The sequence below is a fragment of the Mobula birostris genome, chromosome 5 (assembly GCF_030028105.1).
Source record: "Mobula birostris isolate sMobBir1 chromosome 5, sMobBir1.hap1, whole genome shotgun sequence".
Lineage (NCBI taxonomy): Eukaryota > Metazoa > Chordata > Chondrichthyes > Myliobatiformes > Myliobatidae > Mobula > Mobula birostris.
The window spans coordinates 51,663,793-51,735,881 of NC_092374.1; positions in this window are offsets into that span (position 1 = coordinate 51,663,793).

The window sequence follows — 72,089 nt, forward strand, 5'->3', positions numbered from 1 at the left end:
CAAGCTCTGCATGCGTGCAGGAAGCAGCGCCAATGCAGTCGTCGATGTAGCGAAGGAAAAGTGGGGGACAGATACCAGAATAGGCACGGAACATAAATTGTTCCACAAAGCCAACAAAAAGGCAGGTATAGCTAGGACCCATACGGGTGCCCATAGCTACACCTTTAGTTTGGAGGAAGTGGGAGGAGCCAAAGGAGAAATTATTAAGAGTAAGGACTAATTCCGCTAGACGGAGCAGAGTGGTGGTAGAGGGGAACTGATTAGGTCTGGAATCCAAAAAGAAGCGTAGAGCTTTGAGACCTTCCTGATGGGGGATAGAAGTATATAGGGACTGGACATCCATGGTGAAAATAAAGCAGTGGGGGCCAGGGAACTTAAAATCATCGAAAAGTTTAAGAGCGTGAGAAGTAAAATAAGAAGTAGAATAAAAGAAAATTGATTTGTTATAAGATCAAAACAGTGAATAAACAGTCCTGGATTCTAATAAAAATGGATATTTTTTTGCAATCATTTTTCATATTTTACTCACAGATCTTTTCAGTATTCATATTTTGATTAACAACTGCTATACATATTTGTATTCATGTATAATAGGCACATAATATCAGCTTTAATTGAAGTGGGTGGTTTGGTTTTTCAGCTTCCTGTGTTGCCCAGAGTTTATACAAAAACCGCTTGATAAACTTGATCTGAAGGCTAAAATAACAATATATAGCAATCAAAAGTACTTTTATACATTTCAGTCAATGACAGATGAAAAGTGACTTAAATTGCATTTTTCTATGTTTGTGCTGTGAAACATAGCCTATGTTGCCCACTGGTGCTGAATACTTTGACCACTTTCTTATCAGGACACTGACTGACTTACTTTCATCTATGGCTGCCTCACAACAGTGGAAAGACCACTGCCCAGAAACTGGATTTCATCTACTTCTATGGCACTGAAACAGAGCTGCACTAATGGTTCTAGCAGTTCCATCTCCCTTCAAAAAATATTCCAAGCTGGCCAAAATCCACTGAGATTTACAGGTAAATATTCATGTGTGCTGACCTTCTGGTGTTCGCCCGCTGGAAGAATAAGGGTGACCAGGACGACTCGCCATCAATCTACAGACATGGACTTGAGCTCTTTTTTGTGACTCAGTTTTTTTCTGAAATTATAATGATATGTGCTTTTTGTGCTATGTGCAGTGTGCTGTTGGTAAAGTGTTTTGCACCTTGGCCTTGAAAGAACACTGGCTATATTCCTCTATGGTTGAATGATAATTAAACTTGAACTTGAACTGAAGTAGTTTCCACTCTAAAATAGGTCAGGTATAATTCATATATAACCATATAACAATTACAGCACGGAAACAGGCCCCCCTCAGCCCTTCTAGTCCGTGCCGAACTCTTACTGTCACATCGTCCCACCAACCTGCACTGAGCCCATAACCTTCCATTCCTTTTCTGTCCATATAACTGTCCAATTTAACTTTAAACGACAACATCGAACCTGCCTCAACCACTTCTGCTGGAAGCTCACTCCACACAGCTACAACTCTCCGAGTAAAGAAGTTTCCCCTCACATTACCCCTAAACTTTTGCCCTTTAACTCTCAACTCATGTCCTCTTGTTTGAATCTCCCCCACTCTCAATGAAAAAAGCCTATCCATGTTAACTCTATCTATCCCCCTTGTAATTTTAAATACCTCTATCAAGTCCCCCCTCAACCTTCTACATTTCAAAGAATAAAGGCCCAACTTGTTCAACCTTTCTCTGTAAATTAGGTGATGAAACCCAGGTAACATTCTAGTAAATCTTCTCTGTACTCTCTCTATTTTGTTGACATCTTTCCTATAATTCGGTGACCAAAACTGTACACAATACTCCAAATTTGGCCTTACCAATGCCTTATACAATTTCAACATTACATCCCAACTCCTATACTCAATGCTCTGATTTATAAAGGCCAGCATACCAAAAGCTTTCTTCACCACCGTATCCATATGAGGTTCCACCTTCAGGGAACTATGCACCATTATTTCTGGATCCCTCTGTTCTACTGCATTCAATGCCCTACCATTTACCATGCATGTCCTATTTTGATTAGTCCTACCAAAATGTAGCACCTCACACTTATTAGCATTAAACTCCATCTGCCATCTTTCAGCCCACTCTTCTAACTGGCCTAAATCTCTCTGCAAGCTTTGAAAACCTGCTTCATTATCCACAACGACACCTATCTTAGTATCATCTGCATACTTACTCATTCAATTTACTACCCTATCATCCAGATCATTAATGTATATGACAAATAACATTGGACCCAGTACAGATCCCTGAGGCACACCACTAGTCACCGGCCTCCAATCTGTCAAACAGTTATCCACCACCTCTCTCTGGCGTCTCCCATCCAGCTATTGCTGAATCCATTTTACTACTTCAATATTAATACTTAACAATTGAACCTTCCTAACCAACCTTCCATGTGGGACCTTGTCAAAGGCCTTACTGAAGTCCATATAGACAATATCCACCACTTTACCCTCGTCAACTTTCCTAGTAACCTCTTCAAAAAATTCAATAAGATTTGTCAAACATGACCTTCCAAGCACAAATCCATGTTGACTGTTCCTAATCAGACCCTGTCTATCCAGATAACTATATATACCATCTCTAAGAATACTTTCCATCAATTTACCCACCATTGACGTCAAACTCACAGGCCGCTAATTGCTAGGTTTAGTCTTAGAACCCTTTTTAAACAATGGAACCACATGAGCAATACGCCAATCCTCCAGCACCATCCCTGTTTCTAACGACATTTGAAGTATTTCTGTCAGAGCCCCTGCTATTTCCACACTAACTTCCCTCAAGGTCCTAGGGAATATCCTGTCAAGACCCAGAGACTTATCCACTTTTATATTCCTTAAAAGCTCCAGTACTTCCTCTTCTTTAATCATCATAGTTTCCACAACTTCCCTACCTGTTTCCCTTACTTTACATTCCTGATGAGATCAAACTCAATCCACTACAGCTCCAGGCTACATGCTGAGTTAGGCTACAAATCCATATTCCATTGGCTGGAGCAATACAGTGACATCACTGGATGCACAGCTAATTCTAGTAAAAGTTCAGGTTTACTATTGCCATTGATGTCAGGTAGTTTTTTTTCCAACTGTAATTCTGCAAAGAGTAGGATTTTACCCAGATATGACCATATCTATGATCTAATTGGGTAAAACATAATTTTGTGTGGCTGAAGCTGAAACAATAGGTTCCATGTTATCCAGTACTTCTCCTCAGAGGCATGGTGTTTGAGTTGCCTATTGAGATTGATTCATTGATTTATCACACATACATAAAAATGTACTGTGAAATGTGTCATTTGCATTGACGACTAATATAACTTAATGATATGCTGGGGGTAACCTGCAAGTGATCCTGAGAAACATAATAGTTTCTCAAGAAAGACACTTACCCAGATCAACGATGAGCCAGATCACATACCTATCATCAAAGATCCCCAGCACCCAACCCATGCCATCTTCTTGCAGCCAAATACCCACATCAACCATTTCCTTTCAAATATTCAGTCTTACACCAAACTGCACAACCCAACTCATGGCCTCACCACGAGCACTTTGCACGAGAATGGACCTTTTGTGTTTTAATTGTATTCTTTCTGGTATAATTTATGTTTTACTTGTGAATGTTGTGAATCTAATGTTAAGTGCTCGTGATTCTGTGTAAGTACATTTTTCATCGCATCTGTGCTACATGCACTTGTACATATGACAATAAACTCAGCTTTGACCTTGAGACATCAACCTGAAGATCTGATAACATCATTGCTACAACATAAACAAAGGGTTGGAAGCACTCATCTGGTCAGGCAGGGCTGTATCTATGGAAAGAGAAACAGCGGAAGTTTCAGGTCTGGAACTCTTCATCAGAACTGGACCTGAAATATTAACTGGCTGTTTTCACAGATATTGCTTGACTTAATATACTTTCTGCATTTATTCTGCTATTAGTTCAGGCATCCAGCATCTATTTTTTCTTATTTTCTTGTGATCACTTCAGACCAATCACATGGCATAATGAGTCTGAGTGACAAGTTGATTGAAGGTAAGGACCAAATTTAGAACCCCTGTTTTCAGAAGGTCGTTTCAAATGAACAAAGGCTTTTAGAAAAGTTGATCTTTTGGGAAAGTAAAAATAAATTCAAAAACACATGGAATTACAACTACCTAATTAAAACACATTCAAGTAAATCAACTCTTCTCAGGCTTCCAGCCAGGTACAGGTATTGATTTTGACTGACGCTTCAATGAGAAACTCTGTCATTTTCATCAAGGACAATGCCTTCACATGTCTAGTCCAGTGGTCTCTAGACCCCCATCATCCGTTCCTCTTGATTGGTTGAGGACTAATAAATCGCGTTTCTGCTGTCCCACCTTGTTTACAATCGTCCAGTTCTTACAGCGAGACCTTCACATTTGTAAAAATTCTTTTTCTCTACTTTTATCTCAATGGTTTCCCTCACAAGGTAGCTCCAAAAGCCATAGGTGCGGCACAGTAGTTATGTACCATCGAAGTCCATCCTATGGCCAATTTGAATGCAATGTTCTGCTACTGCTGATATCTCCGGGTAACCCAAACAGTTACACTCCCCCATGCTCCTTAATGCGGATTTCTACTGTGCGCACCCTCTGGCCAATATACGCTGCTCTGCATTCACAGGGAACACTGTAAACGCCAGTAAACCCTAAGACCAAGGTCATCTTTGACCCACATACACTGGGATTTGAATTTCCTAATGGGTTTGGGGATGGTATTAATCCAGTATTTCTTCAGGATCCTGGTGAACCTTCCAGAAACTGTGTAAATATAGGGAAGACGGGTGGTAGCGATGAGCTTCTTCTCCTTGTTGTTAGGTTTCCTGGTTTTTCCATCGCCCGTTTTAAGAGCCCAATTGATTTCCTTTGCCTTGTAGCCATTCTGTAGGAATATTGCGCGTAATCAACTTATTTTCTTGTGGAGACTCTCTGGGTCCGAAATAGTTTTTGCACAGTTAATCAAAGTAGAAAGAACCACTCTATTTTGGGAGGCGTGATGCTAACTGTTTGTTGAGGTATAAATCCGTGTGACTGAGTTTCCAATAGATGCCATGTCCGAGACTACCGTCTGGTTTCTGTTGTGTTAAAATGTCCTAATGCTGGTCAAAGATAACCTGGGACACAGAACAGCTGGTGTACACAGGATTCTTTGTGATTGAGGAGCAGTATTTACTGGCCAGATGGGGCGCATGGTAGAAACCCACAATAAAAAGTGTATCCGTTTGGGTTACCTGGAAAAATCGGCGGTAGTGGAACATTGCATTCGCAATGGCTGTAGGATTGGCTTAGACCGTACAAAACTATTGCGCTGCACCGATGGCTTTTGGGATTGCCTGGTGAAGGAAGCCATTGAAGTAAAACTGGAGAAAAAGAATTTTAATAAAGATAAAGGTCTCGCTCAAAGTAAGAACTGGAATTCAAATGTAAACAAGGTGGAAGAGTGGAAACCTGATTGGCTGAGGACTAACCAATCAGGAGGAACTAATGACAGGGGTCTATATACCATGGACTCGACATGCCTAAGCATAATTTTTGATGAAGATGGCAGAGTTGGTGATCGGAACCTGTATCTGGCTGGAAGCCTGAGTAGAGCTTATTTGTCCTATATGCCGGGAAAGTACCGTTCTCACATTCAAGAAAAATATACAAATAATTATCTACACTCATCTTTAAATGAATTGAACTGCATTAGATGAATAGATCTGAACAGCATTTCTGTGCATCTCTTTATAATTCATCTTCAAGATTAAATATTTCTCTAAACACACTGTAGTTTTGGACATCTAGCCAATTGTGAAGCAAGCTCTGTGTAACAATATCAAAGAATTTATACTGTATTTCACCTCAGCAAATTACAGAATGTCTTTACACCAGTGTTTCCCAACCTGGAGCCCATGGACCACTTGGTAAATAGTAAGGGTCCATGACATAAAAATGGTTGGGAACCGCTGATCTAGACTTAATACTAAGCCCAAATGCAGACAAAGATTTTCAATGTGCCTAATCTCTAGTGCCTAGATGGATTGTGGAATGCACTGCTGCATGCACCATGGTAAACACTGCAGTTCCCCCACAGGACTGTGCATTCTGGACCAACATTATCATTTTCATGTAGGACAACCAATTAGCAAGAACAAGGAAGTCAACCTAATTCGTTAGCCAGATTTTGAGAACACACCGATTCAAAAGACCTATGTACTTAGAGATATGCAACATTAACTTATCTGCAACATTCACTTATTTGCAAAGGCATGAGTATGTAAGTCTGAAAATAGCTAATTGCACAGCAGTTCTGCATCTGAACCTGTACCGGAGAGCAAATCTTTCTGAATGGTATATCAACATGGTTCTCGGGAAAAGCCAGAAATTAATATTTATAAATCATTGTAATAATATCTGCAAAAGGGCAGAATTTTCTCCTTCCATACAAAATGGCAGATCCTGCCTGGACAGAAAACCTGTTTCACGAGCATGTAATATCAATGTAATTAGTGTGATATCAAATAATAGTTGCAGAGCTGCTGCGTTAATGCAGAACGTTAGGAATTCTATTTCTGGATGGTAGTCAGCAGACATTTATAACATTTTGATGCAATTTGTAAGCCTTATTCCTTTTAGCTTACATGCATAATTTGAGGTGGAGGATCTGCCAACCTAATTTACTGCAGTAACAATGCTATTTTAAAAAGAAGCCGCCACACTTAAGTTATGTGGGCTAGAAATTCTATTGTGTAGCCTAATTTATTTTGTGTTGCAGTACGCAATAGAATTTTAACTCCATGTGCACACAGTGCCTTCCAAGAAATTACACTATGATCTTCCGTGGAAAAGCATGGATGCTGCTGAGTTTGTTGCAGTGATGTTAATAATCTCCGGCACATTTTTGGCATTGCAATTACAAAAATTTCCCTGAAAACATCATTATGAGTGTTGTGTGTTTGCCTAGCTTAAGTTAAATGCCTGGATCAAGTTGACAACTTGTTTGACCCTGGACCGTTCTGAACTTTTCATCTTACTGCAAGCTGTGTCCTTAACATCTTTATTGTGAGGGATCAGAGGCACTATGTGCCTGTTCTTATTGCCCACCTGCCAAAGCAGTCTAACTGGTTGCTCTCGCCATGTTGGGAAGATTACACAGCAACACTTTTGCTTCTCACAGAACACTCCTTCCAGCATATGCCTTATGCATAATTATGCACAGAAGACCCTGAAGCACAATGCTAATACACATAAAGAGAGGTGTAATTCAGACTATTGCCATCCCTTGCCTTTGCCTGCACATATTGTTACTTGAATACACAGGGAAGCAAATCTATCGCCTGCCATCTAATTTGAATAATGACAAACACCTATAAAATCCAGCGCATCTTAATTGGAAACACTCTTATCTTACAAGAGAAAGGGATTTTTAAAATCAAAACTGAGCATGTAACGTAGCTGATGTGTCACTGCAATCTATCCTTTGACAGAATTCAATCCAAACTCTAAAATATACACATGGTTTAAATAAAACAGTATTATTTATCCAAAATTGGGACAGTGGCTTGTGATTCCAGTCAAAATCTCCCTGACTTCCAAAAGGGAGAGATTTTTACTACTACCTTTGTTTGGCCTATGCAAGACGGTCTCGGTTCAGATTCATGCTTGAGAAGCAATATGAAGATGGCAGTGGGATGCACAAGAAGCAAGCTTAATTAATCTCAGTCATTACTTTAGTAGCATCCAATTTCAAAGTAAAACAAAATAATTAAATTTATATATGTATTCAATTCTCAAGCAAACTCTGAGAAAGATACATAATAATAAAACAAGTAGAGAAGTGGAGAGGATGGACACACATGAAACCGCATGTCAAATCTGCCTGTGCACCTGTGACATTGTTCAATGAATTGTTGTTGGTGACCTTTCTTTTCAGCAAACAACTGCTACAACCAGCTCTGACCAACTCAGACCCCTCATGTTTTCTGCCGAGCTTGGGGTTATTTGGTAGACAGTTAATTGCACATTGTTGTTCCTCAGAGTTCTTTAATATAATCTCACTGCTCTGTGACTTCCACTGCAAACAGACAAGGACAGCAGGACTGCCATCACCTCACAGCTGACACTTAACTCTGACATCATCCTGATTATGCCATCAGGGCAGTCCTTCATTCTTGCTAGATAAATGTAGAGTTCTGATTTGGAAACATGAACACCACATAGCTGGGAGAAGTTCAAGGACAAAGCTACCTCCCTTCTGCTCTAAAATTAAAAAAAGGATAATTAATGTACATTACAGCATTCCTCAAAACCAAAGAACCAAACATATGCAGTGCCCATAAAAAGTATTCATTCCCCAATGGAAATCTTCATGTTTTATTGTTTTACAACATTAAATCACAGTAGATATAATTTTGCTTTTTTTGACACCTATCAGCAGAAAAAAAACACTTTTGGGTCAAAGTGAAAATAGATCTCTACAAAGTGATGTAAATTAACTGCAAATAAAAAACACAAAGTATTCACACCCTTCAAGTCAGTATTTACCAGATGCCCCTTTGGCAGCAATTACAGGCTTGAATCTGTGTGGATAGGTTTCTAGCAGCTTTGTACATGTGGACACTGCAATTTTCCCCATTCTTCTTTACAAACCTGCTCAAGTTTTGTGAAAGATTGCATGGGGATCGTGAGTGAACAGCCCTTTTCAAGCCAGCCACAAATTCTCAATCGGACTGAGGTCTGGACTCTAACTTGGCCACTCCAGGACATTAATTTTGTTGTTTTTAAGCATTCCTGTATAGCTTTGGCTTCATGCTTGGGGTCATTGTCTTGCTGGAAAACAAATCTCCCAAGTTGCAGTTTTCTTGCAGATTGCATCAGGTTTTCCTCTGGGATTTCCTTGTAGTTTGCTGCATTTATTTTACTCTCCACCTTAACAAGCTTTTCAGGGCCTGCTGCAATGAAGCATCGCCACAGCATGATGCAGCTACTGCATGCATGGAGTATTTTTGATGATGTAAGGTCTTTGGCTTATGCCAAACATAGCATTTCATCTGATGGCCAAAAAGCTCAATTTTGGTTTCATGAGACAATAGAACCTTCTTCTCGCTGTCTCCCATATGCCTTCTGGCAAACACGAGCTGAGATTTCATGTGTTTTTTTTTCCAACAGTGGTTTTCTCTTTGCCACTCTCCCATAAAGCTGCAACTGGTGAAGCACCCAGGCAACAGTTGTTGTGTGTGCAGTCTCTCCCATCTCAGCCACTGAAGTTTGTAATACCTCCAGAGTTGTCATAGGTCCCTTGGTGGCTTCCTTCACTAGTCCCCGCTTTCTGCATGATCATTCAGCTTTTGATGACAGCCTACTCTAGTCAAATTTACAGCTGTGCCATATTCTTTCTATTTCTTGACAATTGATTTAACTGTACTCCAAAGGATATTTAGCAACTTGGAAACTTTCTTGTATTCATCTCCTGAATTGTGCTTTTCAATAGCCTTTTTGTGGAATTGCTTAGAGTGTTTTTTTCTTCCCTCTCAGGACACTGACTCACCAGCAGTTAGACCTTCCAGATAACAGTTGCATTTTTATTACAATCAATTGAAACACTTTGACTACACACAGGTATCTCCATTCAACTAATTATGTGACTTCCAAATCCAATTGGCTGCACCAGTGATGATTTGGTGTGTCATATTAATGGGAGTGAATACTGATACAATCAATTATTTTGTGTTTTATATTTGTAATTAATTTAGATCACTTTGTAGAGCTGTTTTCACTTTGACATAAAAGTTTTCTATTATCAATGTCATAAAAGCTAAATTAAATCCACCGTGATTCAATGTTGTAAAACAATAAACCATGAAAACTTCTAAGGGGGGAGGTGTGAATACTTTTTACAGGGACTGTAAAAGTCATGAATACATTTTTCACTGAGAGACATACAGCAGTCACAGTATTCCATTACTTTACATTATAATCACTTTTAATTCATGTTTTGCGATCTTGTTATCATCTGCATGGGTCAGCATTCATTGCCCATCCCCAAGTACCTTGCCAGAGTTTATTAGAGGGCAACTAACAGTCAACCCCTCTGACATGACTTGATTTCAGTATAGACCAGACTGGATCACTGTGGAAGAATTTAATCCCATTAAGTCAATCGCAGAGTTCTCATTGTGTCATATTTGAGACCTCTAAGGAAGGTTAGGTTGAAATGCTTGGAGCCACAATTGGAAAGTTGGCCAAACTGCTGAATGGTACCGGAGGATTGGAGGGAGGCGAATGTTGTTCCCTTGTTCAAAAATGGTAGTAGGGACAGTCCGGATAATTATAGACCAGTGAGCCTTACGTCTGTGGTGGGGGAAAGCTGTTGGAAAAGATCCTTAGAGATAGGATCTATAGGCACTTAGAGAATCATGGTCTGATCAGGGACAGTCAGCATGGGTTTGTGAAGGGCAGATCGTGTCTAACAAGCCTGATAGAGTTCTTTGAGGAGGTGACCAGGCATATAGATGAGGGTAGTGCAGTGGATGTGATCTATATGGATTTTGGTAAGGCATTGGACAAGGTTCCACACGTAGGCTTATTCAGAAAGTCAGAAGGCATGGGATCCAGGAAAGTTTGGCCAGGTGCATTCAGAATTGGCTTGCCTGCAGAAGACAGAGGGTGGTGGTGGAGGGAGTACATTCAGATTGGAGGATTGTGACTAGTGGTGTCCCACAAGGATCTGTTTTGGGACATCCGCTTTTCGTGATTTTTATTAACGACTTGGATGTGGGGGTAGAAGGGTGGGTTGGCAAGTTTGCAGATAACACAAAGGTTGGTGATGTTGTAGATAGTGTAGAGGATTGTCAAAGATTGCAGAGAGACATTGATAAGATGCAGAAGTGGGCTGAGAAGTGGCAGATGGAGTTCAACCCGGAGAAGTGTGAGGTGGTAAACTTTGGAAGGACAAACTCCAAGGCAGAGTACAAAGTAAATGGCAGGATACTTGGTAGTGTGGAGGAGCAGAGGGATCTCGGGGTACATGTCCACAGATCCCTGAAAGTTGCCTCACAGGTGAATAGGGTAGTTAAGAAAGCTTATGGGGTGTTGGCTTTCATAAGTCGAGGGATAGAGTTTAAGAGTCGCGATGTTATGATGCAGCTCTATAAAACTCTGGTTAGGCCACACTTGGAGTACTGTGTCCAGTTCTGGTCACCTCACTATAGGAAGGATGTGGAAGCATTGGAAAGGGTACAGAGGAGATTTACCAGGATGCTGCCTGGTTTAGAAAGTATGCATTATGATCAGAGATTAAGGGAGCTAGGGCTTTACTCTTTGGAGAGAAGGAGGATGAGAGGAGACATGATAGAGGTGTACAAGATAATGAGAGGAATAGATAGAGTGGATAGCCAGCGCCTCTTCCCCAGGGCACCACTGCTCTATACAAGAGGACATGGCTTTAAGGTAAGGGGTGGGAAGTTCAAGGGGGATATCAGAGGAAAGTTTTTTACTCAGAGAGTGGTTGGTGCGTGGAATGCACTGCCTGAGTTAGTGGTGGAGGCAGATACACTAGTGAAGTTTAAGAGACTACTAGACAGGTATATGGAGGAATCTAAGTTGGGGTCTTATATGGGAGGCAGGGTTTGAGGGTCAGCACAACATTGTGGGCTGAAGGGCCTGTACTGTCCTGTACTATTCTATGTCCTATGTTCTATGTTCTATTCACATTACCAGAGATTCTGATTACTCAGCAGACTGTTGTCACAGCGTGCATTCTCTTCACAAAATGTAATATAGGGAAGAGTCTTTTGCAACACTTGGTAAACCCCTAACCTCCAACACCGAGAAGCCCAAGTGCAAGGAAAAGGCTCTAGGTTTGTTTCCTAATTGATGATGCTGATGTAGAAATATACCTCCTTTAATGAAAATCCTGGGACTTACAAGTTGACACCAGAACAGGAGTCAATTAAGACAGGAACTCATCAATATATGAGATAAAATTAGGAATGACCTTTAAATCTCATCATGCCAGAGCCATCAAGTAAACACAAAGACAAAAAAAAGTCCTCCATTCATCAAATTCACATCTTCTCTTCCAATCTTTGTTCTATTCAATTAAGACCAAAATAGAAACCCTACTAACTCCTTGTTTCTGGCTTTTGTTCTATGTTGTCTGTCCAACTGCTCATATATGATCCTCCCCCGGAGGTTGCACTTGAGCTGAAAGAGGACGAGTAACGGCGTGGAGACTACATTTGGCACTTACAGATAATAGCAAGCAGCCCTGGATTGACGTGATCTTGGAACCTTACTATCCAAAAGCAATCTGGGTCAGTGGCTGATGAGGACAAAAAGGCACTGATCTAGCAGTAGTGATAGATTGTAAATGTTAAAAATCCAAAAAAGGTCCATGGATTGAGCTCCAGAGACCTACTGTCAATCACCTTATGGGTAAAGAAGAACCTTGTGGGAAAATTAAGTTCTATCCATCTTTCCAAATATGTGGAATGACTATCAATGCTATTTGTACTGTACAAGATGTAAATATGACTTCAGGAAATATCCTCTTAGCTGAAATTGTGTTAGCTACCCACAAAATTTAACTCTGTGAATCCATGCCAAGCAAAGGACTAAGGGACAACCACGCAAGCACATGGATGTCAGAGAGTTAGACCAGCATGAAGAGTTTAAAAGGAGATAGCTTTATAGAGCGGGCGTAAGGGTAGAGGTAGACAGAGAAGGAGGGCTTTAGCTCAACAGGGCTTTGGTGATAACGGGTCGAGGCGAGGTAGGTTACCTGTTAAGAATAGAAACAGGAGTTATGTCTGTGAGGCCGGTGTTCTGTACTTGAAATCAAATATGGGAAGTCCAGGAGACTCCCAGCCTCCCAGAAGTCTACAACTATGCCAGGTGCATTGAGCTGCAGTTCCTTAGGGACCACATTCGGAAACTGGAGCTACAGCTCGATGACCTTCGTCTGGTCAGGGAAAGTGAGGAGGTGATAGAGAGGAGCTATAGGCAAGTAGTCACACCAGGGCCTTGAGAGACAGATAAGTGGGTAACAGTCAGGAGAGGGAAGAGCAAAAGTCAGATACTAGAGAGTATCCCTGCGGCTGTCCACTTTAACAATAAATACTCCTGTTTGAGTACTGTTGGGGGAGATGGCCTACCTGGGGAGGCAACAGTGGCCGCGCTTCTGGCACAGTCTGGCCCTGTGGCTCAGAAGGGTAGGAAAAGGAAGAAGGCAACAGTAATAGGGGACTCTATAGTTAGGGGGTCAGACAGGCGATTCTGTGGATGCAAGAAAGATATTTGCCTCCCAGGTGCCAGGGTCCGGGGATGTTTCTGATTATGTCCATGATATCCTGAAGTGGGAAGGTGAACAGCTGGAGGTCGTGGTACATATTGGTACCAACGGCATAGGTAGGAAAAGGGAAGAGGTCCTGAAAACAGACTACAGGGTGTTAGGAAGGAAGTTGAGAAACAGGACCTCAAAGGTAGTAATCTCAGGATTACTGCCTGTGCCATGATTATAGAGTGAGGTAGAGGATAAATGCATGGCTGAGGGATTGGAGCAGGGGCAGGGATTCAGATTTCTGGATCATTGTGACCTCTTTTTGGGCAGGTGTGACCTGTATGAAAAGGATGAGTTGCACTTGAATTCGAGGGGGATCGATATCCTGGCAGGGAGGTTTGCTAAGGCTATTGGAGAAAGTATAAACTAGTATTGCTGGGGTGGGAACTGAACTGATGAGGAGGAAGGGGTGATTGGCTCACAACTAGAGAAAGTTTGGAGACAATGTGAGAGGGAAACTGGGCTGAGAAGTGGCAGATGGAGTTCAACCCAGTTAAGTGTGAGGTGGTTCATTTTGGTAGATCAAATATGATGGCAGAATATAGTATTAATGGTAAGACTCTTGGCAGTGTGGAGGATCAGAGGGATCTTGGGGTCCAAGTCCAGAGGACACACAAAGCTGCTGCGCAGGTTGACTCTGTGGTTAAGAAGGCATACGGTGCATTGGCCTTCATCAACCATGGGATTGAGTTTAAGAGCCGAGAGGTAATGTTACAGCTATATAGGACCCTAGTCAGACCCCACTTGGAGTACTGTGCTCCGTTCTGGTCACCTCACTACAGGAAGGATGTGGAAACTATAGAAAGGGTGCAGAGGAGATTTACAAGGATGTTGCCTGGATTGGGGAGTATGCCTTATGTGAAGAGGTTGAGTGAACCTGGCTTTTTCTGCTTGGAGCAGGGAGGATGAGAGGTGACCTAAAATGATGTGTATAAGATGATGAGAGGCATTGATCATGTGGATAGTCAGAGGCTTTTTCCCAGGGCTGAAATGGCTCGTACGAGAGGGCACAGTTTTAACATGCTTGGAAGTAGGTACAGGGGAGATGTCCGGGGTAAGTTTGTTTTTTTTTTTTTTTTTTTTACGCAGAGAGCAGTAAGTATGTGGGATGGGCTGCCAGCAACGGTGGTGGAGGCGGATATGATAGGATCTTTTAAGAGACTCTTAGATAGGTACATGGAGCTTAGAAAAATAGAGGGCTATGGGTAACTCTAGGTAATTTCTAAAGTAAGTACATATTTGGCACAGCATTATAGGCTGAGGGGTCTGTATTGTGCTGTAGGTTTTCTATGTTTCTAAATAAAACAACAATAATAATGAGGTATGATGACCATAGCTCTTTGGGTTCTGCTTTGGCTGATTGTGTTCCCCAGGGACACTTCATGGGTTATCCAATTTCAGAAACTCCCGCACCCAAATACATTTAGTATCACAAAAATTGTTACCCTGATGATAAAAGAAAATGCTTTGTTCTGTAGAGACTGCATGAATTTATTCCTGAATGAAAGGAAAGTAGCTTCACCAAATATAAACTGACCTATATCTCAGACTGTTGTAGTTGTGTCGCTCTTTCCACAGGGCATGTAGCTGACTGATATGCAGTTTGAAGTACTGTAATATATAGATGCCTCATATTTTTGTTGCTCAGTTCACAGTGTGAATTTTTATGCAGCCAAGTGCAACCTAAGTAAAAAACTGCAGGTGTTTTCTAAAACAGGCATGCTCAGAGGATTGCTAAATATGGGGGTTCTGGCACATGTACATGAGCCTTGTGAAGCTTTGGCTCTATTCTATTATTAGTGATGAGGTAAGTTGGAAAAAATATTTGAGTCAGCTTCAGGTGATATCCACATGCAGTGATTACTTGGACACAGTATTGAAATCACACTCACCAAGGTCTATGAGAATTTTGCTGTATTTTATTTAAATAAGTTATTTTCTTCTGTTGCACCAATCAGCATTAGTAGTTACATAAATCAGCTTAATGCCAGAAACCCATTGTTGTCAAATTTCAACACAGCAGTAAGGTTCATCAGATTGACCATCATTTCTTAAAGTGCAATATTTCACATTCAGGCCACAAAAAAAACACAGTGCACAAGTTTAATTTTACACAAGTAGATTACAACGAATACCTGCTGTCACTCATTTGGTACAGTCCTCAATGCCAACCCTAATAAACATTGGCTGTAAAAACCCCATGAGGCTGGAAACTGTGGTAAAAAGCTCTAACTTTCACACATGCCTGCAATTGTTCATGAAAAACCACACCCTAAGGTTCCTACCTTGCTTGTTTTACACCAGCACCTTCTCCACTGCGTTCCAAATGAAGTCCAGCAGCAGAGGACAGTCAATTTGTTGTTTCTTGCCCTTATATTTTGATTGATCCAGTTTATTTTCTTAATTGTTTCACTGGCTTTTAAACAGTTTTCAAATTCCCTTGGATGCTGCTGATATTCAGAAGCATTTCAAAAGTCTTATCTGGTTTGTTGGCTTGCCAGGGCAACATGCCAAAGCTTTATCAGCTGTTTTATTATCAGTTGGGATTGATCTGGCTTGTTGGTGGCTTGATGCCGTTTACAAACACAGCCCTTAATATTGCTTTCCATTGAGGTTGGTTGGGGCTAGAACTAGAGGTCATGGGTTAAGGGTGGAAGGGAAATGTTTAAGAGGAACATGAAGAGGAACTTCTTCAACTGGAGAATAGTAAGAGTGAGGAAGTGTTTGCAGCAGAATTGGTAGAAGACTGTTTGATTTCACCACCCAAGAGAAATTTGGATATGTATATGAATGGGAAGGTTGTGGAGGACTATGTTCGAGGTGCAAATCGATGGGACAAGGTAGATTAATAGTTTGACACAGAGTAGATGGGCCAAAGGGTCTGTTTCTGTGCTACAATATTCTATGACTCTGTAAGATAATGTTAATAAACCTGATTCTGATTCTTTCTGTTGCTCAACATATTCCATTTATGCAGAAGTAATTATCCTGGAGAGAATTATCTGAGCAGCTACATAAGTATCATGGTGGTTAATATTCATGGTTATTTCCACTTTCTAACTCAGAATGTTGCCAAGGTCATACGAAGCCTGAGGTAGATCCTTCGAATAGATTCACGCAATCTCAGTCTCAAACTATGTGATTACCCTGAACCACAAAGCTACCACCTTACATTGTATGCCTCAAAAATTTCTAGGATCTGTGGAAGAAAAGCATAAAAATTGCCCATGTTAGTCATGGATATGAACCTAAATAATAAAGTATGATGGATGTGCTAAGTATTCTTCTTTCCCCATTACCAACTTTCCAAATTCTTAAAATTTCTGTCCCTGCAACCTCCTTTACATGACACCTCTCCTTGGAGATTCTGCTTCCAGTACATTCACTGAGATCATTAATAAAACTTATGAACAGCAGTATTTTAAGCGTGTATTCCTGGAGGATTGTAAAAGATGGCATTACTGAGCTTCAGCTATTTCATTCAAGCCTCCTCTTATTGTCAAACTAGTTTACCTTGGGACATACTGATGTCCACCAATATCTTCTTTTACATCTGGATTTCCACAGTTACCTCAACTACATGTCCTCCCATCCTGCCTCCTGGAAGGACATCATCCCTTCTTTCAGATTTTCTATCACTGTCACATCTGTTGTCCAGGTAAACTTTACATTTTAGGAATTCTGAAATATCCTCCTTCTTCAGGAAATTTGGCTTCCCCGTGCTCTTATTGAAGGAACCCTCACTTGCATCTCCTCCATTTCCTGCACATTTGCTCTTACCTCCTTTCCCCAGACAGAACTGGGATAGAGCTTTGCTGTAACAGCCATCTTGAGCTTCTAGTCGTTTATCACTTTAAATCTTCTTCCCTTCCCCACACCACCTTCTCCACTGCCACAATGAGGTCACGCATAAGCTAGATCAGCACTTCATATTCTATGTGGGTAGCCTGCAGTTCATGTACATTGGCTGATTTTTTTTTTTATTTTTTAGTTTCTAGTCCCCATTTTCCTATTTTCCATTCCCATCAGCCCACCCAGGGTCTCTTTTGCTTTGTTCTTCTTTTCCCTCCCACTTCTCTTCCCTTCGAAGAAACTCATTATCCTCTCTCATCTGATTCTATCTGGCCAACAACCACAGTCCATCTACGTGCATTTGTTCTTTTCAACAATACCTTCCCCACCTTGCATAATTCAGTTCTACTTCATTTCACTTCTCACCTACCATCATCTGTCTAAAGCCTTTTCCCTTCCCTTCCCCTCCTGACCCCACCTGCACATTTTTTTCTTTTCATATTTTCCACGTATTAATGAACAGCTTATGCCTCAGCAGTAATTCACCCCACTTGACACTATCTGTCCATCAACTGCCCCCCCAACCCCTCAATCTGGTTCCACCTCACACCTATCACTGATAACTCTGTCTCACCCCTCTATTTCATATCCATTTTCTGATTATCTTCACACTACTCTCTCAATTATTATACAGGAGCTCAACTTGAAACTTGGACTACCCCTTTTGTCTGCTGTCTTGTTGGTTCTCCCAGTAGTTTCTATTTTTGTTCTACTTTGCTGCTGTATGGATTCATGTTGGATTTCTCGATTTGATATTTTCCTGCAAGAATTCTAACTGGACATCTCAATTCCCTTCAGGAACGTCAAACTTGTTGACACATTCTCACCTATGCCAGTGTTCCTGTATTATTATTGATCCTAACTTTCAATCATAAATTTCATAGTATGGAAGCCACTTGAACATACTGTAATTTTTTTTGTTCATTTATATGTTTACATTTTGGAAGGTTATAATTATATCTGTTTTCCTATTTTTGAATTACAGTTATTATATCCAGGTCTCCCTTATAACTTGTCAGGCTACCTGTTGTGGCAAAGCACATTCCTGTCAAAAACCTGGAACTGTCCCCAACAGTTTTTTGTCCTAATACATTATGGGAATAGTTTTATTATATAGTTTTATATAGAATATTTCTCAAAGATTATTATGGTGGTTATCAGCTGTTAATAAAAGTCAGATCAACTGATGTAGAAGTTTGATTGTCCTAGCCATTAGATGACAAGTATTACTGCAGTTATCCAGTCTACTACACAAAGCTTAAAGTCTGATCTATCTATACTGCCACTGTAAAATCGTCCCTATTCTTAACACAGTAGAATATCTCAAATCTGAATTCCTGTGAACTATGCAGCATTGGAATTATAGATAAATTTGGAATTGACAAGGTTTGCAAACTTTTAAATCATGTTTATTTACCGGACTCTATTTTCTTTGAAATGCAGATCTCAGACAATTTCAGTCTGTAAAAGTTCATGCCAAAGATGTAGTGTATGTTGCAATCATAGTAATGCATTGCACCTCACCACCACTGCAATGTTTGCTCCCTTTCACAATGATTTATCTTTACTCACCTTTTCATCTCTCTTCCTGGCAAATTGGAAGACAGCAAGTGTCATGGCACTGTCTGAAAAAACGGATGGAGGCAATAGGCAGGTAACTATAGGCCCATTAGTGTAATATCTATAGTCAGGGAAATGACCGAAGCTATCATTAAGGAAGATGTAGTGAGATATTTAGATCCAAATGGTTCCATCAGGCATATGTATCATGGATTCTGAAAAGACAGGTCCTTTTTAACAAACTTATAGCAGGTTTTTGAGGATATAATGAGCACTGTGGACAGAGTGGAACAGGGGAAAGTTGTATAGCTGGATTTCAAGGAAGTATTTGATATGGTGCTGAATAAAAGAATTATCTATAAAATGATGATACACAGAGTTGGGGATAATAAATTGGCATGGATAGAGGATTGGTTAGCCAATAGAAGGCAGGCAGATAAATGGGTGTTTCTTTGGTTGGTAGTAAGTGGTGAGTGGAGTTTTGCAGGGGCCAATGCAGAGGGCAAACATTAACAACTTGTGGGGACCAAGTGTAGTGTATCTATTTTTGGTGATGGTACTAAATTGAGTGGAAAAGCAAACAGTGCAGAGGATAGAGAGAATCTGCAGGAAGATATAGATTGTGTAAGTGAATGGGCATGGATCTGGCTGATGAAGTGCAACATTGCAAAATGTGATGTTATCCACTTTTGAAAGAAGAATAGAAGATCAGATTATTTATTTAAATGGTGAAAGGTTGTAGCATGCTGTTATGAAAAGTGACTTGGGAGTGTTTATGCACGGATCGTAAAAGATTGTTTCGCAAGTGTGCCAAGTTATAAAGAAGGCAAATAGACTGTTGGCCAGAGGATTTGAGTTTAAGATCAGGGAAGTTATGATGCAATTGTAAAATGTACTGCTGAGTCCATACATGCTGTTCTGCTCTTCTTATTTCAGAAAAGGTAGAGTTGCTTTAGAGGCAGTACAGAGGAGATTCACCAGGTTGATTCCAGAGATGAAGAGTTTACCGTATGAGGACAGATTAAAGAATGGAGCTATTTCTATGGCCAGCACAGCCACGGTCTTAATGAAGGGCAGTGCAGGCCTATTTATTATGTTTTCATTTTCTTTCTAATATCTGCTTCATCCTTCAATGTATTTACTATTTTGTTTATTTTCAAGCATCTGCTTTGTCAGTATTACCATAACATTTCTGATTAACATCTCTCTTCAATGAACCATATTGAAATATGTTGGTTATACTGAAGCTTCACATCTTATTTTATACATTTTGGTCTTTTTCTTCTTTGCAATTGTAACTTCTGTCCCAGTTTATTTTCTTCACATATTAATGACAAAACCAATGTCTTCTTCGATTTCTAAGATTCTGATATATTCATGGTTAGACTGGATTTGACATTTACTATCATCATTACTATTATACTTAGGAGGTACAAGACCTAAGGACCCACAGTCAATGTTTGAGGAACAAACTCTTCCTCCCTGCCATCAGGTTTCTGAACAGTCCATAAACCCATGAACCCTACCTTGCTATTCCTCACTAGATTCCTTTCTCTCTTCTCTGTGTAATTTTTATGTCTTCCCCTATACTACTGCCACATAACAACAAATTTCACGACATAAACTGATTCTGATGTTAAAGTATTGTTTTTCCTAATGATATTTTTTCACATGTAAGGAGTTTCTTCCTTTATGTTACTGTGTATGTTAAAATTAAAATGTCTTCTTTGTTATGTTAATCTTTTATGTCACTGCGTATGTGAATTAAAATGGCTTCTATGTTATGTTAAATGCTGAGAAAGTCTCTAGCTAGCACTTTGCTTGGGTTATAACAGATAGCAGAGTACTATGAACCAATGGGTGTCTATGTTATTCTTTCTTGGGGTGATATGCTGTCTCATATGACTGGGAACCAGGGGCTTTTGGCAGAGAGTCGGAGGAGAGACCGTGAGGATGACGGACGTGCGGGAAGGCTCAGATTGATCACTCCGCGTGGCCCTGAGCCGCGAGTCAACAGGGTCAGAGTGGTCCCGAAGAGGTCCCCGAGCTCCAACGTGTGCACGAAGAACTTGAACTTTGATAAGTCTGGCGCCTTTTCCATTCCTTTTTTGTATTGAATTTCTATTAATCTCATAGACTTAGTAATATCTATAAAGTGTAATTGGTAAAACGTACAGTGTGTGCTGGCTGATGATTGATGTTTGAAGCTGAATCAGGTGGCAGCTGTACAGCAACCGACACAACCGGGAGACCAGGTAGGCGGCGGACGGGGTTTCCCCTAGATAAATACGAGCCAATATAGCTGAGCATTACACACAAATAACATTTGTTGCCAAACAACACTGTCAACCATCTCAGAACATGTTTTGAGGTGACTGAGAGATTGAGGGAGTTGAAGGCTTGTGTGGGGCATTGCTGTTGTTGGCATGCAGAGTCTGAGCAGTTATATTGATGTTGATGCAGACTCCCATAGCCCCCTTAAAGTCATAGCCCAGGACAGGAAGCATTGGAGCCCCTGCCTCTCTCAATGTACCTCAAATATTTAGTAACTCTAAAGAGGAGGGCATGGACATCAAATCTATTTTGTTCAAATACATATGATGGATAAATACATTTCAACAGTAATTTTGTTTGCTCTTCAGCACTTTCGGAGAGATTCTCTCTTTGTACATAAATTGAAGTTAATTTAATCTTTTTGTGAGTGAGGCCTAGACTCTTATAGGCCTCAAACCAATTTGCTCTCTTTGGTCTGGTGGTTTATATCAGTTTCATAATATTAGTGTTCATTTTTGGTGGCAGAATTTTTTTGGCATTCATAACTCATACAGGCTCTCCTTTGAGGATATAGCTACCTTTTGACTGATTGTCACATCCCCACTGACTAGCAACATCAACTCTTTATTTTTCATCCTGTCTTCTGTTGACATACTAATTCCTGTTCTATGAAGCCTGATTCTGTCTTGGGTTTTAACCAGGTCTCGGCAATATAAATTTCTGACATAGTTTGAAGTATTTACCTTTGTGCAGCTAGTGGATGTTCAAAAGACTGCTTAGTACCATAAAACTGAAACTTGTTTTCAAAGTGTACAGCACTACAAGTACTTTTAATGAGATTATTGAAATAATCTAAAGAAAAGAAATGTTTTTATGAATCCTAATTACTATACGTTGAGTTTACTTTAAATATGTAATAGACTAGACTTTGACATGATGGTATTCACCGTCAACTCAATAGATGATATATTCAAGAGAAGATAGGAAAGAAACTTACAGTGATGTAGGCATATTGGACTATTCCTCTTCTAACCTGACTCTCACAGCTATCTGGACTATTCCTCTTCTCACCCTGTCTCTTGCAAAAACGCCATCCCCTTCTCGCAATTCCTCCGTCTCCGCCGCATCTGCTCTCAGGATGAGGCTTTTCATTCTAGGACGAGGGAGATGTCTTCCTTTTTTAAAGAAAGGGGCTTCCCTTCCTCCACTATCAACTCTGCTCTTAAACGCATCTCCCCCATTTCACGTACATCTGCTCTCACTCCATCCTCCCGCCACCCCACTAGGAATAGGGTTCCCCTGGTCCTCACCTACCACCCCACCAGCCTCCAGGTCCAACATATTATTCTCCGTAACTTCCGCCACCTCCATCGGGATCCCACCACTAAGCACATCTTTCCCTCCCCCCCCCTCTGCATTCCGCAGGGATCGCTCCCTACGCAACTCCCTTGTCTATCTGTCCCCCCCATCCCTCCCCACTGATCTCCCTCCTGGCACTTATCCGTGTAAGCGGAACAAGTGCTACACATGCCCTTACACTTCCTCCCTTACCACCATTCAGGGCCCCAAACAGTCCTTCCAGGTGAGGCAACACTTCACTTGTGAGTCGGCTGGGGTGATATACTGCGTCCGGTGCTCCCGATGTGGCCTTTTATATATTGGCAAGACCCGATGCAGACTGGGAGACCGCTTTGCTGAACATCTACGCTCTGTCCGCCAGAGAAAGCAGGATTTCCCAGTGGCCACACATTTTAATTCCACATCCCATTCCCATTCTGACATGTCTATCCACAGCCTCCTCTACTGTAAAGATGAAGCCACACTCAGGTTGGAGGAACAACGCCTTTTATTCCGTCTGGGTAGCCTCCAACCTGATGGCATGAACATCGACTTCTCTAACTTCCGCTAATGCCCCACCTCCCCCTCGTACCCCATCTGTTACTTATTTTTATACACACATTCTTTCTCTCACTCTCCTTTTTCTCCCTCTGTCCCTCTGAATATACCCCTTGCCCATCCTCTGGGTCCCCCCCCCACCCCGTCTTTCTTCCCGGACCTCCTGTCCCATGATCCTCTCGTATCCCTTTTGCCAATCACCTGTCCAGCTCTTGGCTCTATCCCTCCCCCTCCTGTCTTCTCCTATCATTTTGGATCTCCCCCTCTCCATCCCACTTTCAAATCCCTTACTCACTCTTCCTTCAGTTAGTCCTGATGAAGGGTTTCAGCCTGAAACGTCGACTGCACCTCTTCCTAGAGATGCTGCCTGGCCTGCTGCGTTCACCAGCAACTTTTATGTGTGTTGCTTAAACTTACAGTGATGTTGCCCAGACTGGAAAATAGTACCTCCGAAGAAGGACTGAAAAAGATGGAACAGTTTCCTTTGAAAAACAAAGGAGTCTTAAGTGAGTTGTATGAAATTATGTGGCCTGAAAGGACAGATCAGATTTAAAGTAAATTGGGAAATGTGAAAGAAGAAATAAACAAAAAGCACTCGGGGTGCAGAACTTGCTGTGTGAAAATTTATCGGAGCTGGAAAGCACTACTGAACAGTGCTAGGATACTTCCTTGAAGCTCCTTGACCCATAGGGCTATGCAGCTAATGCTGGAAAGTGGGACTAGGATGTATAAATTCAACAATATGTGGATATATACTGGACTGATAGGCTGCCTTCTCTGTTAAATTGGTAAATTGGTTATTATCACATGTACTCGGGTACAGTGGAAAAAATTTCTCGCAAACTATTTCTATAGATCATTTCATTACAACCGTACATTGAGGTGGTAGAAAATAAAACAATAACAGAAAAGAGTGCTGATTAAAGGGTTACAGTTATACAAAGAGTGCAGTGTAAGCAGACAATAAGATACAAGGTCATCATAAGTAGACTGTGAATTAAAGAGTCTATCTGTTCAAATGTCTACAGTTGAACTTCAACTGTGCTTTTCTCCTCCTAATGTGTGCCAAAGTATTTATTTTTTAACCAATAATGAATTAAGCTTTGTGTTTACTCATCTTCTACCTTTTCTTTAATTTCAGGTATTTATGCCTGTAACGCTTTAATTTTTTTTTGGCTTATGTTGATTACATTGCTCCCTTAGATCTCTTATAAATTGCTCTCAGTACCTAACTACAAAAAAATCCTGCAACCAATAAGCCACTGGTTTGGAGTATTAACACTTTCTCTACAAGTCATTTAATTCCTTCCTTCACTTCCACCATCCAAAAGCCAAAGGGAATAGAGGAATGTGAAAGGAATACGCAAGTTTCCCTCATATTATGAACCACCTTAACTCATAAATATATCACTATTCCTTCTTCATGAAGGTTTTAACTTCATGAGGGTCAAAGCCATATCTCAGTAGAACCATGGAAATATTTTTACTACATAATTTAGTAGTTCAATATTTTTGATGCTGTTCTTATTGTATTGTTATTTGACACTCATTAGTGTGCAAATTAGTAGCTATATTTCTAAGAACAGTGATGACACTTCAAAATTTACTTCATTGCTTGTAAAGTGGAATGTGCTGTGGTTGGGAAAGGCATACAATCAATGCAAGTCTTCCTTCCTTTCTTTCTTTATACCTTCATTAGTTTTGACTACTTTTATAGTCCCTTGCAGGCTGAAAATTCTTCAATTCAATTTCCCTTCTGGCAATCAGATCAATTCTACCTTTTCCTTTTCATCCAATTCCAATACTAATATAATTTCAGCTACAGATGGTTCCAGATATTTTATCCATCATTTCCTGTTGAATTCAATTATTATTGCATGCATTGTCTATTCGATATTTAACCTCCTTTCAAACAAGCATGATGGACCAATATATTTTACCAATGAATTAGTTTGCTCCACATTCAAAAAAGAAGAAATTCTCTTCAAAAAATGCAATAAATTCATAAACATAATATATTCAAATAATGTTATTACAAGGGAAAGAGAAGTCTATAGTATATTCTAACTAGATTTTTAATGCTTCTTCAAACCTGGTATTCACACATAATCTTAGCCTGATTCTGGGGGAAGATAAGTTAGGTCCTATGTAAAATAGACCAGACATTAGGCACAACCTCAAGTTGACAGATGGGAGACCTGCAAGAGTCAGGAAAAATGCAGGTAGATACTAGAGAGCCAGAGCAACTTCCTGGTTAATTCACTACAAATCATAGCTTTTTCATTGTGCACAACATTTGTGAGTTAGTGTTGCATCTGCAGTGAAACTGACACCCTTGCCTGTCCTCCAGTGGCATTTTGTCATAGAGTTCAGGGTGAGAAGAAAACTGGTAAGTTCAGTTTTGAGAATGATCACAGCTTATCTTCCAGCAATTCTTCACAGGCAGAATCCCTCAATGGTCAAAGTCCCTTCCAGGCAACATCAGTAATTCAGATCCTAGGTCTCTGATTATGATCAATATGTAGGCAATTAATGGTTTATGAACATGTTCATTTCAAATTGCTGCTGCACAGATCCAGTTATAAGTGTCTGATCCTGCTCTTGGGTGATGCCTAGGAGGAGTCTGTAAATTCTGTCTGTAATTGTCTGTTTTTCTTGGTGGTCTGGCTTCTTTCCTCATCTCAAAAAGGTGTCAGTTAGTTAACTAGTTGTTGCAAATTATCCCTGGATAACTGGGTAACAGGCCAGGGAGCCTCCATTTTGCCAAGCTCAGCTTCTAAACACAACAGTGGATACTTGTAAAGATCAAAGGGTTGTTTTTGAATAAGTTAAACTTCCAACTCATATTGTTTGTATAGCTGTTTGTCATAAATGGGGCTAAGTGTTCAGTTCTTAATGTACTGTGCATGACAAGCAATAATCAGTTTGAAGTTAAAAAGACAGCTTTGAAAACAAGCACTAGCTTAAACAAGCACAGGATATTGATCACAGAACCTGAGCTAACAGCTGAAGAGCTGAAATATCAGACAACGTGGTATATTCGCTTTGTTTCAAAAAAGACGGTGCTGAGTTATTCAGTTCAAGGAAGCTAGAAAACCAGATGGATAATATAATTTAGCATATCAATAGCTGATCTGTTAATATTTATAAGGTTGTAAACATCAGGGGGACAGCTTCACAGTATTAATTCAAGTACCTGGGATTTCTGTCTCCAGAAGCTTTGAGATTGTTTGTGTTAAAAGGTATCTGAAAATATACGTGTGTGAAGTCACACAAGTGGCAAAGAAATAGGAAAACTATAGACAGCAGTTCAAGATTTTTAGGAATGGGGTAAATAACACCAAGAAGAATGACAAAAAGACAGGCTTAATTAGAATCCATTCCTCTGCCTTCAATTTCTGTTACAGACAACTGGTTCATCTGCAGCTCGTGGGTATGTCATTTTAGCTTATAACAGTTGTAGCTGTGTTTTGGAAATGGTTTTTAATTTGGAAGTCTTTTATAACAAAAAATTCCAGTGAGTTTTGAATGAAGTTTAAGAATGCTATTTGGATGTCAACATGTATCAATGAAAATAAATGAATTGTATTTAAACTATTTTATTAGCTGGACATATCTTCTCCTTGATGAGGAGGGGGGGACACACTGCTCAAATAGTGAGTATGGGCAAGGATATGGCACTGCGAAGGATAAACAGGGAAGTAACCTAGTCATTGAAGGTTGGTTAGCTACAATACAATCACCCTTTAGTGAGAATACTTGTGGCTATTGTGAACACCAATTAAAGTCATCGTGACAACTTTTGTTACATGATTTTCTCATTGTAGGGCAGACAAACCCATTTGAGAACTAATTGACTTTTATAACTATTACATTCACCATCTGACAAAAATCATTTTTTTTATTTTTATGTATTGTTTTTAAATAATTATGTACAAAGATACTTGGAGCTTATTGAAACTTTGTGAATTTTAACACGTTTACAACTTTTATCAAAGGACAAATCTAGTACCATTTCAAAATTTTCTAATTAAGATCTTTTGATGCTATTGCATTGAACAAATGTTCCAGCAGCAGACTTTGAATCTTGCCTGCCATACCTTTTTGTATACTCCTCAAGGGAATAGGGCCAAACGGATAGAATTTGGTTTCAAAGATCTTTGCCGACATTTGCACCTGCTGTGGAGATTTCCAGTGGTACGCATTCCTTTTTCATCTGAGGGCAGTAATTCAGACTTTGATACAAAGTCTAAAATGGCTGAGGCAAGGGACTAGTCAGATTAATGGTTCAAAATGGACAAAATGGGCTCAAGGGTCTGTTTCGAAGCTGTGGTGTTCAGTGACTCTTCTATGACAAGATTACTTCATAATTTTTGTATGTCAACAATCTTTTGACATACAAATCTCAGTTTCAATTGTTTTTTAGTTTCTGAGATGCCAGTAGCTGAATGGAATAAATTATCCAACAAAATGATAATACTGGAACCCATGTCTTAAGTTCAATTCACATTCAAGATTAATTGTCATTCAACCATACATGGATATCCATGAATATAGCCAAAAAAAACAATGTTACTCTGGGGCCGAGGTGCCAAACACAGTACAAGGCACATATAGTACATATAAAATTGTAAGCCCATATAAACCAGCAGTAAAACACACTCACACAAAATAAGTCCAAGTCCCCAACTCTATAGATGTTGCAGCAGTCTGCAGTCAAACACTGTACAGCTCATCTGCCAAGGAAACACTCAGCGGCAGTACCAACTCCATCTTGGATGCTATGCCACACTGTCTCAAGCACTGTAGTAGAGCATCTAATTCTGATGCCTCCCCCTGGGCAGCTGCAAATAGGCAACACCACAGCTCCAGTCCGTGTCCTCGTTATGACTGAGGCTACACACCTCCTCCATCGTCACTAGTCAGTATCAAGTGGCAGCTTACATCAACTAAATGTAATACAAAAAATATAGAGCTTGGACGACAAAAAAATAGAGCTTGAAATTGAAGATGATATTCGGTGATCTTGCACCAAACCTGAAACAGATCACAGTGCCATGACTATCACTTCTCATTGCAAGTTCTTAACTCATGTAATGTTTTGTCAGTATTATGCAAGCCACAGATTAAGTGAAGAATCTATACAAGAATGCTTCAAGAATTTTGTGAACTATCAACTGCTTTTGTGTCACATTAAATTTTGTAAAATATTGGATGAATGTATAGAGGGTCAAAATGACAATTTGGCTTTTCTGAACTCTGCACAAGGATGTCTGTTAATGAGCAAAAGTCTGCTGTTGACTTTGAAAGTTAGATTCATGGATTCTTTGTTAGTGTATTTATTCAAATGTATTACTTATGTGCATAAACCAATGCCCTCTGTAAGCTCGAGGAATGTTGTGTCCAAATCACTGGTAGACTAATGGATAAAGAGTGGCCATTACAATGTCTAGTTGATTTTTTAGAAAATTTAAATTTTTTAAAGCGGGATACTGTGGTAGTGAACACAGGAAGTGTTTGTAAAGAAACAGACTGTGTTGAGACAAAAGATCAAAGAGTTTGTATCATGCTCATTCTGCTTTTGTGAAACTCATACTTGTTGGGGTGTCTTATTCAGCTGATTTGGATTTTAACCAAGGGCTGGAAATTGCGATCGGGGTGATCCCTAAGACTCGAGTGTGGTTTCACGAGTGAGTCGGAATTCAGACTTCCCCCAATAACAACACTACAGTTTACTCAGTCAATGCCTATTTGAAAGACGATTCACCAATGACAAGATTTAACAACATTGCTGATGAAACCCCAGTTTCCTCAGGCTGCGTAAGTCGAGGGAATACACACTCTGGTCCCTCCAAATCCACGAGATTGGGACTGCTCTACCACCCAAAACCCGGTTTATATGAATGCTGTGTAATTTCCTACCCTATTACAGCTCAGTGCCAGGAAATAACAGACAGCACACTGCATATGATTAAAGGAATTATATTTATGAACGTTAACTTAACTAAAGGGTTAGTAAAGTAAAGAAACAAAAAAAGGACCCATTATAATTAAACAGTCAAACGTGCATGGTTTGGAAGTCAACTCTTCCAGAAGTCATATCCACTGATCCTCAGTAGACCTCCATACCTTGCTCCATCGAATCACATTCACCCATCGGGATGAATCCTACGACCGGTTTTCTCCAGCGTCTTCTCTCTTCAACTCCCACCAAACAAAAATCCCAGCACACACCGGTGTCAGGCAACACAAAAAAAATGCTCCCCTGATTGGATGGATCACATTCCAAAGCATCCATTACCTTTAACCATAACCCAAACACTGCTTCGACAGAAAGACCATTATGTTAGCAGTGAAACCTTTACCAAGGTGTTACACTGACAAACTCATTCTCGTTGACATGGTGACATCAAGCCCCCAGCATCAAATACCATTATTACTTGGTGGGCCCACGAGTCTTTTAGACATTGGGGGCTATAGGGTACCATGGAGTGGCCTACGAGGCGGGGATTATTCCTTTCCACTGATATAGCTTATACAGTGGGAGGGAATTGTGGTTATGCTTTGGAATTAAAGACCATCAGCTTTTAAAGCAACAATTTGCTGTCATTCACTGTGGGCATGCTCCCGCTCAGATTTGGCAAACAGATTATGCTGGTCTCCTTCCTTTACAGAAGCGATTCCAGTATCTCCTCACTCTGGTGGACACTTATGGTCTTTTGATGGCAATCCCTGCTGTTAAAGCTAATCGATATTGCACCCTTTAAGGATTTGAACATCTTTTTTCTGCATATGGCAATTCCCTTGAAATTCAATCCGATAGTGGTTCGTAGTTTTTGAGTTCCAGGGTACTGTTGTCTCTAATGGTGTATGGTCGATCTTCCATGTCCTCCATTATCTTCAGGCCAGTATTTAATTGAACAAATGAATAGAAACATAGAAAATATACAGCACAATACAGGCCCTTCGGCCCACAAAGCTGTGCCGTACGTGTCCCTACCTTAGAACTACCTAGGCTTTACCCATAGCCCTCTATTTTTCTAAGCTGCACGTAGCCACCCAAGAAAGACCTTATCGTTTCTGCCTCCACCACCACCGCCGGCAGCCCATTCCATGTACTCACCGCTCTCTGCGTAAAAAAAACTGCCACTGACATCTCCTGTGTATCTACTTCCAAGCACCTTAAAACTACGTCCTCTCATGCTAGCCATTTCAGCCCTGGGGAAAAGCCTCTAACTATCCAAACGATCAATGGCTCTCATTATCTCGTACACCTCCAAGGGTCTTGGCCCGAAACGTAGACTGTATCTCTTCCTATAGATGCTGCCTGGCCTGCTGCGTCCAGCAGCATTCTTTGTGTGTGTTGCTTGAATTTCCAGCATCTGCAGATTTCCTCGTGAATACATACTGGGTGATGGTATGAGAACAGACCCATACTGTATGTGGGGATAAGGGTAAACTGACTAAGAGGGAATGTAAACATTTCTAACTATCTCTCTACTTTTTAAAACATTTTCCTGCTGGAATGTTGCTTTGTTCTGTGTTGTTTTTTCTCGTGTTTTATTGGATGTCAGACTTCCGTTGAGCCCAACAAGACACTGATAAACTTGTGATTTGTGAAAATGATATTATTGTTTCAGGAAAATATATACCATTATGTGATATGTACTTAATCGGGGCCTATGTTTGAGGGAGTATGGTAAATCTAGAGTTACTGGCCTCATACAACTTTTTCCTGTGAAAAAAGTGAAGTGCCAAATTGATTGTAATTTAACTCTTGGTTTTCTGATGACAATGTAGTGTTTGCTAACCTTACTCATTCAGTTTGAATTACCAACAAGATGTTGTTAACACACCACTCCCCACCCCCCTTAGAGATGAGGATATACATTTAATGTGAATGTTGATCTTAATCATTGTATCTGTATAATGTCTCATATTTTAATAATCGCAAAAATAGTAGTTTTAATTATCCAAGGGGTATTAATATGTATTCTTCATTTTAAACAGAAGGAAGAATTCCATGTGTCTTTAACTTGCCAGGCATTACAGGGGTGGATGGCATTGTATTAAATTCTGTGAAACATTGGATAAATGTCTGGAAGGCCAAAATTACAAATAGCTCACTCCAAACTCTTAGCATGAGGATGTCTGTTAATAACTAAATGTCACTTTGGTCACTTTGAGAGCTAGGTCTGATGGATTCTTACTTAGTGTCTGCATTTGAGCTTTTTGTTTATGTTTGTAGACATTAATGCCCTTTTGTAAGCCCAAGAAATGGTGTGTTCAAAACACTGGTGGACTAATGGATGAAGAATGACCATTACAATGTCTAATTGATTTATGGGGGTATGCTGAACACTAGGTTAATAGACACAAGATGTGTTTGAAAAAACAGCCTGTGTTGAGACAAAAAAATCAAAGAGTTTGCCTGTCTTGTGGTTACTCTGCACTTGTGAAACTCATATTCATTGAGGTGTCCTTTGTGCCTTCATTGGACTTCAACCAGAGGCCAGTAATCATCATCGGCGCCTAAGACCTTGGGTGGTGTCATGTGTGAGTCTGAATTCAGAATACCCCCAAAATCACCAACAATCAAGTGATGACTGAGAATTGTGACCCCTGAAATCTTTATGCCTTGAAGAAATCTTGGTCAAAATCTTTGTGACTTGCTATGTAGTATAGTTTATTTGTGCTTTCTATTTTATGATAATAAAATAGGCATAAGTTACTTTGTTATGTTTATACACTTCTGGACACTCAAAATGTTTGGGTCTGATTAGTCCAGCCCATTACAACTTTTCTCTAGTTATTAAGAATCATTTAAATTACATCCTCAGTAATCATTTAAATCCTCCATTAAGTGCAGCACTTCAGTATTTTATGGCAACTTAGTAACACCTGCACCTTTAAACTCAACTTAATATTAACATAAAATACTTTATCAAAATATCAACCATTTATAGAAACCATAGAAACCATAGAAAAACTACAGCACAGTAACAGGCCTTTTGGCCCTTCTTGGCTGAGCCAAACCATTTTCTGCCTAGTCCCACCAACCTGCACACGGACCATCTCCCTCCATACACCTCCCAGACAGCTTATGAACCTGTCCATTGTCAACTTTCACTTAAAATGAAAAGTGAACAATGAAATCCTAGACAGAGTAGATGTGGAAATTATGTTTCCCATGGTGGGAGAACCTAGGACAAAAGGGCATAGCCTCAGGATAGAGGGGCACCTTTTCAAAATAGAGATGCGGAGAAATTTCTTCAGCTAAAGGGTAGTGAATTTGTGGAATTTGTTGCCACATGCAGCTGTGGAGGCCAAGTCATTGGGTGTGCTTAAGGCAGAGATTAATGGGTTCTCGATTGGACATGGCATCCAAAGTTTACGGGGAGAAGGCCAAGAACTGGGGATCAAGTGGAGATTTAGAAAAAAATTCAGCCATGATTGAATGGCAGAGCAGACTCAATGGGCCAAATGGCCTAATTCTACTTCCATGTCTTATGGTCGTATGGAAATATGAATGCAAAAAAACAACATGATTAGCCAAAAGTAGAATAGTTTTGTATATAGTTACTTCCAACATAGGAAGACATCTCAGAGTAAGCCCCAACAATGCCATTCTCATTAAATTTTCTCTTAAATACCCATTAACTACTCTTTGATTCTTCTACCACCTACTGTGTGCACATTTGGGATAGTTTACAGCTGCTAATTAACCTATAAACCATCATATATTTGGGATAGAGGAAGAAGTAGTGGGAAACTATGCAGTCACAAGGGCGATGTATAAACTGGACACAGATGGCACTGAACATTAGAATCAAATCCAGGTTGTTTGAACTAGAAGGCAGTAGTACCACTGGTTCTAGAAATGTGCAGCCACTTCTTACTTTTTCAATCCCGAATCCAATCATTGTAATAGCATTGTAAGTTGAGTTAAATATCATTCCTTTTTTTGGATAGGTAGAACAAATGATAAGACTAGATCGCTTTAGATATAATGTAGAGTTCAGGCAATAGGGAATACCTTGTGTCTAAGGATTTTCTGTAGTGCAGGAAAAACATTAAAAGGCAAAGCCTGAAAAGCTAAAGGTACAATTTCAGCTAAAGATGTAAACCTACACACATGCTCAGGTTACATGTAGAAACAAGCCTCTTACTGTAGATTGATTTTGAGGTCCTTGTACACTACACAGAAGACATCAACGTTGGGAGTTGGTCAGGCCAGGCTATTTCTTGTTTTCAAAATAGGTAGACCATGGAAACTTAGGTTTATTATTTACATATAGATTAAAATTAAATGTAAGATTAGATCAGTCAATTCAATAAAAGCTCAGCATTATAACAACACCTGGACATAGTAAGCTGAATAGAGAATTAGGCCAAATTCCAATATTTGAATACATAAGCAATAACCACTGAGGTGAATAGCTAATGTTCATTTCTGTTTTCAGCAAGCTTGTTTTATTTTAAACTGTTGAACTCTCTCAATCCTCTGTTTGACTTTGAATCTTGACCTTCCTCCATTTTATGAGCTATCCTGGGAGGAGGAGGAAGGAGGCACAGAAATAGGTTTGAAATATCTTTGCCAACAATTGCTATAACAGCTGTGAACTGCGGTGATATTCCCTGGAAGAGTTAGCTTCATACTGCTTTGTTCCTAAGTCAGCTCATATGATTTACTGCACACAAGTCAGTGCGAAGCCACAGTGTCTTCACACTGATGCTATACTTGCACAGTGAAAGCAATTTTAATTCTCATGAATCCTGGAAATCCTATCTTGACACTAACTAAACCTGAATGTGTTATCTACACACCAGTCGTGTGTGAAAACAACATGCACTTGGATGGAACAATATAGGCATTATAAGCAGTAAAAATAACTACACCAGCACATTACTTATATGATGTATTTAAATTAGATGACAAGGTTCACAGCAAGTGCCATCAGTGAAATTTAAAATGGAAATGAGCTTTGAGGTGCCCCTTTTTGATGTTGCCAAAGAATGACTTAAAGCAAAGGAAAGGTGGGTACACTGACATACAACTTCAACACAATGATATAACAATAGAGTAGTTCATATTTTTTCCATCACTTCCAAATTTCAGTTAATTTATAGAAGTGCAGCTGTATTTAATGCTGGAGGGGAACAAAGGAAAGAAGTAAAATAATTAGAATAGGTATGGAATGCCCTGGTTAAGATTTCTACTGCTATGCTATGAGATATTTTATTTTGGCAGTTTTCTGTTAAAGCAGTGTGTCTACTGGCAAGAGTGTTTTGGCTCTGGTTAAAGATAAGGAACTATGTTGTCCAACTTAGGAATGTTGGGTCAGCCAGTGTCAGGATTCTAGGATGTAGAGAAGGTTCTGGAGAGTTAGACAGGAAGAGATTTCTGAAGGAGAGAAATCTGGTTTGGGGTCCTGTTGGCGGGAGCTGCAGAGTGGGGCATAAAGGAAGATGCCACAGAATGTCATTGGAAGGAGGGTCCCCGTGGCAAAAAATGCTTTGTGCAGATGAATAGCTCCAAGGAGGAAGGACCAATACTCCTGAGAGAGCCAGTTCATTCCATTTGGTCTTCAAGGGAAAGTCAGAGAGTGGTGCATGTTTTAATGCAGATCATGGATCCAGCACATGAGTAAAGTGTCATGTGTGACACCAAGCAGAGCTACCGGACGGATACTGCTAATGAGAGAGATAACGGAAGACAATGGAGAAACATTCAAAATGCTAATGAGAGAGAAGGGAGAAATTAACGAGAAAGAAACACAATTCAGATATTGACAGACCAGTTGCTTTGAACCTGAACTGTTTGAAGTTTGATGGAGAGGTGATATCCCAGCAGGGGGAATAAAAAGAGCACGTTTGGTAAGGCACGAAACACGCCACAAGACCCTGGAAAGAGCAGTGTGCCCCCACAAGTTGGTGAGAGTTTGGAGGACCGGTTCGCGGGAACCGATCAGAGGCTCACAGGGTGCAAAGGGTACGATCGGTGGGAACCTGGGGTGTGTGCCGGGTTCACCACAGAAGAACGATCTTATCCGGAACGGAGGGGTCACAGTCGGTGACCACAGCGGGATTAGAAGACATCAAAAGGTCTGCCTGAAACCAACTGTGAAGACATCAAAAGGTCTGCCTAAAACCAACTGCATCTCTCACTCTCTCCCCCCAACTGTACAATAACAGTGACTACTTCGAACTGCACTAAACTGAACTGAACTCTGCTTCACTTAAGACTGACATTTTACCCCTAGACTGCGATAGAGCTTGGTTGATTCCTATTACCCTAGTTCTGTATATATGTGTGTATTATCATTGCTAACCTGTTACATTTATCTCCTTACGATTAGTGTACTGTATTACTCATTTCTTTAATAAAACTTTATTAGTTCCTAGTAATCACAGACTCCAATGAGCGTTCCATTTCTGCTGGTTTGGCAACCCCGTTACGGGGTACATAACAAAAGCGAAACACCCCCAACCACTCTAGAAATTAACTCCAAGATGCATATGCACATTGGACTGGTTTAACTGTAATGGACCCTTTTATTTTTCTTTTTTTTCTGTAACTGTAAATTTGGTAAATATACTTCCTTTATAATTTTATGCTGGCATATGATCTGTCATTTCTGGGTTACCGACAACTGCGTATGGGTAGTATTTACACATCATTCAATCAAACTGAGGATCCTTTAATCAGAACACCCCGACATCCTGTTTGCTTGAACCCCAATTTATACCGACCCTAGATGTATATTGCTTATGAAAGGCAACCTTCTCACTGCTGAGTTCCGTTGCTGTTACCAGAGTTAGCTAACAAGCCAAGTTTGTATACAAGCCCCGTGAGAGGGTTTCATTGTGGGGCTTCATCTGGGATTTCAGATGCTGTGTGAATGCTGTTTAGGGACTGATTAAGTGGTTTATTTGTGTTTTCAAGCCAGTGTTTAAACTTTTCTTGGGAGAAAGTGAGGTGTGTTGTAATTAAGGTACTTTGTTATAAATATTGCAGTGATTAAGGTTTAGTGTGATTCGAAGAGGTTATCCACAAGTATTGTTTGTGTTTTGAGTGGGATGGATATTCGATTCAATCCCTGATGAACTGCTACTTAGAGTGCTGAGTTCTGTAAAAGTATTGTGCAAAGTTACACTGATTGAACAGTGTTTTGACCAATCAGCTGGTAAAGATGTTGTGTTAGTCCAGGCTACCAATGACATTACAGAATTCGCACTGCCTAATAAGTTGGGGAGCCTGGAGAGATGGGGCCATGGGCAGTCTACATTTTTAGAGAAGAGGAGAATGTAGCTGATGGTGAGGACTTTAAGGACAAGTTGTTCTTGCTTTTGTTGTCTGATGTGAGATGTCAAATAAGCCTTCAGCTGTGCATTTAATTTCTCAGCTGCTTTTTGGCTATGACGTCACTGATTGATAAATGCTAAAGTATAACTGCGGAGAGCCAAAGTTATCATAAGCAGACAATGTTCTCTGGAGTTAAGTACGCATGTGATGGGGAAGACGAATATGAGGCTTGGGCTGAGCAGCCATCTCAGTTACTGGATTCATGGCAGTGCCCCAATAATATGAAAAGCAGAGACTGGTGGACAGTTTAAAGTGTCCGGCGGCTGATATAGTGAGATTGCTAAAGGAAGAAACGCCATTAGCCACATCAGCTAATTACTTGCAAGCTCTGGAAGATGCTATTGGCACTCCTGAAAGTGCAGCTGATCTCAGCGTGAAGTTTAGGCATGCATTACTGGAGGAAGGAGAAAAGTTGCCTGCCTACCTTTTCAGGTTGGACAAACTGCTGCACTGTTTGTGCCACAAAGGGGTTATTCCACTGTCTGAGAGAAATTGATTGAAGGTGGAGTAAGTTGTGAAGGGCATGCTGTCACATGACATGATTCTTCTATCTATTTGAATGAACCACAAAATGTGCCCTCCTTCATTTTTTACAGAGTTACTCAGAGAAGTTAGAGAGAAGGAACACATGATTGAGAAGTGGACCATTTCCAAAAGCCAAGTAGTGTCTTCAGTGGTAGCATCTGCTTTAACGTGACCCCTGATGCCACAGAGATAGAGCTTTTGAGGAATCTGGTGAAACCCCTTTAGCCCAACTGACTTGATAGATATCTGTTAATGTTTTAGCTAAACGTGACATATCCGTTGAGAAAGCCAACTCTTCTGGGTATAATTGGGTCGTGCAGGCTTTTTGGGCTGGAAGGGCCAGTTATCGGGCTCTATCTCTGAAAAAAACATATTTACCAAATAGGATGTACCAGTCATTTAGAGCATCCAAACATTAGGTGAAAATAAATCAGAATCAATATATCATGAATTTTGTTTTGTTTTGCAGCAGCAGTGCAGTGCAAAACATAAAACTTACAATAAGCTACAATAAATAGACAGATCAATAAATTAATCAGTGAATGATGCAAAAGAGGTATAGCAAGATAGTGTTTGGGGACTGGAGAGGAAGAATATATTCCTAAAACGTGTGTGGGTGGTTACGCCCCTGTACTTCGTCACCAAATGTAATAATGAGAAGAGGGTATCCCTGATGTTGAGGGTTCTTAATGATTGTGCCACATTCTTGGGGTGCTATCTTTTGAAGATAGTGAGGAGGGTTGTGCCTATGATGGACCTGGTTGAGTCTACAATCTTCTGCAGCCATTACAATGATAATGAAGCAAATATGATGGCAGAATATAGTATTAATGGTAAGACTCTTGGTAGTGTGGAGGATCAGAAGGATCTTGGGGTCCGAGTCCATAGGACACTCAAAGCAGCTGCGCAGGTTAACTCTGTGGTTAAGAAGGTGTATGGTGTATTGGCCTTCATGAATCGTGGAATTGAATTTAGGAGCTGAGAGGTAATGTGGCAGCTATATAGGACCCTGGTCAGACCCCACTTGGAGTACTGTGGTCAGTTCTGGTCACTTCACTACAGGAAGGATGTGGAAGCCATAGAAAGGGTGCAGAGGAGATTTACAAGGATGTTGCCTGGATTGGGGAGCATGACTTTTGAGAATAGGTTGAGTGAACTCAGCCTTTTCTCTTTGGAGCGACGGAGGATGAGAGGTGACCTGATAGAGGTGTATAAGATGATGAGAGGCATTGATCGTGTGGATAGCCAGAGGCTTTTTCCCAGGGCTGAAGTGATTGCCACAAGAGGACACAGGTTTAATGTGCTGGGGAGTAGGTACAGAGGAGACGTCAGGGGTCAGATATTTACTCAGAGAGTGGTGAGTGCGTGGAATGGTCTGCCGGCAACAGTGGTGGAGGTGGATAAGATTAGGTCTTTTAAGAGACTTTTAGATAGGTACATGGAGCTCAGTAAAATAGAAGACTATGGGTAAGCCTAGTAATTTCTAAGGTAGAGACATGTTTGGCACAACTCTGTAGGCCGAAGGGCCTGTATTGGGCTGTAGGTTTTCTATGTTTCAAAAGCTTTTACCTTTGTGTTTACATGATGCTGCCATCTGGTGCACGCAGTGGGTGGTGAAGAACTGCATCTGAAATGCTGTGGTTGAGCCATGCCTCAGTAAAGCCAAGTACACAACAGTCCCTGATGTCCCTCAGTATTATTTTCCAGAGACTGTACATTAGTCAGGAAGGTGATAGTGAGGCAATGCCTTAAGGACCTATGCTTCATTTTATACAAGTAGTCCCCTTTTCATCCTAATACATTTTAATATATTTTCACACATCCTGAGTCAAGTGTTTGGTCCAACCACCTCCAAAAAAAATTATTAACTTTCCATGAAGTAACAAATAAATTAGTTTTTGCATCTTTAAACAAAGACATTGGTTGACCCCTGCTGTGATATTCCAAAAAGAGCGCACCTATAAATACCAAGATCAATATGGTTTTTAACATTTTCTCAGTAAACATTGCTAATACTGTGACTTCTGAATAATCAAATCATTATCTTGTTAATTATATCTGATTTAAATGAACAAAATCCAGTGAAGATAACTGGATATAAAAGTACATTTTCAGGCAAGCTTAATTAAATCAGTTACCTTGAGAATCTTCAGCTTGCTATTTTTTTGCCAAACTCAACAATGAATTGATCAAGTAAAGTCATTTTTTGTTTGTGGATCCTGGGCTTGCCAGTAAAAAAACTGGGTTTTATGTGTCCAAATTCTCAAGAAGATATGTCCACGTTGTCATTCTCTGGAAGACTAGTACTTCAAACAGAGAATTAATTATTATCCCTTTTGTTTCCCAGCTATTGGTTCTATGGACAAGGACTATTTTTCAATTGCTTTGAAATAGCCACTTCAGCTGAAACCAAATTGTCCAATAACTTTTAACTGCTTTCATCCACATGCAACATTCTTATTTATAGATAGACCCTGAAACAGCAGTGTACTGCTAAATCAGGTGAAATTCCAAAACAGGAAGTAAAATACAAACAATGTTATTAAAATGAAAGACAAGGAGCCAAAGATAAAAATATGACAATGGATGAGACAAGTATTTTTGAGTTTTCAATAACCATCCTCTATTCACAGAGGATAGGCATAAAACATGGAACAAAACAATTAGTCATTTTCTAAAGCTGGCTGATGTGTATGCCTTGCTGCACATTCGATGGCAGAACACAAGGCTGAGATGACAAACAAGTGAACAGAAGACAACTGAAAAGCGGTTCTTTATCAAAACGAGGTCTACTTTAATAAAATGAGTAAAACCTGCATACTCAGGCTAACGATGCTCTCTATAAAGAGGTATTTCATTACACATGACAGCAAGAACACTGTGGTACTACTTTTCAAATCTAAATTAAGCTCATAGGTTGTATAACTGCACATTTTATTTGCAGGCAAGCTCAGCATTTATTGCCCATCCCTAATTACTCTTGAGGAATGGACAGTAAGGCACTTTTTTGAATTGCCACAGTCATTCTCAATGTTCAGTTACAAAGGCATTGCGCTGGTATTCCAAGATTTTTGACACTGTAATGCAGAATGGAGCAATACTACCAGCTTAGGGCAGTGAACCTGCAGACAATGATATCTCTAGCATCTTCCGCATTATTACTTTTGGTAGGAATGGTCATAGGCTTCAAGTATGTTGTCTGAAAGCCATGTCAACAGCAGTCCAGCAATAAATATTGATGCTTCACAATCCAGCAACCTCTGTTCAGCCTTGACTTTGGGTGTCTTTATGTTGAGTTTACATGTTTGATATAGATTTCCACTGGGTGCTTCCATGTCACAATGATCTACTGAATAAACAATTGCTACCATGAATTAACCCTTTAGTGCAGGTAAATGGCAAAATATTTAAAGAAGAGTTGTTGGGCATGCAAGAGAAAAGAGATGAATGACTACAGTGAAATAAGGAGGGAATAGGGACATGGGCCATTTTGGCCACATCTGTATATTGCATTCAATTCTTGTCAGCCCGTTAAAGGATGGATGTGGGGGCTTTGGGGAGGGTGCAGAAGATGTTTATTTATTTATTTACTGGGCTGTTGCTTGAATTGGAGAGCATGTGCCATAAGGAGAGGCTAGGCAAGCCTGGGTTGTTTTCTCTGGAGCTGTGGAGGCTGAAGGAAGACCTGATAAATATTCATAAGATTATCAGAAGCAGAGAGAGAGAGTGGACAGCTGGTAGCCTCTTCCCTGGCTAGATATGTCTAATATCTAATGTGCATGCATTTAAGGTGAGAAAGCACTTCCTGTGTTGCAATGAGTTAGCATTATTTTGACATATCACCACCAAAGAACCGTGGTGGCAGAAGAAGTTATTATTTAGGAATAGTGGATGGGGCAACTATCAAATGCCATTTGTCCTGGATGGTAAGAAAATTGCTGGAAATATTCAGCAGGTCAGACAGCTTCAGTGGAGAGGGAAAGAGAGATAAGGTTGAAGACTGACATTTTTCATCAGTTGTAATGTCAGGACATGAATCTCTTAGCTCTTTTTCTTTTTTTCAGAGATATTGCTTAATCTGCTGAATTGTTCCAGAGTCTTCTGTTTTTTTTTCTGCATTTCTAACATCTGCAGGTTTTATTTTGCTTTATTAATTTTTAACCTGATTGAAGGAAAGAGTTATACAGAGCTTAAACACATTCTTCAACTCAACTCATCCATGCAGACCAATCAGTTGGATTATTTCATTAAATAAGTATATATTACTAGTTCAAGTAATTCAAAGTGAAAGATCTAATTGATATCTCTTAATCTCAAAAGATTAAATACAGATCAAGCAAATAATATCTGTAAATCGAAACACACCAGTCAGCACCTTCCAACTTTTCCTACCTCAAGGGATCTTACAGTCACTAAAACTGCATTAACATTTTGCTTTTTTCTCGGAGACTAATAATGAAGACACAATGTATCACATCCTGATAGATCTCAAGCAGTGATAAGCATAGAAACATAGAAAACCTACAGCACAATACAGGCCCTTCGGCCCACAATGCCGGATATGTACCTACTTTAGAAATTACTTAGGGTTACCCACAGCCCTCTACTTTTCTAAGTTCCATGTACCTATACAGGAGTTTCTTAAAAGAACCTATCCTACCCGCCTCCACCACTGAACTCCGGCAGCACATTCCATGCACTTACCACTCTCTGCTTAAAAAACTTAACCCTGACATCTTCTCTGTACCTACTTCCAAGCACCTTAAAACTGTGCTCTCTCGTGTTAGCCATTTCAACCCTGGGAAAAAGCCTCACACTATCCAAACAATCAATGCCTCTCCTCATCTTCTACACCTCTATCAGGTCACCTCTCATCCTCCGGCGCTCCAACCCCATACAACTGCCTTCTCATCATATCCTTAGATGCCCTGACTGATCAAGAAACAATCAACTTCTGCTTTAAATATACCCATGAACTTGGCCTCCACTACAGTCTGTGGCAGAGCAATCCACAGATGCACTACTCTCTAGCTAAAAAAAATTCCCTCCTTACCTTTGCTCTAAAAGGTTGCTCCTCAATTTTGAGGCTGTTTCCGCTAGTTCTGGACAACCCCACCATAGGAAACGTCCTCTCCACATCCACCTTATCCAGTCTTTTCAATATTTGATAGGCTTCAATGAGATCCCTCCAAATGTGGAGAGTAAATGTTATACCTTTATTAATTTGAAGTTATGGATGCACCATTTAATTTTAAATGAACTCATTTCATAGTGTACATGCACATAATATTAACACATCCCCTCCTACAAGATATAATGGTGATATTTGAAGCCTGGATTTGGAGATGCCATATATTAGTACTGTAAATATTTAACGCAGGTAAAGACGCATCTTAGCATAGTGAGTAGTAAAGGCAGAGAATTCTTTGTTACACATTTGGAACACTGGGTGGATGGTTATAATGCTAAAAAGTTTATACTCAGTAAGTAGTGCAAAATAGTTGTGTTTATGTGTTGAGCTCTGCTCCAAAATTTGTCTCCAATTAAGTCAATGCACAACGTGTGTACCACCACCAATCATGGCCACAGTTCAAGACACATCTTTTCAGATGCATTGCAGAATTCAAAGCATAATGCACAGCGACCAGCACTACCTTGTTTAACTTCCAAAGCTTTGTACAATAAGTTCATGCAAATACAGAGTGGAAAAGGTACAGTGCCTTCTATCAGGCATCAAAGACCTGTCCAAAATGGGATGCCAAATGCGTGTTTCTTTAACTGAAATAGTGTACTGAAATGTGCACAATCTGAACCATGAAGCAGAAGCTATAACAATGAATTTAAAAGTGTCATAGAGTCATCAAGTTCTTCAGCACAGAACCAGGCTCTTCAGTCCATTTAATCCATGCTGAACTGTTATTCTGACTCGTTCCATCAACCAGCAGCTGGACCATAACCCTCCATACCCCCTCAACCATACACTTATACACAAATGCTGCAATCGTACTTGCATCCACCACTTTTGCTGGCAGCTTATTCCACATTTGCACCACCCCGAGTGAAGATGTTTCCCCTCTGGGTGTCCTTAAATATGTTACCTTTCACCCTTAATCTATGACCTCTAGTTCTAGTCTCACCCAACCTCAGAGGAAAAAGCCTGCTTGCATTTACCCTACCTATACCCCTCATAATTTTGTGTACCTCTATGAAATCTCCTCTCGTTCTCCTCCACTCTGGGGAACTGTTGTGTCTGTGCACACCTACATATCAACTAAATAAAAGCACTCATGTGGGAGATGGCTTTAACTGGTGTCTTCACAGGGAGAGGGAGGGGAGGGAATGAAAGGGGGGGAGGGAGAGAGGGAAAGAGGGAGGGGGTGGAGGGGGAGGCGGAGGGAGAGGGGAGGGGAGGGGGCGAGAGGGCACAACATGCATGCATAGACTGCGGCACATTCTAAGCGGGGGGTGGTCATTGCTCTAAAAGAAATAGATCCATACCTTACATTTCTTCCCCCTTCAACATAAAAATGTATATGTACAAAACATTCAATTTTCCCTCATAAACCCATATTCCAAAGAAACATGCTTTCACAATAACAGTCCATAACAAACTTCACAGTTCTAAAGTTTCAGTCTTTTGGGTGGAGCTCTGTTCCTTTCAGGATAGTGCCTCTGGACCTATGAAATGGCATCAGGTTTGGCAGATGGCTTGTCAACAATAATGTTTTTGTCATGCCTCTGGACCTGTGGAGTGGCATCGGGTTTGGTAATTGTCTTGTCTAAGACAACCTTCTTGGTTTCCCATGTCATGTTACTGTCAATGACATGATCATCACAAAGAGGCAAGTTCAATGGCTGTCTTGTTGGATGCAGTCAACTCAGGTGTGTTCTTCGGTTGAGCATCCAGTATCTGGTCCACATGACATCTCCATATCTGATCTCCAGCATCCACTGCGTACATTAGTGGTCCAGTACTTGTAGCTATCATACCAGGTGTTCGCTTGTCTTCTGAGTAATCATGCACCAGGACTTCCTGTCCAATCTCAAAGTTCCTTGCTGCCCCACTTGGGAAATGACTGAACTGTTTATTCTGTGCTTCCCTCTGGAGATCTGGTTTCAGAAGGTTATGTGAGATCTCAGATTCCTGCTCATGAAAAACATTGCAGGTGTTTGATTTGTCATTACATGAACAGAGTTCCAATACACAAACAGGAAGTTATCCACCTTGTGCAGAGGGGAAATGTCTTCCTTGTCCATCACTTTAATAGACTTCTTGGAGGTTTGGATAAACCTTTCAGCTGAGCCACTCATTGCTGGGTGATGAGGAGCTGACTTGAAATGTTTGATGTCACTTTTCTTCATGAACAGTCGGATTTTTCTGACATGTATTGTGTTCTGTTGTCACTCAGTATTTGTTCTGGTAATCTATTTCTGGTGAAAATAGTCCTCATATAACCTTCCGAACACTTCGAATGAGCATCCACAGCAATCAGAAACATGAAGTCCATGAATGGCCTAGCAAAGTCAATATGTACCTTTTGCCACGGTGACAATGCCCACTCCCAAGGATGTAACAGTGCCTGTGTGGGGCATTTTGAAACTTTTGGCATCCTGAACAGCTTTAGGCTAAGTCTTCAATCTGTTAATCTATTCCCAGCCACCACACATAGCTCCAGGTGAGTCTCTTCATCTTGACTGTGCCCCGGTGTCCTTCCTGCAGATTTTCTAACACTCTGGTGTGCAATTTAGAGAGAACCACAATATGCAATCCACACATCAGTGGTCTTTGACATACCGACAGTTGGTCTTATCTTGTTGAGATTTCTGGAAACATAGAGGCCATCCTTGCATGGAAATTTCATAGCTTTTTAACAATGTCAGATCATTCCTTGTTTCCCTTTGTATTTCAGAATTTGTTCCCGGCAACTGGTCCACCAATGTGGCATGGAATACTTCCGCTGGGTCACAGTATGAAGACCTTTCTTCATCAGTTGCCACTAGTGGTAAACGTGACAAGCCATCAGCGATGCTATGTTCCTTGGTACCTTTGAACTCTATGTCATAAGAGTTGGGCTCCCAGGAATAGTGCCCAATGTTGTAACCGGGTAGCAGTCATCACTGGAATTCCCTTCCTGGGATTGGAAGTTTACACAAGGGGCTGGTGATCAATCACCAGGTAAACTTCAGTCCATAGCCGTAGTGGTGGAACTTCTTTATTGCCCAAACTAGATTAAAGGCCTCCCAGTCAATCTCTGCATAGTTGCAATATGCTCTCATCAGTAATCTTGAAGCAAACACAATCAGATCCATCTTTCAAAATGGCTCCAATACTATAAGGGGATGCATCGCATGCCAGTTTGACAGGCAGGAATAGATCATAATGGGTGAGCAGTTCAACGGATAATTATTAGTCTTGCTGTTTCCTTCAATGCTTTTTCACATCTTTCTGACCATTCCCACTTTGCTTCTGTCTGTAACAGTGCATTCAGTGGCAGCAGCACTGTAGTAATGCTTGGGAGAAACCAGTGGGAGTAGTTTACAAGGACCAAGTATGACCTGAGTTGTGACATATTTTCCTGGTTGGATGCCTGCAGCACTGCTTCACATTGCTCTCGCTTTGCACGCAGACAATACTCACTGAAACCGGTAAGCACTTCACCAAGGTTCTGGTGGTGTTCTTCATTTTTGCCAATCACAATGATGTCATTGAGGTAACATTGTGTTCCTACGATAGCTTGAAGCACTTGATCCATTTCTCTCTGCCAAATTGCTGGAGCTGATGTGGTGCCAAAGACGAGACAATTATACTGGAACAGTCCCTTTTACCACAGAACCATAGAAACTACAGCACAGAAACAGGCCCTTTGGCCCTTCTTGGCTGTGCCGAACCATTTTCTGCCTAGTCCCACTGACCTGCACACGGACCATATCCCTCCATACACCTCCCATCCATGTATCTGTCCAATTTATTCTTAAGTGTTAAAAAAGAACCCGCATTTACCACCTCGTCTGGCAGCTCATTCCATACTCCCACCACTCTCTGTGTGAAGAAGCCCCCTCTAATGTTCCCTTTAAACTTTCCCCCCTTACCCTTAACCCATGTCCTCTGGTTTTTTTCTCCCCTTGCCTCAGTGGAAAAAGCCTGCTTGCATTCACTCTATCTATACCCATCATAATTTTATATACCTCTATCAAATCTCCCCTCATTCTTCTACGCTCCAGGGAATAAAGTCCTAACCTATTCAACCTTTCTCTGTAACTGAGTTTCTCAAGTCCTGGCAACATCCTTGTAAACCTTCTCTGCACTCTTTCAACCTTATTTATATCCTTCCTGTAATTTGGTGACCAAAACTGAACACAATACTCCAGATTCACCCTCACCAATGCCTTATACAACCTCATCATAACATTCCAGCTCTTATACTCAATACTTCGATTAATAAAGGCCAAAGTACCAAAAGCTCTCTTTACGACCCTATCTACCTGTGACGACACTTTTAGGGAATTTTGTATCTGTATTCCCAGATCCCTCTGTTCCACTGCACTCCTCAGTGCCTTACCATTTACCCTGTATGTTCTACGTTGGTTTGTCCTTCCAACGTGCAATACCTCACACTTGTCAGTATTAAACTCCATCTGCCATTTTTCAGCCCATTTTTCCAGATGGTCCAAGTCCCTCTGCAGGCTCTGAAAACCTTCCTCACTGTCTACTACACCTCCAATCTTTGTATCATCAGCAAACTTGCTGATCCAATTTACCACATTATCATCCAGATCATTGATATAGATGACAAATAACAATGGACCCAGCACTGATCCCTGTGGCACACCACTAGTCACAGGCCTCCACTCAAAGAAGCAATTCTCTACCACCACTCTCTGGCTTCTTCCATCGAGCCAATGTCTAATCCAATTTACCATCTCTCCATGTATACCTAACGACTGAATTTTCCTAACTAACCTCCCATGCGGGACCTTGTCAAAGGCCTTACTGAAGTCCATGTAGACAATATCCATTGCCTTCCCTTCATCCACTTTCCTGGTAACCTCCTCGAAAAACTCCAACAGATTGGTCAAACATGACCTACCACGCACAAAGCCATGTTGACTCTCCCTAATAAGCCCCTGTCTATCCAAATGCTTGTAGATTCTGTCTCTTAGTACTCCCTCCAATAACTTACCTACTACTGACGTTAAACTCACCGGCCTATAATTTCCCGGATTACTTTTCGATCCTTTTTTAAACAATGGAACAACATGAGCCACTCTCCAATCCTCCGGCACTTCACCCGTAGACAGCGACATTTTAAATATTTCTGCTAGGGCCCCCGCAATTTCAACACTAGTCTCCTTCAAGGTCCGAGGGAACACTCTGTTAGGTCCCGGGGATTTATCCACTTTAATTTTCCTCAAGACAGCAAGCACCTCCTCCTTTTCAATCTGTACAGTTTCCATGGTCTCACTACTTGATTCCCTTGAAGTTTTGAGCGTTGTTTGTGAGGAACTTCCTGCTCAACTCCTCAATCTTCATTAGCAGATAGGCTTGTGACAAGTCAATCATTGAAAATCTCTCCCTGTCTGTCAAAGATGCAAAACTGTCTTCTTTTTGCGACAGGGGATACTGAGTAGTATGCAACACGAGGTTGATGCTCACCTTGAAATCCCCATATATGCAAATGGCTCTGGCCTTCCCATTTTTGTTCACCAGGTCAATAAGCATGGCCCAATCACTCCACTCAACCTTGGAGAGAGTTTCAGATGCCTCCAAGTTCAAAATCCACTTTGGTGTGGCTGTTTCATCCAATTCAATTCTGGCCTTCATGTCTTTGAGTTTACCAATTCCCTTCTTAAACACCTTCTCATTAGCATTAAGCAGCTGTGCCAGTCTCTTTAGTGCTACTATTTGGGCTGCTATTCCCTGTTGATGCTACAGTGAGATCTTTGATTTAGTGCCAGTCTAGTTGGATTTTTCTCAACCATTCATGTCTGAAAATTGCTGGCCTTCCCTTGTCAATATGTAAATCTCTATCTGTTGTGTTTGGTCTCCATACAACACATTTACTTTCAGTTTGCTTTTGGGAGACTCTTTTTTGCCTCTGTAAGTCTTTAGCATCACTGAGGTCTTCTCTCTTGGTAGCTTAGAACAGTCTGTTGTAGTCAGCCTCTGGAAATATGGACAAATCCAGCTTCATTTTCAGTTTTACACCAGACACATCTATTGTGATCGAGATGATTTTGTGATCTGCTTCAGTTGTACTGTGAAGTTCTAGGCATAACAGTTCACCTATGTCAGACTCTGTGTTGTCTGATTCTGTTTTACATTGGGTAACTTTATGCATTTGCTTAGTTTTGTGTTTGTCTTTTCACTCAATTGTGCTTTTTATCTGCTTGCACATTCTCTCTCTGTGGCCTTGTCTGTGAGACTTTCTGCAGACTTTTTCTTTGAACCAACAGTCATTTGCAACATGGGAGGATTTGCCACATTGATAACATCTTTGGCTTTATGCACCATTCAGGAACATTTTGTGCATTTCACATTCGAACCTCCTTTTTTGTAGTTCTGCTGCATCCTTTGCTGCAGTCTCTAGTGATAATGCAATAGTTAATGCCTGTTCTAAGGTTTGGTCTCTTTTTGATAGTAGCCTCTTTTTAGTGCTTTGAGTGCATGCCACATACAAGCCTGTCCCTCAATGCATCAGAATGTCCATCTCTAAAGTCACAGTACTGGGAAAATCTGCGCAGTTCAGCAATGTATTCAGAAATGCTTTCAACTTTTTACTGTTTCCTTCTGTAAAATGTAAATTCTCAGCTATTGCCAGCAGCTTAGGTCTCAAGTGATTTTGTAAAATTGTAGCAATTTCATCAAATGTCTTGCTTGTTGGCTTTTGAGGAGATACTAGGTTGTGCAAGAGACTGTGTGTCCTTGCACCCATTAAGCTAAGAAATGTAGTGGCTTTCTTTTACGCCTCCACGTTGTTTACAGTTCAAATTCATCAACTTTCCGACTGAGGCTATCACCATGTCATTTTCACTTCAGATTCAGCAAGTCTCTCACTGTTGCTCACGGGTCCTTTGGCATTCTCATGCTGTTTGACTCTCGCTGTTTCATCCCATAACTGTTGGTGTAGTTTGTGATATTTTATGACATTCAGGTTCGCACTCATCACCGGTTTGTTGTGTCTGTGTACAACTAGATATAGATTTACACAGTGCTGGGAGGGGGGGTGGTGTCGTCATTGCGCTAAAAGAAATAGATCCATATATTACAGGAATAGAGTCCTAACCTATTCAATATTTCCCTGTAACTCAAGTCATCAAGTCCAGGAAGAAAATTCTTGTAAGTTTTCTCTGTACTATTTTAATCTTATTGATACCTTTCCTGTAGGTAGATCTCCAGAATTGGACACAATACTCCAAATTTGGCCTCAGCAAACTTACGCAATTTAAACATAACATCTCAACTCCTATACTCAATATGCCAAAAGCTCATTTTATGACACTACATTCCTGTGATGCTACTGGATTTATATTCTCAGATCCCTTTGTTCTACTGAATTCTTTTGTGCCTTACTGTTCACTGTGCAAGTTCTACCCTGTTAATCCTCTCAAAGTACAACACCTTAACTTGTCTGCATTAAATTCAATTTGCCATTTTCCAGCCCATTTTTCCAGCTTGTTCAGATCCTATTACACTGTTTGATAGCCATCTTTGCTGCACATTACAACCACAATCTTGGAGTCATCAGTAAATTTGCTGATTGAGTTTACCACATTATCATCCAAATCGTTAATATAGGTGGCCAGCAACACAAATCCAACATTGATCCCTGCAGCACATTACTTTTCACCTGTCTCCAGTCAGAGAGGCATCTATCTACTACTACTATCTGTCTTCTCCTGTGAAGCCCACGTTGAATACATTTTATTACTTCATCCTGCAAGCCAAGCATCCAATACTTCTTGACCAGCCTCCCATGTAGAATTTTGTTAGAGACCTTGCTAAAGTCCACTGTCTTTCCCTCATCATCTTTCCTGGTAACCTCCTTGAAAAAGCCCGACAAGATTTATTATACATGACCCACCACTCACCAAGCCGTGTTGACTCTCCCTCATCAGGACATGCCTATCTAAATACTTCAATATTCTGTCCATTAGAATACCTTCCTGTAATTTACCTACTGCCAATGTCAAGCTCACTGGCCTATAATTTCCCAGTTTATCCTTCGAGCATTCACGAACAACAGAACATCACTAGCTATCCTCTAGTTCTTTGCACCTAAACTGTGGCTCAAGGTGTGTTATCTCTGTAGGCCCCTTCCAATCTTTGCAGTAGCCTCCCACAAGGTACAAGGTGACACCTTGTCAGGCCCTCAGGACTTATCCACATTAATTTGCCTCAAGCCAGCAAGCACCTCCTCATCTGTAATCTGGATATAGTTATGACCTCACTACTGAGATGCTTATACTCATAATAAATAGGCAAGCCCTAATTGTACAGCGAGTTTAGTTTGCATTCACCAAGCACAAAAACTGCATGTTACTTGATGTATTGGTATGTAAAATAAACACATGTAGCTCACAGCTGAGTAACACATTCAGGACAGGATCTGCCAGATTTTTGTCTTTAATTGAGCATCTGCTCTGCCTGAAGATATTTCATTGCATATCTATAAGTAAACGCCATTAGATTCATTGTTAATTTGCCAGAATGTTCTGGCCCACACCTCGCATTGATTTCCTCTGTACACGATGAAGCAAAGTGTCTGGCATCTTTGAGTTCCTGCTGACATGGAGAGAATCTGAATGTTGAACCTGCCTGATAATTTACCAAATTTGTATTTTGTGGTGCAAGATTAAGGTGTCTTTGTGGATGGAAAATGAAAGCTATGGTAAAGATTACTTGATGCAATATGTTCTTTGCATAATGTACAATTTATAACTTTAGCTAATTTGAGTGAGAGAGGGTTAATGTGCTGTGGTAATAATTGCTCTTTAGAATTTAAAAAAAAGTCATTTTCCCTATTTGCATGCATGAGCAAAATGTGCATGTTGGCTCACAGTAACACACCAAGCATCATGTTCACACCATTACAGTGTTTCCTGTGTTGGCTGTACCAGGTGTTAAAGCATTACAATTTCATTAACTGTTAATCATCATGGAGCGATATAGGAACACTGCACACTTACATTTAAAATTCACACTTTCTTGTGTCATGGATAAGAGTGTGCCTTCCAAAAATCATCTTGTTGCGTTAGAGTTTGCAATGTATTATTTATTGCACTTACACTTCGGCAGGAGGTACTTACAGACAGAAAAAGCAAGTTACTCTTTTGAGAATAAGAAGATTGTTGATGCAATATGAAAGCATTTGTTATATAAAAGAAAAAGATAGAAATGATGTCATTCTGGGGGGAGGGGACTGAGTTGAGCTGTGTGGCAATTTTTTTTAAATAAACAGCTGTTCTCCTAGAAATGATCAACATTCAAATTTGTTTTTTTTTTTGCAAATTCTTTCTATCCCACATGCCAATAAACTCAAATGACTTTCTTCCAAAGGAACTATCAAAAACCTATTCATCAAAATAGTGAAGCATTTTTAATAGGTCTAAATACCAAAATGATTTCAATGCATACAGATATGTTAAAAGCACCGTTGGGTGGTGAAGCACTTCTTTCATTAGTTTTAACCCCCAGGATATTGAAATATTTTATGTAATTCACTTCAAAGTGTCTCATGTTTTCCAAGGTGCCAGTGCACAGATCACTTTAATATAATATATAGAGGAATTTTGCCATCACAAAATTCTGCTGGGAACAAGGGTTAAAAAATTAGAGTTAATACAAGAAAATAATGTCTGGAAAGCAGAACATTGCAGGCATTAATAAACAGGCTAAGAATTACTCTTGCTGCTTGCATTATCAACTGAATCCCTTAAATGAATTATTGCACCATGGTGTAGACATTTTATGATATTAAATGTGATTACAAAATCATTGCTACTGTTGAAATTAAATTTTCCATATGTTGTGTAGGAAGACAAGCTAACTGCACCCACATTAAGAAGGATGTGTGAGTATACAGTAAAAACAGATTGTGGCACACACATCCTAAAATTGACCATGTGTAATATCCCAGCATGAAAAAAAACACAAGGCTGTGAATATGCAAGTCCTGAGTAATGAGGCACAGAATTTGCCAGTTTAACCATGTCTTTTCTTCTCTGACTACTATCTTTTCAGCTGTCCAAGGAACTAAAAGTAATTTTTTGTCCTATCTAAATGGTGAATTTCATTCTGAATCTGTGATTCCATTGAAGCTCTACTTCCACTTGAAATACTACTGAAAGGAAAAGCATAAATCCTGATATTGTGTCTGACCACCCAGTATGTAATTAATTAATTATGACTTTGTAATTAATTTAAAAATTATCAAGCTACAGATAACTTTGACCCTTCTTGACTCTTGTACCTAGTGGCTAAGGTTAAACTCTGTTAGATCCAGATAACTGAAATTGTAGCTTACCCTTTGATACGTGTTCCACTTCCCTCCTAAGCAAATGGGATACTGATCTTTCGCAACCCTGATCTAGTTTGATAAGCAATGTTAAAGCACTCTTTGGTTGTGGCTGGAGCGAGGTGGGGGAGTGAGGGTGGTGTTGCTCTGCTGCATTACAGTCACAGTGGAGAAGTGGATACTTACATCAAAGGGCTGGTAACCAATCAATTGGGATTCCTTGTCTTGAATGCAATTGTAGTCAACTAGACAATGGGGTGACCCATTGGGGCACCCTTTGAGAGAAGGGTAGTGCAGTCTGATGTGACCAGAATGAATATTTAAGTTTTCCTGAATGCTATTGCTATCTCTTTGATTTGGAAATTAAAGAAGAAAAATTCAGCTTATTAAAGAAGAAAGACGCATAGCAATATATGTGACCAGAATGAACATTAAGTACCTATGAAGTAAATTTGATGGAATTGGGCTTGCTGGGTCAGGTCTGGAATTAAATGTCCGATGTAATGATGGATTTGGCCTTGAATAATCACAGAAGGATTCCATCGATTCCTAGTTGGAATGAATTCTTTGGCGCCAAAGGATGTCATTTGGAAGAGGCAATTGCATTGTCTGATGTTCTTCTTGAACTCGTTTGCAATAGGTTCATCATTGCTGTACAAATTGAGGAGTTCATTAGGTAGAGGCTGCAAATTGCCTATCCTGACCTGTCCCTTCATACAGCAGACATGAGCGGTTTCTCCAGTGAATAGGAAGGCACGACAGTGAGGGCATACTCTGGTCATCGAACCAACATCAGCAGGAATGTGACGGCATGCGAGTCGTGCATTTTGCCTTGCTCTTTCTCTGTCGAAGTATTGTCGTCGAAAGCGGCCATTGTCGTCTTCAGCAACTCTCGCAATAATTACCCTGTGCCGCATATTCTCCAGTTGATCTCTCCTTTTCTCCTCTGTCTCTTCCTCTCTCCTCCTTCTCTGCCTGTTTTTTGTCATTCTGGGGATGCGCAGTCCTTTCACTTTTCGTCTCTTCATCTCTGCTACCATTTGTTCTTTCTCTCTGATCCTGGAGCTGTGCGGCCCTGGCCTCATTCGATTCTTGTTCTCTCCCTCTCCTTGCCACTTCCCGATGACGTTTGGCGTCATCTCTTGACCATAATGTCCCCCTTCCCTTTCCACGCTGCAGAATTAGGCTGACCATTTTTTTTTTAATCCTAATACTGGATAGAAGATACGAAGCAGTAACACCAAAGGATGCTGATTATTCTTGATGATGTGGTTGGCGCTCTCCTAAATGGATGTGATATAGTCACCGCTGTCCTTTGACTGCAGCAAAGGGTTTTATGGGTGTCTCGAAGTACAGTATTACAATAAGATTTAGTTATCTCTTATTGATGGGTGGCAGTTAGATCTGTCCCAATCCTGCACATGCTGATGGTGATTAGCTGAATGTGACCCCTCGTTTAGCTCTGGTAGGTATGTGAGAGAAGTGTACTGCAGTCTGATGTAACCTGTCGAAATAGAGCTGCCCTTCCCTTTTGCTCCAGTAGTGTCGCTGCTGAGGCTGGCTGTGAGCATGCGTTGGGCTGTCGCGTCCCGATTTCCATGATGGCAGCTTGGCTCTGGGGTCAAAGCGAGCCTGTTGATCTTGGCGAATGAGCAATTTTATATGAATATATAACCCTGAACATTTCCTGCATTCTTTAAGTTAGCGCATTTTAATTCGATTTAACCAAAAAAAGTTCCATCATAATGCACCATTTACGCTAATTAGAGGTCACAAACAGACAGACAGAGCATGAGGGTTTTACTAGTATATAGATTAGTGTCAATTATACCACCATCATATAAGTGAATGAAGAATATTCCAAAATAACGTTTGAAATGCTTTGTAAATAGTAAAATGCTTTAAAGAACTCAAGAAATCAGCCCCTCCATGGGAACAGGTTACTGAACATCTATTGTAACCAGAAAATACGTGTAGCCTATCAGTGTTTGTGTGGCTGGTCTACATAACATGTTGGTACACAGAAATGCAGCAGCTACACCAGCTCCCAATAATGACACTAGCTTTAAATCATTAGACAACGTTTCAAAGTTTCTCGTCAGGGATTCCAGTTATGCAAAGCTCCGCGAATGCAGCCCAGCTGAACTCTTAGACAAAATTACACTTAATCCACCGGAACGGTGGTGCTCAGTGGAGCAGGGACACCAGATCCGGTGACAGCAACCTGGCCTAAGGGGCTCAGCCGAGGAAGCGGCAGACACAGTCAGTGTGAGAGGAAGCGGAAATGTGGCAAGAAAGTTGGGGTGCCAGCAAGGCTGAGATCAGATTGGTGATCCTACCACTGTTCCTGTCCAACATCTGCTGACTAGAGAACAAAAATGGACCTTGTGAAACTGAGAATGAATGCTGCATTCTGGTTTTCACCGACACGTGGATAAACAACAACATGCGCAATTCGGCATTTCAACTCTACAGGGTGACTCTATTCCATGCAGATAGGGACTCCCTGTCAGAGAAATGCAAAGGAGGGGGACATTGGTGTGTACACACAATGAGCTCAGGGCATGGATCAACACATGGAAATATAATATTGTAGCCATTAGTGATTGTGGTTACATGAGGGGCAGGACTGGCAGCTCAATGTTCTGGGCTTCCATTGCTTTGAAAGGGAGGGATTGAAGGAGGAGGGGTGGCGTTAATAGTCACGGAAAATATCACAGCAGTGCTCAGTCAGGACAAATTGAAGAATTTATCTAGTGGAGCTTTATGGGTGAAACTGAGGGATAAAAAAGGGATGATCATATTCATGGGAATATATTTTAGATCACCCAACAGTCCATGGGAGTCAGAGGAAGAAATTTGTAGAGAGATCGTAGACTGTTGCAAGAAACAAAAGTTTGTTATAGCAGATAATTTTAATTTAGCATATATTGAGTGAGAATCTCATACCGTAAAAGGACTAGATGGGATAAGATTTGTCAGATGTGTTCCAGAACATGCATGGAAATCCCATTGAGAGAGTAGGCGATACTTGATCTCCCAGGGAATGGCGCAGGGCAGGTGACAGAAGCTTGTGTTAAGGAACACTTTGTATCTAGCGAACATAATGCCATTAGTTTCAAAGTAAAAATGAAAAAAAGAAAGGTCTGGTCTGCAGTTGATACCCTAAACTAGAGAATGGCCAATTTTGATCAGAAAGCATCTGGCAGGTGTCGACAGGGACAGGTTTTCTTCCTGCAAAGTTCTGCTTGGTTAAGTGGAAGGCTTTAAAGTGAAATTTTGAGAGTACAAAGTTTGTATGTGCCTGTCAGAATAAAAGGTAAAGGTCACAGGTTTAGGAAACCTTGGTTTTCAAGAGATATTGAGGCACTGGGAAAGAAAAAAAAGGTGCATAGCAGGTACAGGCAGGCAGGGATGAATAAGAGGCTTTTGGAGTATAAGAAATGCAAGAGAACACTTAACAAAGAAATCAGGAGGGCTGAAAGAAGGCATAGGGTTTCCCTAGCAGACAAGGTAATGGAGAATGCTAAGGGACTCTGCAGATATACTAACAGCAAAAGGATAGCAAGGGACAAAATTGGTCACCTAGAAGGTCAGAATGGTAATCTATGTGTAGAGCCAAAATCAATGGCGGAGATCTTAAATGGATTTTTTACACAGTGAAAGGTAGGGCACTGCGGAGCATGGTAGAACAAAGGGATCAATGAATATAGGTCCTTGAAAGTGGCAGCACAGGTAGATACAGTTTAAAGAAAGCTTTTGGCATATTTCCCTTCATAAATCAAAGTATTGAATACAGGAGATGGAATGTTACGTTGAAGTCATAAAGAGTTGGTGGGGCCTAATTTGGAGTATTATGTGCAGTTTTGAACACTAATTTACAAAAAAAAATGTAAATAATGTTGAAAGAGTACAGAGTAAATTTACAAGGATGTTGCTGGAACTGGAGGACCTGAGTCATAAGGAAAGATTGAAGAGGTTAGGACAGTATTCCTTGGAATATAGAAGACTGAGGGGAGATTTGATAATTGTGTACAAAATTATGAGGGGTATAGGTAGGGTAAATGCATGCAGGCTTTTTCCACTGAGATTGGGTGGGACTACAACATGAGTTAAGAGTGAAAGGTGAAAAGCTTAAGGGGAACACGAGGGGAAACTTCTTCACTCAGAGGGTCTCAAGAGTGTGGAACGAGCTGCCAAGGCAAGTACTGCATACAAACCTATCGAGTTTGGATAGGTACATGGATGGTAGGGGTATGGAGGGCTATGGTCTGGGTGCAGGATGATGGGACTGTGCAGTTTAAATAGTTTGGCATGGACTAGATGGGCCAAAGAGCCTGTTTCTGTGCTGTACTTTTCTATGACTATGACTACATTAGCAAAGTTTGGTGCACAAATTAGTCTGTAATTAGCAGCAATGTTCTGGGGAAATTCAGCAACTTACCATTAAATGCCAGCCACATTGCTTGCAGAGGAAGTTTATTGTTGTGTTCATCACTACTGCCTACATCCCCCTGAGCATGAACGCCAAGGTCGTACTGAGAGAACTTCACAGTATCTACAAAACAAGCTCTCTACAAGGCTTTCTACAAAACAAGATTCAGATGGGCTCTTCATAATTGCAGGAGTCTTTAATCATGTTAATCTAGAGGATAGTTTACCCAAATTCCACCAACATGTCATCATGGCCACTAGGGGACAAACAAACTGAACCATATTTATACAGCAGATATGGTACTTGCAAAGCCATCTCATGCCCTCTCTGACCACATCTCCAGAATGTTAATCCCAGCATACTGTCTACTGCTGACAATGGAGAAACCGGTCAAGAAGACCAATACTACATGGCCTATTGAGGCAATCTCTCTGCTCCAGAACTGTTTTTGAACAGACTAACTGGCAGATGTTGAAGGAGTTAACCTCAAACAGAGAAGACATGGACTTCAAGGAATATACCTCATCTGCCATTGGCTACATCAGTCAGTGTGTAGATGATGTTTGTACCTCAAGAAATGTCATCTCACAGCCCAACCAGAAGCCCTGGCTGAGCGCAGAGATAGGTGCACTTCCTACTACAAGCCCAGGATGTTGCCTTTAGATCTGGTGATAGAACATTTCTCACAGCAGCCAGGAAAAACTTCATCTTTAGCATCAAGGGGGGAAATAATTCAGGAATACCCGAACAATAACAATCCCTGGTGTATGTGGCTGGGTATCAAGGGCATTACAGAATATGCAAGGAAAAAACAGCATCAACTCTAACAGTGATGTCTCCTTCTTGATGCTCTAAACAACTTTTACACGTGCTTTGAGCAATGGAATACAATGCCAGCCCTGAAAGATACCCCCCACTTCCAGGTGAGCAACCTCCGTCTGTAACAGCAGCAGATGTGAGAAGGACTTCTCAGAGAGTCAACCCTTGTATGGCGGCTGGGCCAGACAACATCCCAGAAGGCCTACTCAGGAGTGTACACACCAGATCACTGATGTCTTCAGAGGCATCTTCAAGACCTCACTCATCCCTGTATCAAAGAATTCTACACCTTCAGAACTAAACGACTACTACCCAGTGGCACTGATGCCAATCAAAATGATGTGCTTTGAACGGCTGATAATGACACTTATCAAAAATTCCATTCCTGCCACATTGGACACCCTCCAATTTGCTTACCGACAGAACCACCCTACAACAGATACCATAGCATCTGTCATCCAACTGACTCTGACACACCTAGAAAACAACGACATTTATGTGAGAATCCTGTTCCTGGATTTTATTTTGTCATTCAGCACTACTCTCCCACAGACTCTGGTGAACAAACTTTATTCCTCAGTATAAATACACCACCGTGCAGCTGGGCATTGGACTTCTTAACCAACAGACCTCAGATAGTCAGGGATGCACAACTACTGCTCTCTCCGTATCATCCTCAACACAGGTGCTCCACGGGGCTGTGCGCCAAATCCATTTCTGTATACTCTGCTGACATATGATTGCATGATCAAACACCCAAACAATCACATCGTTCAGTTCACCAATGACATAGCAGTGACAGAGGTGGGATTAACAATGAAGAGAAGGCCTACAGAGAGGAGATGGAGGAGCTCAAGGCCTGGTGCCAGGCAAATATTCTCTTCCTTCATGTCAATATGACAAAGGAGATTGTTATTGACTGTAGGACAATCACACCACTCATACCCCCATTTACACCAGCAGCACAACAGTAGAAACTGCAGTTTCAAACTCTTGGGAGTGCACATCACACACAATCTCTCATGGCCCCATGACACATCCTACACGGTCAGGAAAGCTGCTCACCAACACCTCTACTTTATGAGGAGGCTGAAGAGAGCCTGACTTCGACCATCCATACTCATGTTATTCTACAAATATGCAGCAGAGAGCACCCTGACAATTTACATCATAGACTGGTATGATAATTGCATTATGGCAGACAAGGAGGCTTGACAATAGGTAGTCAACACGGTGCAGTACATCACCAGCACCAGCCTACCCACCATCAAGGACCCATATACAGAAAGGTGCTGGTAAGGGCCAGTAACATCATGAAGGATCCCACCCACCCTGCTAATGGAATGTTTATCCCACTCACACCCGGGAGGAAGCTACATATGCATGTTAGGACCACCACATTGAAAAACTGTTACTTTCCCCAAGCAGGCTGATCAGCGCCTCCAAACACCAATTCCGCCACGTTATTATTTCTTGTCAGTCACCTTATGTACTGCCTAGCATCACCTCATGGACATACAATCAATCTATTTATATAAAATTACTCATGTACTTACATTTATTGTGTATTTTTATTATTATTGTATTCTTTATCTTCCATGTTTTTTCTGTGTGCTGCATCAAATCCAGAGTGACAATTATTTTGTTTTCCTTTACACTTCAATATAGGAAATGTTATTAAACAATCTTGAATCCTGTATTTTGAATCTTGAAAATAAATTTCTTATTAGTGGTGATTTCAGAATGATGATGTGAGGAATTCGATCTATCAGAGTTTAAATTATATTGGAAAACCGTTCAGGGTAGGACAATCTGAATTAGTCGATGGTTTGAATATCACAAGGAAATGACCAAAGCCTTATATTGTCAATGAGATTTCCTAATATTACTAAAGATTTGGGACTACCATATAAATGTGGGAATCTTGGAGATGTGATTTGCTGTCAAAAGTGAAATCATTATTGCATGAAAGAGTGTAAAAATGCAGCCATGCTCTGCCACTGAATGAGGACTTTACTTAAACAACAGGTGCTCACTTTCAAATTGCCATTATTACAGCTTCAAAGGAAGAGAATGATGACGTGAGATAGGCAATTCCCATGCTAACTAAACTGTTTTTGGTTCTTCAGGTAGAATTGAACATTTTAAGATTATAAGATGTAGGAGCAGAATTAGGCCATTTGGCCCTCGAGTCAATCCCACCATTTCATGTAGACTGATTTATTATCCTCTGAACCCATTTCTTCAGGCCTTCTCCCTGTAACCTTTGATGCCCTGACTAATCAAGAACCTGTGTATTTCTGTTTCAGATACACTCAGTGATTTGACCTCCACAGTGGATAAATTACTCCACAATGAATTCCACAGATCCACCACCTCTGGTTAAAGAAATTCCTTGTCATCTCTGTTTTAAAAGGATGTTCCTCTATTCTGAGGCTGGGTCCTCTGGTCCTAGACTCCCCCCAATATGAAAAACATCCTCTCCACATCCACTTTATCTAGATCTTTCAGTATTTGATAGGTTTCAATGAGATCCCCCTCATTCTTCTAAACTCCAGTGAGTACAGGCCCAGAGCCATCAAACACTCCTCAGACATTAACCTCATCATTCCTGGAATCATTCTCATGAATCTCTTCTGGACCCTCTCATTGAGAGCACTCTATACTTAGATAAGGGGCCTAAAACTACTCACAAAACTCCAAGGGCAGTCATACTAACTGCATACAAACATCAACATACATCCTTGATTTTATAATCTAACCCACTTGAAATTAATGCTAACATTCTTTTGCCTTCCTTATCACCGTATGCTTAGTTTTAATAGGTGTTAATAGCAAATGAATTTTTCTAAATGGCTGAAACATATTACCTTTGACAAATTTGTGGCTGGTTTAGATGATGCCATTACTGTCTGGGCTTGTTCTACCCATTTCCCACTATCAATCATGATACCATTACATTGCAACAGGCATTGTGGATGAACAGGGCTTTGGCACATTGGACATAGATCTCTCCATGAATTTCTGGTGGTGGAACACCACTAAGTACCTCCAAACCTTTATTGTAGAGTAACATATTATAAATTCCGATTCAACATTGTTAACTCACTTAAACCTGTATATAATTGTTGCCAAATTATTTGTTGAAAATATTTTCATGAGGAGGTAAAAGTGGGACCTGATGAACTTCTTATACATGCAGGTGTCCATCAAATTGCAGTTACAAATTTGTCAGGAAATATTGATGTGGAACAATGAGGGTCATTCATTATGAACAACACAAATATTTCAGTTGTATTTATAAATGAATTAATTTAGTTTCATTTACAAGGCAATTAAATCTATGTTATGTGGGCATGAGTAATTTATCCATTTAAAAAGTAACTAAATTGAGTTATAAAATCTGAAGAAAGTAAAATATCTCAGCAGGGAACAACACAAAACTGGAATCTCCCTCCTCTGAGACATTTGCTGGAAGTGTTGCATATGAAGGACCCAAAGGATTTTTGTTGACCCTACCATCCATCCCACAATCTCTTTGACCCACTACTGTCAGGAAGGAGTTACGTGAGCATCAGGACCAGTACTGCCAAACTACATAACAGCTTCTTCCATCAGGCAGTGAGACTAAAGAATACCCTGCCAACAAGGTCCCATCACTAGGACAGTGAGCTGTTTACTGCTGATTTTTTACTGTTTATCTGTGCTGTGCATGATGTGCACTTTCAATTATCTTTTATTAATTTGTTAGTGGTAATACTTTGCTTTATGTGCTGTGTGTGATGTATGTTTTGTGGGTGTACTGTGGTCCAAAGGAACGTTGTTTCAATTGTTTCTATATATGTATAGTTAAATTACAATAAATTTGAACTTGAAAATGAAACACAGAATTCATAAGAAAACCTAATGGGACAGCATCTTATGGAACACAGAAGCAATATGTTACATTGCATTGGTGTATGATCATCTAAGATGAGAGGTAAGCGCTGTGCTGGACTTATTGCTCTCCATATGGTGAGCAAAAGACCTGGGAAATCTCAGGTGTTGATTGGGAATATTTAGCATCAATTCATCTGCATGTGCATATGGTGAGATCTACATTGTTCTCACATTTCAAATAGCAAAGGTAAGCAAAAGTAACAACTGTTTGTCAATGCAACATGGCAAATCAGAAATACATCATTAAGGAACTAAAATTAACTGTCTGATGGCTACAACTTTTGCACTGCAACGTTTCCTGTATAAATTAAGAATGAAAGTTGTGTTCCAGCAAACATACTGTATCTATTGAGGGACTATTAGCTATTTTTAATTGGTAAATTTACATCTGTTGACCTGGCAGACCCATACAACGGAATGAGGAAGAAGTTGAGCTGGTGGAACCTCTGAGATCTCAAATTGCAAAAGTAAATAAGCTAGTAGGTGGAATATTATATTCCGAGGTAGCATTATTAAAGTTAAAGAGGTCAACTGTCACATGGATCTGCATTGTAATTTGAGAACCAGCAGGCATAAAACAAAAAGGTCAAGGGAAAAAACATTATATTAAATAAAATTATTGATATGTTGAGAAGATGCTATATGCTTTATCCAAACTTAATTCACTCCAATATATATAGTTCTAGATAATGAGATGCAGTACTGGTGGTAGATTTTAAAGACTAAGTGGGCAAATTTGATAGTTGATGTGGAAATTTGTGAATGGATACCACTGAGCAAATTAATTGCAGCACAAACAAATAACCAAAACCTCTTAAAGCTTTCAAAGTAAAGATAAAAATTTTAAATATCTAAATAACAATGTACAAAGATAAATAAAACTAATATAGAGATCTTTTCTGTATGCCTCTGATGTCTGTATGGCTAGTATGAACCAAAAGGAAAAACAGTTTCTATTATTGGTTAACAGTAGAGCCAGTTACAAACCCTCTGAGATGAAAAAAAAAACTAGTAATTTACTTTTAAAAAATCTTAAAATAACGATTTGAAAACAGTGTAATAAATCAGAAAAGTACAGTTCTTTCAGTTAACATGGATGACAGCTAGTGATAGAGGTCAAAAGACTGGGATGTATGAGTTGACCGATTGTAGGGTTTGACGGTCATGAAGAGAGTACATTGGTTACCAGCTGGATGTTATCAGCTGGATTTAAAGCTTTGGTTCAGTGATTGTGGGTTCACATTCCACTTCAGGGAACTGAGCACATAATCTGGATTGACATTTCAGTGAAGCCATGAGACGGCATTGCTCCATCTACTGCTGTTCTTCAGATGAGAAATTAAACTCTTACTTGACGTGGCCTCTCAGATGCTTGCAAAAATTCCCTTGGCACCATAGAAATAAGGGCAGAGAAATTTTACTGGTACACACAAAAGAAACACAACAGTATAACTGTTATGGGTGCTTTAATTAGACTCCTAATGGTTCAAATTTGGTTTATAAAATACAGGGACGAGCAGGACTAAAATACCTTTCAAGTTGATTGTGACTGTTCTGCTCTGAGCATCAGAATCAGGTCAAAATCAGAATCAGGTTTAATATCTCTGGCATATGTCATTGAATTTGTTGTTTTGTGGCAGAAGTACAGTGTAATACCTAAAAACTATAAATTACAATAAGAAATACATATATCTATTGTGGACATTGGTTGGGGGGGGGCACAGTTGACAGCTCGCCCCTGCATTCCTGGCGGTCAGCACTATTTATTGTTCTTGTTTTAAAATGCGTTCATGGAATTATGGTGGGATGGTCTCATTAATTTATGGTTACATTTTAGCTTGGGTTGTACAGTTATTTGCATGTGTGTTTGTGGGTCACTCTGACTGTAACCGGGGTGAGTAATAATCACCTCCCCCATCTGTATGAGACTGAGCTGTTCTCTCCATGGGTCAGAGCACCTGGTCTGTTCTTGTGCTTATTGCAACAAAAAAATGTCGATTTAAATAAGCTTTTCTTGTCTGTCATCATTAACCAAATGCTAGCAACACACACAAAATGCTGGAGGAACTCAGCAGGCCAAGCAGCAGCTATGGAAAAAAATACAGTTGATGTTTTGGGTTTGTGTTGCTTGGATTTCCAGCATCATTCCTCTCGATGCAGCATCTTTTCCAGCATCATTTTCTCCTGCAGGTTTTCTCTTGCTTGTGATTTAATGAACCAAATGCTCGCAACTCTATATTATATTCACATATACAAACACACTGCATATAGTGGATTCCAGTTAATTGGACAGATTGGGACCAATGCATTTTGGCCTAATTAAGTGGATGCCCCTATTAGCCAAGGTTTCATGAAAATAGTTTAAAAGGTATAAAAATACAAACTAACTTCAACTGAGTAACAAATTATGTACTTAAATGAAATACAGAATAAATTAGACACTACCAATACATGTTGTTGTTGTTCATCCGTTGTCAACGTCCATGAGGACCTCGACATCGTGATGGTGTCGAGACTAGCGCGTGATTTGGATTTAAGTGAGGGAGAATTGTGCAGCATCAGCCTCACTCTCTCTTCCCAATTCCCATCTGGATCCAGTGGCAAGACAGAGTCGAGATGGCTGGAGATGGGACTAGGCGCAGTGGATGACCAGGACGTCTTCTGTGTCTTGTCCTGCTCTACACGTTCCACGACACTTGCAGAGACCGCCTTCTTGACCATTGGACCTTCCATTGGTCTCGTCCGCTCAATCCGCCGGAGCCTGTCTTCACATGCTGGGATAGACAATACCCTATCTCACCGAGGGTTTGAGACCTGTCAGCTACCCTCACCTGGTTTAGCCGGCTTGTCAAAGCCGTTGCCCGGGCTGTGGCCGCTGTCGCATGCAAATGGCTACAGGGAGCCACAGGTGAGAGCTGAGTGCCAGGTGGGGACCAAAGGTGGACAAACTGCCTTGAAAAGACGCAACACGTTCCCTCACCAGAGGTGCTACCCCTTCCTGACACCCCATACACTATACATACTGCACTATAAAACTGTATTATTTCCTAATAGCTATTGATGGAAGAATTGTACACTGCCATGTTCCTTTGAGTGGCTGTAAATGAAAAAAATCACCACAGGTACCTAGTGCACGGAATGGACTGCCTTTATACAATGCTTTTGACAATGGCATCCTCCAAATCATCACTTTCATTGTAATATTCAAGATGATTGTCGATATCGTCAAATTCTTTGTGGTTACTAACTTCCTGAGGTAGTGAAATTGTTACAGCTTCGCTCCCAGCCAATTTTCTTATCTTCAAGCCTGAATCCTTGAAAATATGGTGAACAAAAGCATTCTGAATTGTCTTACTGCTTATTTCTCACCAACTATCAGTAACAAAATCACTGTTTTTTGAACGCAAACACACACAACTGATACTATTTAAAACGGGATGTACTAAGCATAATATAGCGTCCAATGGCCACATAGATGCACACGACTGATGCTACTTAGCAGTATAGTGTCTCAAAAAACAAAAGGAATCAATTAGTCTATGTTCTTTAAGAGTTGTTCCAAAGAAGCAGCTGGCACAATTAACCTGAATTCACTATATGTGTGTGTGTATATATGTGCGTACATAGGTAAATTAAATTAAATACGTAGTGCAAAAAGAGAGCAAAAGATATTGAGGTAGTATTCATGGATTGGTTCATTATCTGTCAGAAATCTGATGGTGGAAGGAAGACGCTGTTCCTAAAATGTTGAGTGTATGTCTTCAGGCTCCTGTTCCCCCTCCCTGATGGTAGTAATGAGAAGAGGGCATGTCCCCTTTGATGGAGGTCCTTAATGATAGATGCTGCCTTTTTGAGGCGTCGCCTTTTGAAGGTGTCCTTGATGCTGGGGAGGCTAGTGACCTTTTTCTGATCCTGTGCAGTGGCCCCTCCATACCAGACGGCGGTGCTCTTCATGGTATGTCTGTAGAAATTTGCCAGGGTATTTGGTGACATATCAAACCTCCTCAAACTTCTAACGAAATATAGCCACTGGCCTGCATTCTTCATAACGGCATCAATATGGTTGACGCTACTGAGAAGGTTATCAATGATACAAAGATACAAACACTAGATTCAGACAAAGTGAATGGTCTTGGTTGTGTGAATTTTTAAAATCACATCCAAATGCAGAGGTCCTGCAGAACATCTGGCTTATACAAAGATGCATACTCATGACTGCTGAGCATTGAATTGCTCAGAGAAGAGGACTGTGAAATTACTCTGAAAAAAAACTTTCTGAAACTTCAAACAGGAAGGAGATTCTGCAAAAGTGAATGAGGTCACGTTGTTAACATGCATTGTTTGATGTTGAGAGACACAGGAGTTGCAAAAGTAGATGTACTTTAAGTGCTAAGAATTATTTATGCACTTTTTTACTTCTAGAATCAGCTGTTGAACATCTAGATTTGCTGCTGCAGTTCAAAAAAATGGAGTTAAATAGTTTAATTAATGACACTGGAAAAGCTGCGTGATAATAGTTTACCTCGGACTTGAAATACCGGAGAACATAGCAAATCATCATATGAGTACACAGGGTCAAAAAATTTAATGGAAGAATATTTGCATTTGAGAACCTCATGCTGATTTTGAGAATATTGTTGGTTCGATAGAGAAGAGACTTTCAGAAGACTGGTAGTCCATCTGTCTTCTTCTTGCCCATTTATTTAAGCGATCCACATCCCTGAACACCGACACAACCTACTTTTCTACTAAGTTTGGATTATCAGCAAACTTGGAGAAAAAACACTATTTTCATATAAAACGTTAACTTAAATTGTAAGTGGCTGAAGCACAGCACTAATCCTGGTGACACCCGATTTGTTAATAGCTTGCCAAACTGAAAATGACCCATTTCTCCTTAATCTCTGTCTGCTGTCAATTAACCAATACTCTTTCCATGCTAATATATTATCCTCAATATCACAAGCCCTTACCTTCTTGAGGAATCTTTGAATGTTATTCTCACTAAATGCTCTTTTTGAAAATCCAAATATCACTATTTCCACTTGTGTCATTTTATCTATCTCTGGCACTTGCCCAATAATTTCTGATGACATTGTTGTGTTTAACATGGCAAATTTGGTAGCAGGATCTTCAGGATATCCCTTTTGAGTGTTAGTAAGTGACAATAGCTGTACACTGAGGTGACCTCCCACAGTACCATAGAAGTTAAAGATGGATTTAATTCTTAAGGCTTTTGACTAACTTTGGTTGTTCATTTCCATTGAGAGTTCTCTGCATCAATGCTTTCAAAGATGCAGATTAAGGTTACTATTGCATTATGCACACTTTATATCCTTTATATTTTTGTTTTAGAAGCTTAATGTTAACTTTGAGATATAGTGCTCAAAGGCAATTGGAAGTTTCTCTGAAATATCACTGCTCCTGCCATTAGGACTACAGAATGCAAAGAACAATGGCAGCATTAAATGGGAAAGTAGATACTATAATTTATTTATATTACAGTATCAACATTATTTATTCTGTATTAGTAAAAAATAACATTTATTATACAGTATAACAATCTATACTGTAATATTAAAGCTATTAAATAAATCAAAATATTTCTTGAGTATCTGGAAAAGGTACAGAAAATATTCACAATGTTAACAGGAGTGGAGGGATTGAATTATATGGAGAGGCTCCATAGGCTAGAAGTTCTTTTCGTGCAAATTAAGAGGCTAAGGAATGAACTTCTGGGAGTATATAAAGTCATGCGGGGATTAGATAAGGTAGCCGGACAGTCTTTCTCCCCCAGAGTAGGAGGGATTAAAAATAGTTCAACTTTAATTGTCATTCAGCCATACATGAGTATCCATGAATACACCCAAACAGAATAGCGTGACTCTGGGGCCAAGTACCAACAGTCATACACAGCACAGGGCACATATAGCACATATAAGATAGCAGCAAAATACAGACCAACAAAAGAAAACAGTCCAAGTCCCTTAATCGATGAATATTGCAGCATTCTGCAGTCAATCACAAATCTTGACTTCTGTCAAGTGAACACTGGGAGGCAGCAACACTTAGAGCATGGACTCCATGCCGCACCACCTCTGGCACTCCAGTGGATCACCCAACTCTAACACCTGCCCCTATGTGGCTGCAAACAGGCGACACCATGGCTTGGGGCCTAGTCCTCACAACGATCGAGGCTATGCAGCTCCACTATCGTTCACCAATAAACCCTGTAGAATTACTGCATCCATGCATGCTACCATCTGACCAGAAATTGAGTGTAAAAACTTAAGGTGAGGGGGGAAAAAATTAAAAGGTTCCATGGGGCAACATTTTTGCATAGTGGGCAGGTATATATGAGTGAGAACCTGAGTTATTGGAAAAGCTTGAATTGGTAAGGACTCTAAATCCAGGAGTGTAGAAAAATCAGGGGAGATTTGATTGAAGTATACACAATTATGATCATTACAGAGTAAAGGCAAATAGGCTTTTTCCTGAAGTTGGGTAAAACTAAAACTAGAGGTCATAGATTAAGCGTGAAGGGAGAAATATTTACGGGGAACTTGAGGGGGTCTTAACCACTCAGAGGGTAAAGTGAATGTGGAAAGAGCTGCTAGCAGAAGTGATCGATGTCATTTGATTTCAATATTTAAGAGAAAATTATATAAGTACATAGATGAGGGACCCTCTGGAGGGCTATGGACCAGGTGCAGGTCAATAGCACTAGATGGAACAACATTTTGCCACAGTCTAGATGGCCGAATGGCCTGTTTGTGCTGTAGTGCTCCATGACTCTGTATACAGTTGAACAATTGATTCGAAAAATAGTATTTATGGGTATAATTACAATATTTAAAATATTTGGACAGTTACATGGTTTATTGGATCGGGACAAGAAGAGTGGCATGATAGCTGAATTCTGAAGGAAGGCAGTTTTTAAAAACTTTCTTCGAGTGCAAGAAGGACGAAACTGTGCAGGTGCATGACGTAGACAGGGCAGCGCAGAGAGTTTAAAAAGGAAGGGAAGTTCCAACGGCTGTTTTCTGGATCGGGACAAGAACAGTGGGGTGAGAGCTGAATTCTGAAGGAAGGCAGTTTTTTAAAAAACTTTTTCGAGTGCAAGAAGGACAAGACTGCACAGGCGCGTGACATAGACAGGACAGTGTGGAGAGTTTAGAAAGGAGATCACCCTATACAGCGGGCAGCAGTCAGAGGGGGCAGCGAAGTGAGTGGCAGCAGAGTGTAGGACTTTGGTTCAACGGGCTTAGGCGGTAACAGGAAAAGGCGAGAGCGAGGCACCAACTCATATCTCACCCTTGGCGAATCGGCCCAGACAGACAGAGGAACAACAGGACTCACACAGCTAATGGTATGAGCTAACGGTTAAAAAAGTTTGTGTGTTTGACGAGGTACATGGGTGAGTAGACTTATTTTTCCTTGTTTCATTCCTGCAGAATTAGATAGCATGTCTGCAGGGTTAGTGCTTTGTTCAGGGTCAGATGTGGGACTCCTGGGAGACCTCCAGCCTCCCTGATGGCCACATCTGCGCCAGGTGCACCAAGATGCAGCTCCTCAGAGATCGTGTTAGGGATCTGGAGCTGCAGCTTGATGACAGACTGCTTATTAAGGAAAGTGAAGAGGTGATAGACAGCAGCTACAGGGAGGTAGTCATCCCTAGGCTACAGGGGTCAGAAAACTGGGTGACTCTCAGGAGAGGGAAGGGAAATACCCAGATAGTGGACAGCACCCCTGTGGCTGCTCACTTAGTAACAAGTATCTCATTTTGGATGCTGTTGAGGGGGAATGACCTGACAGGGAAAGGCCACAGTGACCGGGTCTCTGGCACTGAACCTGGCGCTGCTGTGCAGGAGGGCAGGAGGGAAGGAGGGAGAAGAGGAATGTGGTAGTCATAGGGGATTCCATTGTCAGGGGAACAGACAGGAGGTTCTGTGAGCCTGATAGAGATACCCGTATGGTGTGTTGCCTCCCAGGTGCTAGGGTACAGGATGTCTCGGATCGGGTCCAGAATATTCTGAAGGGAGAGGGCAAGCAGCCAGTTGTCTTGGTACATGTTGGTACCAATGACATAGACAGGAAAAGGGAGGAGGTCCTGAAGAGAGATTTCTGGGAGTTAGGAAGGAAGCTGAGAAGCAGGACCTCCAGGGTAGTAATCTCAGGATTGCTACCTGTGCCACGTGCTAGCGAGGGCAAGAATAGTAAGATCAGGCAGATGAATGCATGGCTGAGAGACTGGTGCAGGGGGCAGGGCTTCAGATTCTCCTTTCCTCATTTAAAGTAGGCTAGACAAGGGAGATGCAGTGGATGTTGTATATTTGGATTTTCAGAAGGCCTTTGAAAAGGCGCCACACATGAGGCTGCTTAACAAGATAAGAGCCCATAGAGTAACGGGAAAGTTACATATGTGGATAGAGCATTGGCTGATTGGCAGGAAATAGAGAGTAGGAATAAAAGGATCCTATTTTATTTGGCTGCCAGGTATCAGTGGTGTTCCATAGGGGTCCGTGTTGGGGCCGCTTCTCTTTACGTTGTACATCAACGATTTGGATTATGGAATCGATATATTTGTGGCTAAGTTTGCTGATGATGCAAAGATAGGTGGAGGGGCCAGTAGTGCTGAGGAAACAGAGTCTGCAAAGAGAGTTGAATATATTGGGAGAATGGGCAAAGAAGTGGCAAATGAAATACAATGTTGGAAAGTGTATGGTTATGCACTTCGGCAGAAGAAATAAACGGGCAGACTATTATTTAAATGGGGAGAGAATTCAAAGTTCTGAAATGCAACGGGACTTGGGAGTCCTCGTGCAGGATACCCTTAAGGTTAACCTCCAGGTTGAGTCGGTGGTGAAGGAGGAGAATGCAATGTTGGCATTCATTTCTAGTGGAATAGAGTATAGGAGCAGGGATGTGATGTTGAGGCTCTATAAGGCTCTGATAAGACCTCACTTGGAGTACTGTGGGCAGTTTTGGGCTCCTTATTTAAGAAAGGATGTGCTAACTTTGGAGAGGTTCAGAGAAGATTCAGTAGAATGATTCTGGGAATGAGAGGGTTAACATATAAGGAACGTTTGTCCTCTCTTGGAATGTATTCCTTGGAGTTTAGAAGAATGAGGGGGGACCTCATAGAAACATTTTGAATGTTGAACGGCATGGACAGAGTGGATGTAGCAAAATTGTTTCCCATGGTGGGGGAGTCTAGTACGAGAGAGCATGACTTAAGGATTGAAGGGCGCCCATTCAGAGCAGAGATGCAAAGAAATTTTTTTATCTAGAGGGTGGTGAACCTATGGAATTTGTTGCCATGGGTGGCAGTGGAGGCCAAGTCATTGGCTGTATTTAAGGCAGAGATTGATAGGTATCTGAGTAGCCAAGGCATCAAAGGTTATGGTGAGAAGGCAGGGGATTGGGACTAAATGGGAGAATGGATCAGCTCATGATAAAATGGTGCAGCAGACCTCATGGGCTGAATGGCCGACTTCTGCTCCTTGTTCTTATGGATAGGAAAGGTTTGGAGGGATGTGGGCAAAACAAAGACAAATGAAACTAGTTCTGATAAGTTTCTTGGTTAACATAGATGAGTTGAAACTGAAGGGCCAATTTCTGTCCTTAATCACAATGACGATCTATGAGAACATTGAATTTGCAGTCGTAGAGAAATTTAGCTTTCGAGTTGCTAAAACGGGCTTAAAATTTCTATGTAGGTCACTTCCCTGATAGACCTGTGTTAGCGCAGTTCTCTAGTAGGACATTTAGCAGACAGTCTGGCACTGAGCTGTTTGGGGAGGCTCTGGGTAATAAAAGACTTTGCCAAATGTTAATCTCATTGTTAACTCTTCACAGCTGTAAACTGGAGCTACTGTCAAAGCTTTCAAATAGCTAGAAGACTTCTGCTGTGTTTGACATTTATAGATAGCAAAAAAACATTCTAAACAATCATATTATTAACCTTTCATTAAAAATAAATTATCTAAGAATTAAAACAATTATTACACTAAGTATTACATAATCACCTAAAAATAGTGTATTTAGAATCATGCCAACAAAGGGATAAATCTTTAACTCAATGAAGAACATTAAATAAAAAGTAAAAGGAGGATAATTGTTTGTCAACCCTGCTAAACTCAAGCAAAATACAGATGCACGGAAGGTACATGCGACATATTCTTCTCTTGTAATTAACTCACTTAACATTACCAGGTCTGGCTCAAGATTTTAGATAGACAGTATTCAATAAACAAAACACCTGAATTATACCAAGAAAATTCTGGAAATACATGTGGATAGAGAAGAAAGTGAGTATTTCTCATACTCTAGGTTTTGCTTTTCATTCCTTTCATTCTTGAGGATCGCCAAGTTTCAGCATAAACCATAGTCCATTGTGCAAATTGTTAACTTTTTAATAAGTTGCTTTCAAACAATAAGCCCAATTTATTCACTCATTGAAAATATAGTTCACCCCCCACCA